Source organism: Rattus rattus, chromosome 17 (genome assembly GCF_011064425.1).
Source record: "Rattus rattus isolate New Zealand chromosome 17, Rrattus_CSIRO_v1, whole genome shotgun sequence".
Taxonomy (NCBI): Eukaryota; Metazoa; Chordata; class Mammalia; order Rodentia; family Muridae; genus Rattus; species Rattus rattus.
In genome coordinates, this window is record NC_046170.1 from 17,418,540 (window position 1) to 17,490,628 (window position 72,089).

Sequence of the window (72,089 nt, forward strand, 5' to 3'; positions counted from 1 at the left end):
AAAAGAGATATAAAAGTTAAAAAAAAAAGTAAAGGTATAAGTGGATCCCAGTTGCTGAGTATCTGTGTGTCTAATTGCTTCTCATCATCAGAGAAGAGGACAGTGGCTTTCAGTTTATGCAGAAGATCTTATCCCAATCAGTTCTCTATTGCGTAGAAAGCCCAGTTTGTAGACGGTTACTTACCTTGGCTACCAGCTGAGGGTGGGGACATGGGTTAAAAACAGCTCTTAATTCCACTCCGGCCCTGAAATTTTCAGACAAAAGAAATTTTAACTCAAACTTTGGGGCCGTGGAAACAAATGCTCTGTGATGACTGTATCCTGTAGCCACAGGATGGCCCACCTGTCTAAGAACTATAGCGACCAGAGCTAATGTAATACTGTTGGCAATCAGGCACATCCATGGACAGCTAGAAGTGATGTTAGGACAATCAGGCATCTTCACAGCCAGCTCTCGAGGGACCAAGCAGCTAAACACATCATCTCTAGCAGCCAAAGAGGCGGCGTCATCACTCCTGTGTCTGTCCCTTTTCATCGTGTCCCCTGTCGCATGTCTCTTTCTGCAAGCCTCATTCTCCCTGTCCCCTCCTTTCTTCTCTCCTCCCTCTCCTAGAGGCTGCCTCTATTTCCCCTCCCAATAATCTTCCGTGAGACCTGCTGCATGGCGTGCTTTGTTTGGGGCTCGCTGAGTGTTTCTAACAAATACAGTAAAGCAAACAAACTAACTTTGGGTCAAGATCTTATATTCGCAACACAACACGACACGGTTGAGGCCCTCCTATGAGGAGCACCAGAATGCTGCTCTCTGGTGACTGAGCTAGTACCAGGCTCTACTCCTGGCCCATGCTTGACTTAGGTTTGAGAAACCCACCACTATCCATCCTACTACCCTCTTTCCCGGTGACAACCCACTGGTGCTCATTCACGATTGTCCTAAGATGAAAAATGAGATCAGGTATGTGGGAGCTGCAGTAGTTACTTCTACTGAAACAATTTGGACCCAAGGCAGGTAGAAAACAGAACTGGTTGATCTGACACAGGCTCTCGAATGGGGAAAAGGAAAGTCCAGCACCATATACATAGACTGCCAGTTGGTACTTTTTTTTTTACTATGAGACATGTCTTGGTATGATCTATAAGGGCTCCTCACTGCTGGGAAAAAGGATATTAAAAAATCTTTGCCTTCTTAGAGGCCTTTTGGCTTCCCCTACAAATTGCTGTCCTTTACTGCTGGGCTACTGACTTGGCTGCCTGGTAATGGCCCAATACCAGCGGAGCCTGTTAATATTCTAATGACATACCCCTCCGTGTTGCATGGGACTCCATGCATACACCCAAAAGATGCTCCAACATATAACAAGGACACATGCTCCACTCTGTTCATAGCAGCCTTATTTATTATAGCGAGAAGCTGGAAACAACCAGATAACCTTCCACAGAGGAATGAATACAGAAAATGTGGTATGTTTACACTATGGAGTACTACTCAGCTATAAAAAACAAAGACTTCATGAAATTCTTAGGCAAATGGAGAGAACTAGAAAATATCCTGAGTGGGGTAATTCAATCACAAAAGAACACACATGGTATGCACTCACTGATAAGTGGATATTAGCCCCAAAGCTTGGAATATCCAAGATATAGTTCACAGACCACATGAAGCTCAAGAAGAAGGAAGATCAAAGTGTGGATGCCTCAGTCCTTCTTAGAAGGTGGAACAAAATACTCAAAGGAAATACAGAGACAAAGTGTGGAGCAGAGACTGAAGGAAAGGCCGTCCAGAGACTGCCCCCAGCTTCCCCAGAATCCATCCCCTATATATACAGCCACCAAAACTAGACAATATTGTGGATGCCAAGAAGTGCACATTGTCAGGAGCCTGATAGAGCTGTTGCATGAGAGGCTCTGCCAGAGCGTGACAAATACAGAGGCACATGCTTGGATGCTCGCAGCCAATCATTGAACTGAGTACAGTCCCTGTATGATGATGTCATAATGCAGCAAGGAGGGTCCAAGATAAGGTGAAACCTATCATTGGGTGAGAAGGAAGGGTAGGCGTGGAAAAGTCCAGGAGGGAGGGAGGAGCCAAGGGAGGAAGATGGACTAGGTCAATTTTATCTTGTCTAGGTGGGTGGTCTCTATCTTTATTAATTGGCAGTGAATTTATTTTGGGGATGTGTTGCAGATTGAGAATTTAACATATAAATCTGATTGTTGGGTTACAGTTTGTTGAGTCTGTTAGCTGGGACCGGAGACTTCCTGGCTGGCCAGCGCTGGTCAGGGAAACTAGCAATGGGAGCAGAGAGACCGCTGGAGCTAGAAGATAGTTAGGTTAACGTGGCGTGGTGCCACACTGAAACCAGCCTCTGCTGAGATAAATTAAGGTTAGTTCTATATGGCCCTACGATGGGTGCCAGAACTAAGACCAGGGAGCAACCGCCTGGGTCCGAGAGTACCAGGGGCCCAGCATGGAGCGGTGACGCATGGGAACCTGTCATGCTATTTTTATTATTACCACAACAGGTCCCCAATGGAAGAGTTAGGGGAAGGACTGAAGGAATTGAAGGGGTTTGTAAACCTATAGGAAGAACAAACAATATCAACCAACCAGACCCCTCAGAACTCCCAGAGACTAAACCACCATCCCAAGAGTACATAGGGATGGACCTATGGCTCCATCCACATATATAGCAGAGGATGGCCTTGTCGGGGGGCATCAATGGGAGGAGAGGCCCTTGGTCCTGTCAAGGCTTGATGCTCCAGTACAGGGAAATGTCAGAGCAGGGTGATGGGAGGGAGTGGGTGGGTGGGTGAGGGAGCACCCTTATAGAAATGGGGGAGGGGGGAAGGTTATGGGATAGCGGGTTTCTAGAGGGGATAACTTTGAAATGTAAATAAAAAGAATATCCAATAAAAGAAAAAATCCATTTATTGTATAAAAAAGATGAAACCCATAGATAGTTCAAACTCACAGACTGATAGAAGACACCAGAGGAAAAGATCAACTGGCAGGACTCTGGTACTCAGCTGAGTCCACAAAACTGTCTTAGCTGCTCAGACCAAGGTGCGTTACACATTGAATGGTCAGTTTAGTATGGCCAGGTGTCTCAAGTAAATCCAAAACAGAGAGCCCTTACCCAGGAAGGGGTACAAATGAGAGACCAACATCCCCACACACTTTGAGGAAAACTGACTGCACCAAGATTTGGCTGCTGGGAGAGGATGAAAGTGCTTGCTACTTTTTGAAGACAGCTTTCCCGGGTGGGTACAAGTGTTCTTTGCCTGGACTAAAACAGTTCAAACAGTAGCTAAAAAGCTCCTCTGGGAACTGGTCCCTGATTTGTCCTTCCCCTAGCAATGGGTTCTGACAATGGTCTGGCTTTCATTGCCAAACCTCTCAATTAACAGCTAAGACTTTAGACACAGATTGAAAACTTCATTGTGAATATGGACTTCAGAGTTCTGGCCAGGTTAAAAAAAAATAAACAGGACATTAAAAGAAACATTAACAAAACTCAGAGTCTGCCAAGGATGGATAGTCCTCCTTCTCTTGCTTTGCTTGGACCTTTGTATCCCATATAGGGAGGGATTTACCACCACTACCACCACCATCCCTATGAGATTTTGTGTGGAAGACCTTCCTCACTGCTTCCTGGGCTCAGAGACTAACAGTTGGCAGCACCTTCTAACCATGCCTTTCTCAAGTCAGTGCAAACCCTCCAGGCCTCCATAAAGCCCGGTCACTGGACTATCCAAGAGACCCCTCCGACCTCTGAGTTCACCACCAGTTTCCCCTTGTTCCAGTGCAGTGACACTGTCCGGGTCAAATGGTAAAAGGCATGCTGGAACTAACCTGGAGAGAAACCATACGATGATGCTCTCTACTCCCACGGTGGTGAATGTAGTTGACATTCTGCCTTGGATCGACCACATACAGCTCAAGAGAGTGGAAGCCGTAGACTCCAAATGGATCCATTCATTCGGCCCCAGGCCTTTCTGCTACCGGCACCTCTGCTGCCTCCTGAGACTTGAGTTTGGTATGAATACAGGGTTATGGTCCAGCCCTCAAGGCCCTGGGCCTGGACCTGGGAACTAAGGAGGACAGATATAGGTAAGGTATCAACTAATGTGAGTACAGAAGATTGGAAACCCACACTCCACCTTGGCTGGTGGGAGCCATTTTGCTGCTTCGCTATAGCAGAAACAGAGAGAGGGGGAGAGAGAGAGAGAGAGAGAGAGAGAGAGAGAGAGAGAGAGAGACAGACAGACACACACACAGAGAGACAGAGAGAGAGAGACAGAGACAGAGATACAGAGAGAGACACAGAGAGACAGACAGATAGAGACACAGAGAGAGAGAAAGAGAGAGGAGACAGAGAGAGAGACAGAGAGAGACAGAGACAGATAGACAGACAGACACACACACACACAGAGACGGAGAGAGACACAGAGAGAGACAGATAGACACACACAGAGAAAGAGTGAGAGAGAGACAGAGACAGACAGATAGACACACACACACACAGAGAGAGAGAGACAGAGACAGAGACAGACACAGAGAGACAGAGAGACACAGAGAGACAGAGATAGACAGACACAGAGAGAGACAGAGACAGAGAGAGACAGATAGACAGACAGACACACACACAGAGAGACAGAGAGACAGAGAGAAACACAGAGACAGACAGACAGACACAGAGAGAGACAGAGAGACAGAGATACAGAGAGAGACAGATACACAGACACAGAGAGAGAGACAGAGAGAGACAGATAGACAGACACACACACACACAGAGACACAGAGAGAGAGACAGAGACAGAGAGATAGACAGACAGACACACATACACACACACACACACACAGAGAGGGAGAGAGAGAGAGAGAGAGAGAGAGAGAGAGAGAGAGAGAGAGAGAGAGAGAGAGAGACTGCCAGACAGAGTCAAGGCAGGTGGGAGAATAAGAGGAGGTGCACCTGGGACTCCGTTGACCTTGGTGGAAAGAACAGAGGCTTTTGGAAAGGGGAGAAATGTCTTCTGTAAATTTTAGCTTGTGGCTTTGTTTCCCACGGTACTGTAAAGCGTATCAAGCCTAAGAAAATGAAACTCGAGGCTGCGGCGGTACTGACTGGACGGCCTCCCGATGTCTAGCCTTTGGCTCTGAGTCTTCCTTTCCATCTTTTCTATAGTCATCCTCACTGCCCGCTCGACTTAGGACCAGCTGACACTTGACCTTTACTTGATGATGCCCTACTTTAGATAGCTGAAAAAATATATCTTTTGAGATAGTAATACAAAGTTTACGATTCTTTATATGCCCTATGGTTGGCCTCCTGATTGCCAGCAACAAGGGCCTTTCCATTACAAAAACTGGGGTTGTAAAACCAAGGATTCTTTAAAAAAATTTTCCTTCAAAAGATTCTGTCCTTTGGGAAACAAGAAAAACTGGAGTCATTAGTCTCTATGCAACAAGAAGGGAAGCTGGGCATAGAGTTAATCATTCCCCAAAACCAGCCAGGATTTCTGACTGTGCTTAGACACCTGGCTCCTGTACTTCATTGGGATAGGAAACTAAGAGACTGACACCCATCAACTGACAAAACTCACCATGTCAGGGGGAAGCCCAAATTACTATCAGAGGACTTATCAGGGACTAAAGCTTGCCTAATATCCAAAACCTTTAACCTAGGCCCTTCTCCTAATTTGATGCCTGCTATTTTGGTGTGTCCTCTTTGGATGCTTTCCAAACTAAATGTTAGCATTCTGTCTAAGCTCCACCCCCAGTTACCTGGCAACAGCCAGGTATGTTCCACCCACAATTACCTGGCAATAGCCAGGTATGCCTGACACTAAAAAAGGGGCTGCTTGCTCCTTCCTCACTCTCTTGCTCCCTCTTGCTCTTACCCTCTTCCCCCTTTGTCTCCTCCCCATTCCCTTCTCCCCCTTCTCTCCACATTCTCATGGCTGGCTTCTACTCCTCTCTTCCTTTCTTCTTCTATTTCTCTACCCGCCCCCCTCTGCCTCCCACCCCTACTACCCTCTTAATCCTCTTCCCCATGCCCTAAATAAACTCTATTCTCTACTATACCATTGTGTGGCTGGTCCCTCAGGGGGAAGGGATGTCTCAGCATGGGCCCATTGAGGCACCCCCTTCCCCCAGACCTCCATAGAACATACCCCCCCCCTTGTCTTTTTATAAACACAGCACTAAATCTACAGGTTGATCAGGATCTAGAGGTATTAAAAAAACAAATTCCCTTACAGAAATGATTCTACAAAATTGGAGAGGCTTAGATTTACTTCTCGTGAGATTAAAGAAATATGTCTGGCTTTAAAAAAACAGCCTGCCCTTACTATGCTATTTGATCAGGAGTCATTTTTTAAAAATTTTGCCATGGTTGGGGAAATAATTGGTATCAGGCTCTGTTCTCTTGGCCCCTGTGGTTAACTACCCTGCTATGAGCGCCTGCTGGGCCTCTAATTCTCATTCTGATTGGATTAACAAGGCCCTGCATCTTAAACTAAATCAGCATCAGCTCATGATTTGACACATTCACTGAGACCAGTAGGGAATGCAACAAGGCCCCAGACCTTAGCACAACTGACTCCATGATGGTAGTAACATTCAGGCTGTAAAACTCAGCATGCAGATAGCACCACCTGCCAGAACTAAAACAAAGGCCCAGTGCCTCAAAGTTCATACAGATCTGGGTAGGTCTTCACGTGTGCTAACCTTGCTTTTGGCTTGCGTAGTTGTTTCTGGCTAACTGTTCTTGTTCATTGAAGTATGTCAACCTAGAACATGGTTTCTGTTTGTTTGTTTTTTGTTTTTTAGGTTTTAATTTTTGTTGTTGTTTTGGGATGTGTGTATGTGTTTGTGTGTGTATGTACATGTGTGTGTGTGTGTACACGTGTGTGTGTGTGTGTGTGTGTGCTTGAAAGCTCACACTGAGAAAGGCTCTGAGCTACACTGGGATGTAGTACTTGGCCTAAACCATGTCTGGGCAGTCTTCTTTGGTGGGTACCCAACAACACTCGAGCCTCAGGCCTGCCTGATCCCCTCCTGTCTGCTTCTATGTTCTACTTTAGAACACTACAAAACCTTAAGAAGCCAAACAGATCCTTGCTTGCTAGACACCTCCCAGAAATAGAGCTGAGCTGAGGTAATGTGCTTCACTTAGAATTCGAGGGTCACACTGCAAAGCCTTAGTGTAGCATCTTAGAGTTCAGAGAGATTCATAGAGTTCATCTGGATTGTAGAGCTCTGCGTTCACAGATCTAAAGAGGAGGCATCCGTTCTTTGCGAGATCTAACAAATCAGATTTGATTTGATGTTGTTATTTCATGTGTGAGGACGTTTTGCTTCCACGGATGTCTACGCACCACTCTGTATGCTTAGCACCCAAAGAAGTCATAGCAGGGCCTTGGACACCCTGGGATAGTACTCTGGAGAGCTGTGTGCTCTCTGTAGGTGCTGGGGATAAAACCCTACCCTCTGAAAGAGCAGATGAAACTCTTAACCACTGAGCTCTCTCTCCAGCCCTGGGGTGGTTTACATGAAAATGGCCCTAATAGGTTCATGTATATATGAATGTCATCAGGGAGTGACACCACTTGAGGATTAGGGGCGACTTTTTTGGACTAGGTGTGGCCTTTTGGAAGAAATTGGGCCACTAGGGGTGGGCTTCGAGGTTTCAAAAGACCAAAGCAGGTACTGGTGGCTCTCACTCTTCCTGCCGGTTCAGATGTGGGACTTTCAGTGATTCTCCAGCATCATCTCTGCCTGGACACCGCCATGTTTCCCAGCTTGATGATGATGGACTAAACCTCTGAAACTGTAAGCCAGCTCCAGCCAGTGCTTCCTTTCATGAGTGTCGGTTGCCTTGGTCATGGAGTCTCTTCACAGCAACAGAACCCTGACCAGAAAAAGCCCTCAAACTTAAGTTTGAATGCACATCATTTATGATAATATAACTAACCACCTTTTAGCTTCCTGTTAGATAATATCTACTCTAAAATGGAGTTCATATAGGTGAAAATGTAATGTTGAAGTAAGTCTTAGAAACTAGAAAGAACAATGAACATATAAGACATTTATAAACCTAATTGGTCATAGGAGACTCGATATCTGCATTGTGACCAACTGGATCAGTGGGTAATAAAGTATGGTAACCTCAGAAAGTGGGAAATTAAGTTGTTTGGTGGTTCTGAACAGTGTAAGGATTTTTTTTTCTTACATACTATAAACTTGCCAAAGAATCACCAGTCAGGCCAATTGAGCACTGAGATGCCAGGAACAGAGGGCCATTGCAGTGGCTTTTCCTGATTGTCAACCTGACGGCGTCTGGAACGAACTACAGTGCAGAATTGGAGGGCTCACCTGTGGTCCAGATCTTGGGACAGGTAGACACAAATTTCTGACCTGGATCTTGGCATGGAGATCTTGAGGCTTAGTAGCCGTGAAGAGCTAAGGCCCAGGCAAGTTCACGCCTTAAATCCCAGGAGACTAAGGCAAGGAGATCTCTGAGTTCAGGGTCAGCCTGGGACAAAACAAGCCCCAGATCCAGGCATGGCAGTACATACACACCTTTAATCTGGGCCTCACCTTCTGCTGGAGACCTACACAAGGACATTGGAAGGAAGATTCACTCTTCATTGCCTGCTTATATCTACTTGCTAGCATGTCTGGTCTGTTGGAATTGACTTCTACAGAGACCGGCAGAAACAACTACCCTACCCTCTTGCGACTGAGCAACGGCTAGATCCTTGAATTTCCCATTCACAGCTGACCATTGTTGGCGTAGTTGGACTACAGGTTGTAAGTCATCATAGCAAATTCCCTTAAGTTCTGTGACTCTATAGAACCCTGACTAATACAGCCATGCAGTCTTTTTCTGGATGTTGGGACTCAGACCTGGGACAAATGGCTGAGGTATATATTTTACAAACCGGCTTCCCTCAGTCCCTACCTGTTACAGTGCATGTCTGGCCTACCCCACCCTCTATGCTCAACTTTCCAGTCCAAAGACTGGGCTTCCCCTCCCCCAAAAGCTCTTCCTATATAATCCAGGCATTTTGCCTGCTCGGGCACTCTATCTGTCTGTCTGTCTGTCTGTCTGTCTATCATCTATCTATCTATCTATCTATCTATCTATCTATCTATCTATCTATCTGTCTGTCTATCTATCTATCTATCTATCTATCTATCTATCTACCTACCTACCTACCTACCTACCTACCTACCTACCTACTTACCTATCTATCTGTATTTTCTCTCTTCCTGTATGCTCATGTTTTTTCTTTTTCTTCCTTCTCCCCTCTGTCGCCCTCCCCAAGACAACTTTCCTGGTCTTGTGTGAATATGTGTGACTAAATCACTAATCATTCACTTGTCTTGACAAGGGATGATTGGATTATTTAACTTGGAGTTTATTAGGGTTGCTATGAACATTCTTTTTTTATTGGATTTTTTATTTACATTTCAAATGCTATACCCTTTCCTGGTTTCCCATCCATAAACCCCCTATCCTATCCCCCCCTCCCTCTCCCTTCCCAACCCAACCACCTACCCCTTCCTACCTCCCTGCCCTGACATTCCCTTACACTTCTTTTACATACACTTTATAGTAAATGGATATATGAATTAGAGGGTAAATCACTTATCTGTTACTATGTATCTATATGATAAATCATTTGCTCTTCACTACCCATAATATTCATTTGTCCCAAGTTATGATGCTGTTCGTCTTCACCGACACTAAGTATTGTTGGTCTTTTTCGTCTTTGGCATTGGCATTCTGGTGGATTTGGGTTGGTATAGTTATGAAACCTAAAACTCTAGGTAGCCCCACACGATCATTCCTCCTTTCCTCTCCAGGGGATCAAAGCTGGTATGTATCATTTCTAGGCATGTTTTCTTCCTTCTCCTTAGTCTATTATATATGCATAAATAAAGCACACAATTTGTGCTTACAATTTTACACATATTTCAGTTTGCTTTTTCTTTAATCTATACATAATATGTTGCGGTTGCCTACTTTGATTATTAAGGATTAAATTTATGAATTTTTACTATTACATAGATTGTATAACTTAAAATGTTGCTGTTAGTGTTATATCTGTGTGTTTCTTCTGTTCGACATCTAAGAGACTAAAGTCCTTGGTTTTGCATATAATTTATTTCCATCAATATAGCTCGCACAAGTGTAACAATATATACTTCCACCAGATTTAATATTTCATATTGCCAGGCTTTCAAAGTTCTGGTCAATGTGATGGGTATCTATGGGCCATCAGTGACTTCTCTGTTGCCATGATAAAGCACCATGACCAGAGCAACTTATGGAAGACAGTGTTTATTTGGGTTTATGATTCCAGTGGGGTGGAGTCCATGGTGGCAGCAACAGCATGGCAGCATGTGGCATACATAGCAGGTGCAGTAGAAAGCTGAGGGCTCCCATCTCAACAGGAAAGAAGCCGAGTGAACAACTGTAAATTTAATTCTCAAAAGTCTTCTCTCAGTGACACAGCCACATCCCCTAACCTCCCCAAACAGCACCAGCAACTGAGTCTCAGATGCTCATCTACACAAGCCTCTAAACATCACAAATGGCATCCCATTCTGGTGCCAATCTGGATATTTTAAATGTAATCAGATTTTTTCATTCTATCAAAAGCCTTTGTCTACATTTCTTTGCCTATAATTCCTTAGGATTTTCTACAGTGTTCCTACCAAGTAATTTCTCCTGCGTATACAATTTTTGTCAGTTGGATTGTCAAAACTCTCTTTTCATTTGGGTTTATACTTTTCTTATATCTGTGATGCCTTCAATCATGTAATCGTTTTAACTTTTGAATTCACTGTGTTTCTACTGCTTTTTGGGCTTTAGTGCCATTTCATTGTAGACGTCCCCCTTGTGTTTCTTGTGCTGCCTTCATATTTTTGCTTTGTACAGTTAGGTATTCAATTTATCTAGAATTTTAAAATTAAAAATAATTTTTATCTTATACGTGTTTGTCTGCATGTATGTCTATGCATTACGTGTGTGTAATACCCATGGGTAACACAAGAGGGTGCTGTATCCTCTGAGACTGGAGTTAACAGATGGTTGTGAGTTGCCCTGTGGGTGCTGGGAATTTAACCAAAGTTCTTTGGAATAGCAACCAGTGCTCTTAATCATTGACTAGTCTTTCCAGCCTCTCACCTGGACTTTTTAGGTGTTGTAAAGGAGGTTTTCCAATTTCATTTTCCATTCTATGAATAGCCGACTGGGTCACCTTGACGACGGTTCTCCTCTCACTGATAATGCTATAATTCCTACTCTCCATGGACCCTACTGTCTGTGAGTTTTCTTTAAGCCCTCTATGCAGGTGCACTTACTTATTTGCGACAGGTACTATACAATATTGTCTTAATTAACATATGAAGTTTTCAAATACATAATGATATCCTCCTCCTGCTTGGGTTTAAACAGTCTATGTCTTTTGTACTATCCCTTTAAGTATACCACTCCATTAAATTCCATTAAAATCTGCTGTCATTTGGCTTTAATTATTTCTTGGAGATATTTTACTTTTGTGTAGTTTCTATACCTAAATTTGAATTTTGTAGTTTTATATTTATGGTTTAGAATTATCCTATACATTAAATGAATTAATTATATATTTGGCATATAGACCCCTCATCTTCAGATTCTGTTGTTTCTAAAGCGCACCAATTGGAGTTCTTTCATGGGGGGGCGGTCTGAGCTGTAAGATTCTTTGAATATTTATTTTGTTATCAATAAATGTCCTTCTCCAGAGGTGACAGTCTGTGCGACTGAGCTGGCTGGAGTTCAGCAGGCTGACTCTAGTTAGCTGTCTAATCTCTTCATTAGTGGTGTACCTCAGGACACCCTCTTTCCTTTGGTTGCCCTTATGCAAAACTGAATGTCAGAGGCTTACAAAGTTCCAGTTCATCTACCCCAAGTCAGGACAATCCTGAAGAAATGTCTCAGATTCAGAGCCAAGTCCTTCACTGACAGTATGGTTTAGGTCAGCCCTTCCTCTGTCGGATCCATTACCACATGTTCCACACCTGTTGCTCCCAAATGCTTTCCCAAGCGGACTGCCTCTACCTAATGCTGACTCGGAGTCTTTCTAAGGCAGTTAGTGCCGGAGACGGTCCATAAAAGATAGGATTTATGACTCGAATCATGGCAGCTTTACTGCTCTGAGGACCTCTTACTGGTGACAGGCATGAGACAGAGAGTCCTTGGCACAAGGTAACAGTGCAGCAGTTAAGATCTTCATCAGTAGTGAACTGGGATGGTATTCTAATGGAAGGTAATATTCTAATGGGTGCAATGTATCAAACGATTGGAAAATAGGAGAGAAACAGTAGTCTCAAGGATAACAGCAATACCTGATGCTAAGTAAAATCAATTACTTGAGAACAGGAAACAAAGCCAAAAGTGCTTAATTGGATTTTAAAATCTAACAGTAAAGTGGAGTGGGTCTCTGCTAGGAAATAAAAAGGCTTTTATTCTGCAGTAGGAAGGCAGAAAAAAACTGAGGAACCAGCCCAGTTCTTAATCATAAGTATGGCGGAGCTCCAAAGGGTGTTAATCACAAAACTCCAGGAGCATACATGTTCCAGTCAGAGTGTTGGTCCAAGACTCTGATGTCATGGGCTGGGTTGTGACACTGAAAGTCCTACATTTCTACTTCTCCTGAATCCTTTGAGCCTGAATGTGGCCCCGTTTTCCAGTTAATGGTGGGCACCTCTGCAACCTTCATGGCCAGCGGAGTGATGCTCATGGAAGGCCCAAGAAGACATTTGCCTCAGCAGGACTCCGCAGCCCTTGTTGGTTCAAACTTGGGGAGTCTGCCCCCTAGTTGTTTATTTTAGGCAAATTTAAGCACAGTGGTGATTATCTGGTGATGGTTAACTCAATCCCTCATCCACAGCAAAGCATCCCAAATGTCCTTGAGGAACAAAGTGAGCTAAATACAGATCAGACCTGTGTAGTGAGTAGTTTTAAAATGCACGATTGCTCCTTGCCCAGTGCCGGCAACAGCCATCTCACCCAGCTCCCATGGCGATCTTCGCCAAACCTCTAATGACTGGTCTGCAGGTGCACCCTGCCTCCTGCCCACCAGAGTCTCTGGGGATGGAAAACAACCAGACAGCCTTAGTATTTTAACCAGCCAGATAAAACAACTGCTGGGGGAAGAATATCCTGCTCCATCCTCCTTAGCCTCAGCCGCCTGCCGAGGTTACAAAGTATCTGTCCCTGAGACCTATCAGCTCCAAGGCCTGGTTTGAATCCCTCTCCCCATCTCTCTCCTCCTCTTCCTCCTGGGACCCGGAAATCCCACCTTATCCTTTACCCAGTGATTAGCTTCTGCCATCTTTATTGACCAGTTAAAATGGGGAGAAGGTTCATGTGACATCACCTTGAGTATGTGATCCACTCCTCACCTGGGCAGCCCCTCTTGAGGAAGCAGAATTACCATCAAAACACAAACAGCACCAAGGCAACCCACAACAGGCGTGGCTACATGAAAGTTCCTGGTAAAGTCCACGATAGGTTCTATAGATTGACTGGCAATAACAGGTTTCTGATTGGCCGAGAAAAGCATATATATATCTGAGAGAATCTGGCGCTTGAAAAGTCTCTGGCCACTCCCACACCCACTCCAGTGGAGTCTGTGCGACAGGAAGCTCTTCGCTTCTGTCCAGAACAGAAGCCTGTGCCTGGAATGGCTTGGCCTCCTGGAGGTCCTGACAGTCTCCCTACAAAAAGATGATGACTGGGGTCTATGCTTTTGCGGTGGAGGTGCCTTCTGTGTTCTAGCCTTGGTGATCTTGGCAACTTTACGCCTGTCAGCAATATCTGATTTTAAGAATATAGCAGTGTGGGAAGATGGCCATGTACCTTTAGATGTCTCAGGAACTGAAAGTTCAGAGATGGAAACGTCTCACACCATCATGATCCTGATAAACTCAACGGCTGCGATGAATTCAACTGCTGTACCCATTAGTTCCCAGTAAATAGGAGAGAAATTAATTGCAGTTATTAAGAACATGACTGTTCCAGAAAAGTCCTTTCCCCCTTTTGGAAAAGTTTTGTTTAGCATGATTCAGAATAGTAGTGACAGGTTGGGGATTTAGCTCAGTGGTAGAGCGCTTGCCTAGCAAGTGCAAGGCCCTGGGTTCGGTTCCCAGCTCTGAAAAAAAAAAAAAAAAAAAACAGAATAGTAGTGACTCTTTTAGAAAGATCATGGATAAGTTCTAATAAGTTGAACAAACTTATCAAGAGTTAACTCGAAGGAAAAGAGAAACTAACACTGAGCAAGAAATGAAAGAAATTATAGAATGGTTACAACAGTTTCCTTATTATTCTGAGGGTCCATAAATATAGAGTTTAAACTTTATTAAAACAAAGGTAAATGTGGAATGCATACCTGGTGCCCACAAATAATCTGGCAGTGTAACTGCAGTTTTCTAAACTATTGTCTGCGGCTGAGAACTGTTTCCTGGACCGTACGTTCAGCTTTCCTCCTTGCAAGGGACATTTGGTGGGGTGATGAGTAAGAGCTGGATGACTGCCAATTATGATGCACCTGCTCTAACTGCTTAAATCTATGCCAAGAAGTAAAGCTTTTTGCAGCAGCTCACACCTTTGTGTCTGTCTGTCACGCCGAATCCGTTCTCTACCTGAAATCCAAGCCCTGGTCCCTCTGCTGACACACTCCCCTGGGTGGTCTGCGGCAGGCCACACAGCTAGCACAAAGGTCACCAGGCAGGAAAGCAGTCCACTGAAGCCTTCAGGGTAGATAACAGGTATTGTGTTCCTTCCCTTGAAAGAACAACCCGGCAAGCTTACCTTCCAGGTTCCTCCAGTGCCTAGTCATGAGCACAGGTTTCCAGTGCCCATCCATGAGCACAAAGATCTTCATGTCTCCCACAGTTAATGCCTAATCTTCTCTGTTATTTAGAACCCACACGCACAGATACCTCCTTAGAGTCTGCCCCCAGCTCCATCTAAACACTAGGCATATGGCTAAGGTTAAGTTAGAACATACATTGGCACAAATATCATAACGAATGGCAAGGACTGTGTGGGCAGTAGTAAGACTGATGATCTGAAGAAAGCTGAGGAGGCAGATGCTAGAGGATGGTGTTCCTACCTACAGAGTGGATGGGCAGTATGTGAGGATACTGTTCAGTTTGCAAAGTATAAAACAAACAAGCAAAAGAACAAGGAAGAGAAGCCAAATGTGGTTGGTCCACATCTGTAATCCCAGCCCTTGTGAAGCTAAGGCAGGAGTGTGGGCCACATAATAAGACTATGGTGGAGGAGGAGGTATCATTGTGGTGGCGAAGGCTGCAAGGGAGCACACGGACCTTGCAAGCACGTGATTGGGGAGAACATGTTATATTACAGTGCTGAGCTAGGGTTCCTTCATTTATCTATGTGTTTTATATAGGAAAGAATTATCAGTTTTGCTTGTGAGTATTATTTAAATTTATATGGAATAGGTTTACTAGTGTTGTTTTAATGAATCGTTTAAGATTTTAAGTCCATTTTAAGGTATCAATAGTCCTGATGCCAGGCAAACATTCAACCACTGAACTTTGTTCCAAGCCCGAGAGAATACAAATACTCAAGCTACAGAATTGTGGACCAAGCTGCAGCCTATCCCCTTGTTTCCTTGTGTGTGACATTGTTGAGGACACAGGCAAAGTGCCTAAAATGCCAGGAGGAAGCCCATGATCCATATTAGCTCTGCTGTCATTTTGTGTTTGTGAAAGAGTACCAGGTCTCAAAAGGACTGAGGGCAGAAGGTGAGCTGTGGCCCCTACTAGCTAATAGCACATGATGGCCTGCTCATGTCACCTCAACCCCTCCCCTAAACTCATCTAGCTCGTGGACTTCCCTTCCCTCACCATTTCATTCTGACAGAATGCTGACATTTTTTCTGTGAGCTCTCCTGGCTCCTTTGTCCTCCTGGTCCTCTCTCTTGGCTCTCTCTCCTCTTTGTTCTTTTTCCTTTCTCTTCCCCTCTCTCCCTCTCCCCCCCCCTCCTTTCATGGCTGGTTCAGTCTGCTCACCATGCTTGGTTTACAACCTCCTCTCCCTGCTCTGGTCTCTTCAGATGCCTCTGGCCGTGCTCTCCCTCACATCTATAATGAAATCTTCTCCTTACCCGAGCCTTGGAGTAGTCATGCCCTCATTTTATACAAAGAGGAGGTGGTGATGTCTGTTGAAACTAATACAAGTGGAGGAAGCTTGAAGAAAGCAAGATGTTTTGATTAGATAGTGTTGTAAACGGGAATGAGAGATTAGGGAAATATAGGACAGAAGGAGAATCCTGAGAGGCTTGAGTTCAGTGACACAGTGTATCAGCACCCGACCCCAAAAGCCCCACCCAGAAAATCAATATAAGGACAGGTACATCATTTAATTATCGGGAGTAGGAAAAAAATGTGATCAATTGTGACTGGTGAGATGGGACTGTGTGGGATGGGATTAAGTGGAATTTGGGGGGAAAATTGAAAAAGATGACTAACCAAGAGAACACAGGAGAGGACAGGTTAGGAGCCCAGTAAGCTAAGACATTGGAGTTCGGATTTCGTTGACAAAACGGCTCTCTTTGAGATAAGGCTCGAGGTGTGGTTATGAGTGTGGATTCCTGGAGTGTAGCAAAGGCGATAGCAGATGAGGATGAAAAAAAAAAATCAAGACTAAAATGAGACCTTTTCTATTGGGATTTAAAAGGTAAGGGCAAAAATACGGGTGAGTCTAAAACAGCTCCACTCAAATATAGAAGGTGACAGGCAGTAAGAGATAATCGCATGCGGCACCCGGAGTAATGTCAAGGACTTTCTACCCAAAGGTAAGTGGGGAGTGAGAGTGGAATATTTACCTCTAGTGTTATTTAAAGCAAACAGTCTTGTGGGAAAGCATAGTCAGATCTCAGCCTCAGAGCAGAAGCAGAGAACGTGGGAAGCTTTGCTCACAAAGGAACAGAATGCACAACGCAAAGACCAAGCAAAAGACTCCGAACTCAGAACCTTAGTGTTGAGAGATTAAAACAAAAAGGGCGGGGGTGGGGGTGGGGTGGCGTGGGAAACTGTGGTCTCTCATGCCCATGCCTATAATCCTAGCAGAGAGACGGAGGCAGGGGAATCGTGGCTTCAAGGCCGGACTTGCATTCATTATGTCTCAGAAAACAACAAAGAAAAATAAAAGTGTGAGATGTGAGGCTTGTCAGGTTCAGAGAAAGGAAAAGGATTTCAGAAGAATCAGGCAAAAAGTGCTAGTAATTTTTCCCTCTTAAAATTTTTTGTGGGTTCGTCTTTCCTTTCCTTTTGGACTTTTCAATTCTCTGAGTAAAATAATAAAATTAGAATGAGATATCAGAGGCCTTGAGATCCTGAGGCTCTCTGACCGCTATTCGCAACCCTGGCGCTTCTTTTCTTCCTAGCAAACCCACTTCCGGGAAGGCGAGCTCTCCCCCTCCTCCGGAAGGGGGCGAGGTCGGGGCGGAGCAAGCAGAACTGGGCGGGGCATGCTGGACTCTTCCGGTTACGTGTGCAACCTTGGCGCTCTGACGTTGCAGGATATCCGGTCTCTCCCCCACTGTTGGAAACGGGCTGTGTCTGCCATTCCGGCCCGCGGCTTGGCCTCGCCTCTGCGTCCTCGGCCACTAAGGTGAGCGGCGTGTCCCCGCGAGGCTGCGTGACTGGGTGCGCCGGGAAGGCGTGAGGGGCTCGCGGGCGGCTGGCGGGTTGCGAGCCGCGTGGATCTCCCCGCGCCCCCCGCTCCAGGCCTCCCAGAGCCTGGAACCCAGTGTCGCTCTGCTGTCATTAGAATCCTAGCTTGAGCTGAAAGAAACCTCTCGTCGTTGGTATAAACAGATTCGAGAAATAGAATCACTCTGAGATGTCTTAGTGGGTAGACGGTCACCCTTGGTCACTCAGCCACACGCTCCAGACTTCAATTTTAAATACTGACTGACGGCCCCGTGGCTTGGCCACGAAGATTAACCACTAATTAGCTCTGAAGACTTCCCTGCCCGAAAGGATTGGGCATTAGAGTGAGAAAACAGAAGCCTGGTTGTCAGAATTGTAGGTTTTCTGAGTGCTGAAAACCAGTTTTGTAAGGGTTGATGTCTGTGTGGAAAACAGACTCCTAAGCTTCTGACTTGTTAAAACTGTTGCTTCTAGGCATGAGGGACAGGCAGCGAAAGCGACTGTAGTTCCTTAGTCTCCTCAGAGAAAATGGGTTTACCTTGCAGTCAGCCCTTGGCTTGCTGGATATTTGTGTAAACCGCGTGTAGGTGAGAGTGTACTGTATAATACTATGTGTGGACAGCATTAGAGATGTGACTGTAGCTCAACATGGGTATTTCAACTTGGCACAAAACGAGTATTTTAGTCATTTCTTAATAATGGTTCATACATCGGTTTTTTGAATGAAGAGAAGAATAGGGTGAAAAAACATTTACTCAGGCAGTTAGAATGAGGTCCTTGATGCTGATGCAGTTTGAGAGTTGTTTGAAGCGCAGGGAGGGCCTTAGGTTAGAAGCCTAATTCGTGTGTAATGTTGCTAAAGGCTTCAGATGTGATTCGGTGCATTTAAAGTTAAAAGGTTGATTTAATATTTAAGGAAAGTCTAAACACTGTGTAACTGAACCCAGCAGTTATGGCTGTTCGGTTTTCCTGTTTAGAAAGAAGGGAACATGCCGAAAAAGAAGACTGGGGCAAGGAAGAAGGCAGAAAACCGCCGAGAACGAGAGAAACAACTCAGAGCATCGAGAAGTACCGTTGACCTAGCCAAGCACCCGTGCAATGCTTCAATGGTGAGAGGTTTTTAAAACAAGGGCTGTTTGGTTGGCTAGAAGGACTACATAGTACCATGTATAAGATCTATCTGAAAAGAATGATCAGCTACAGTGTGCTCACGTGTTCATTACAGGAAAAACCTGTTAGAGGTGTAGTCAGCATCTTTACTGAGTAACTTTTTTTGGTTAGAGTATGTATTACTTGTCAAGCCTGGAGTGTCACCTTGTATACTGCTGGTGACAATAGATATTGAAGGCAAATGGGTAGCAGGAACTGAGGGGGGGGTCCAGTTTTTTCAATATGTTCTTTAGTTCAGTGTTGGTCATGTTCTCTTAGCCAGTCTCTGTTCATTGATTTCTCCTGCTGAGTGCCCTGACTTCTAGATGTGTCCCAGGTTCTTAACTAATTTAATTTGTCTATGGTAAGCAGGCTGGTCTCGAGGAAGATTGTTTTTAAATACTTCATCCACATGACTTAGTTTAGCAAGTGCTTATTATTCAGGGGAAGATGTGCTCTGTATCGACTCTGGTGATGGTGAGCCTCATTTATATGTTTATAGGATTCCCTAGGGTTGTAGGACCCGTTGGTTTAGCAATGACAGAAACACTTTTCACCTTAGGGAAAAGTACCTCCACGTAGTGGAAGAAGGAGGGATGGAAGACGGGACAGCTAGGCCTTGGGACAGTCTCTGCCTTCGTTCTCTTTGCTCCTTCTGCCTTTGAGGGTTGCCATGCTTTGTTTAGCTCCTTGGTTTCTGGTAGCGTGCTTAGATCATGTCTCATGAAGGTCACAGAGGGAAAGAGTTCTCATAGGATGGGCTTGTGTCCTTTTTTTGTCCCGGGACTGATTTGTGGTGTACTCTGTCAGATTCCATGGTATAAATGCGACAGTGGGAACTGTCGGGTTCTTTTGAGAAAAGAGGAGCGCTCACAGACAGGACCGTGACTGGCGTACATAAGTGCATGCCATGGAGTAGATCTTGGTATTTCAGTAAAGGGGAAGGAGTAGAGGCATGGGGAGAAGAGACTGGAACATACTGGTGAAAGGCTGACCAATGGAGGCTTGACTCTAGTGTAGACCTGAGTAGCGAGCTTCGGAAGCCCCCTGTAATGTGGATAGTTTACGAGCTTCACTGTTTCATGCCGTTTATTTCTAGCATCCACTCAATATAGGCAAATAGGATGGTTTTAATTAAAAGAGAAAATTGAGCAGGGGCTTGTGTCTGTTTTCTCTAGCATTGGGTTTCTTTAAAACAACCACAAGGGAATCTACTATATTTAACTCCTCTTGTAATACGGCTTTTCCCCATTATTGATCACAGAATGTAACCTTTTGTTTACCCTTGCTAGTGGAGTATGTACAAGAGCTTACACACATGGCTTGAGCTGGACTTGGGATGTAGAACCAGTTACATTCTGATTTGGGAAAGAAAATAATCTGTATGATGTAAGTAAATGTTCCATTTTCAGCCAGCAGACAATTAATGTTCTGCTTTAAATTTTACAGGAATGTGACAAGTGTCAGAGGTAAGTTTTCTTTCTTTCTGGATGAGATTGTCCTGTGTGCTCTTTGTTGCTGTGATATAACCCTTGGGGAGGAAAGGGTTCACTCCATCGTACTTCGATGAGGGAGGCCAGCGCTGGAGCTCCAGGCCAGAGCCTTGGGGCTGGAACTGATGCGGAGACCATGGAGGAAAGCTGCTTACTGGCGTGCTCCAGACTCAGGTTTAGCTACCCTTGTACAACCCAGGACCACCAGCCAGGTTGGCATTGCCCACCGGACAGTAGGTCCTCCTCCATCACGTAGCAGTTGAGAAAATGCTCTGCGGACACTGGCTGTAGCCCAGTCTGATGGAGGACACTGGCTGTAGCCCAGTCTGATGGAGGCAGACTTCAGCTGAGCCCAGTCTGATGGAGGCAGACTTCAGCTGAGGCTCCCTCTTCTCAGACCCTCTAGTTTATGTTAGGGCGATGAAGCACTAATCAACACAGGGATAATTGGTCTCATCCTTTATCTGAAATTGACCCTATTTAAAACTTTTTGTTTTACATGACAAGGCGGCAGAAGAATAGAGCATTTTGCTATTTTTGTAATTCTGTTCAGAAGTTACCAATCTGTGCACAGTGTGGTAAGTACACAGCCATGAAGGCATGTCTTTATCAATCAAATGTCTGCGTGGCAGTCACCAAGTCTAGGAGGAGCTGTTCCCAATTCAAAATAAAACCCAGTGGTATTTCCTAGAGAGGAAAACAGTGTTTCCTAAGTAGCCTCCACAGACTCTCAGTCTGCTAGCACGTCTGATGAGAAGACACACTTAGACTGAGTACTTACACTGAGTGTGCAGTTTTTGCCAGGTCTCCCCCGTCTTGACATTTCTGCTGTGTCTTCATGGAGACTTGCCTTAGCCAACCTAGTCAGCTTTACTGCAGACGTACCGTAAGCTTTTCTGCATGAGCAAGTCATACTCTCTACTTGGGAGGGGATGGGTTCAAATGGAGCCGGTTGGGGGTGCCATTGATGTGCTGCAGGTTAGTGGTTAGGGCTACATGTGGGAATTTCTAGTGTCGTTCTAGTTTTCCAAGAGGTCATTTATTCAGTTCCACAGCTAGTGGAGAAGAGAGACTCAGCTGCCTTTGCTGTACTCAATGCAAGTGGATGTAACTTGGTAACTTGTAGATGAGTGCATTCCAGGCTCTGTGGTGATATCTGTGTATGAGTAAACCTAAGTGCAACAATTAGGCTCTGTAATCATTTACTGTGCCTTTTGACAGTTTGTGGCAAGAAATAACTGGTATGTCCGAGCCAGGCAGTTTGTATTGTGATTTATGAATATAAAATTCATTTTAAAGCATGGTTTTGCAATCTTTTGATTCACTTGAATTTTAAAAGATTTGAAACTGCCAAAATGATCACTGGATTTCAGTTCATAACCTGGAACTTCTGCTTTTATTGCAAGCATGGATTAGCATGTTCCATATAAATTATTATATAACAACCTTTATGGATAAATACATTTCTGATCTCTCAAGATCTGACTAAGGTAATGATAATATATATGTATGTATGTCATTCTTTTATTTATGTAAATGGTAAACTAACCTTTCATTTTTAAATTTTCTAAAACATTATTTCCATAGGCACTTGAGTTAGATCAAAGAGGAACTAGAGGACACTTTCTGTACGTGCTGTGAGTAGGGCTAATGGTGTGTATATATGTACATTCTTCTCACCAGGAAAGACCAAGTGCATGATGAAGTCTTCAGACTGTGTCATCAAGCATGCTGGCGTGTACAGCACTGGCCTCGCCATGGTGGTAAGCGGCATTTACCTGTGGTGTAGTGGGCTTCCAAGGGTAGGATTAAGTCATTTTAACCCATATTTTAATGTTTTAAAAATAATTTTTACTAATTCCTAGAGAATTTCATACAGTATGATTCCACCTCTTCCCAGATGTCCGTGCCATCTCTAGCCTCCCAACTTTGGGTTCTTTATTTTTAATTTTATTTTATGCTATTTTAACCTATTGAGTCCAAATACTTTTAGATGTAATGTCTACCTTAGAGCATGGTCAGCCAACCAGGGACCACACTCCCAAAGAAAACTGATACCGTCCCAGCAGCCTGTCAGATACCAACGGGAGTGACTTTGCTCACATCTCACCTCTGTGCTGGGATGATGCTGGCTTTGGGCTTCTTGACAGGTTTTGTGTATTCTGTCAGAGTTGCTGTGATTTCTGTGTGCAACTGCCCATTGTGTCTGGGCACACTTTAATTTCCTCATAGCCCTCTACCATGTCCCCCTTCCACTGTCTTCGTTAGAGATCCTGATCCTTGGAGAGGGGGATATGTTATAGACAGCTTTCTGCTCTCTGCAGTCTCTTACCTCTGCATGTTGACTAGTTTTTAATCTTCATGTTAATTACCATTATTATAAGAAAAGCTTCTCTGAGGTTTGAGAGAAATGCTAATCTATGTATATAGCAAAAAGTCATTAAGAGCCATTTTAATTCTGTATCAAATTAGCAGAATAGTAGTAATATGACCTATGCAGCCACAGGTCTTTGGTCCTGACGTTACTGTCAGGCATGAGTTTCACTTTCTGGAGTAGGCCTTAAAGGAGTCAGTAGCTGGTGGTTCCCGTGACAGCCATGCTGCTGTTGCACCAGTGTCATGTGGATACTGTGTGTCTTGCCAGGACAGTCCCAGTTGTAGCTTACACATTTGCATCGTGACTCCTCTGGCAGAGTGCCTGTCGATGGCAAGCACTGGGGAAGCTAGTCAGGAGGTATGAAGCGTGAAGTTCCTCTCCAGCCGAGTAACAGTGCTTTCTGCATAATTTTAGCTGGTCATCCATACATCCATGTCATGTATCTTTCTAAGATGTTAACAGACCTTCATCAACATTCAAGCCTTTTGGTTAAATTAAGTTTTGAAAGAATTTAAGGTTTTAACATTAAATCTGACAAAAAAATATATATTAATTACACATTACCTTTACTTGATAGAATTTTACAAGGAATTTCAGAGCCATAAATAAAAATAGGTGAATTATTTAATGTATTTTGTTCTTTTTCACTAGAAGATAGTATTTTAAGTATGAGCTATGGTTTTTCTATATTCTGCAGTGTTATTTAAATTCATGTCCAAATTACATTCCTCGAGGAAAGTAATACTGTTTTATGTTTATGAGCTTTCTATCTGTGTATACATCTACATACCGGAAGAGGGCATCAGATCCCATCACAGATGGTTGTGAGCCACCATGTGGTTGCTGGGACTTGAACTCAGGACCTCTGAAGAGCAGACAGTGCTCTTAACCACTGAGCCATTCCAGCCCCAGTAATAATAGTTTTACGTATATTGTTTATGGTAACGTCCCTAACCTGGGTTTTCCCTGGGGTAGAACTTTGTTCCCAGGCATGAGTATTTGTGCTGATAACCACTTGCTACCCTTCCATGTCCTTGTGTGGCATGAGCAGGAAGACAGCTGAAGCATCCATCAGTTCCCCCAAACCCTTTGCTGTGTACTGTGAGTTGTGTGTCTTACCGTCTTCTGGATTGCCTGAGAGCCCCTCTCTTTATCGCTAGATTCCTAGCCGATGAAGGAGAGATAGATAGGTTTCCCACACCTGATCTCACGAGTCAGAACCAGTCCCCTCCCCAACCCCCAAACTTGCTGTCCTTTGGTCCTTTGTTCTGTAGCAGCCTTAGAGGTTGCAGTGGTCCTGTGGTAGCTGCTCTGGAGCTCCCGTTTCTTTGTTGCAGGGCGCAATATGTGACTTCTGCGAAGCCTGGGTTTGCCACGGGAGGAAGTGTCTTAGCACCCACGCCTGTGCCTGCCCCCTCACAGATGCAGAGTGTGTGGAGTGTGAGCGAGGGGTGTGGGACCACGGTGAGTGATGGGGTGCAGACGCGTCCTAGTGAGGAGTAAGTGCTCACCGCAGGTCTCGTGCTTCCGAAGTTAGTTGCCATCTTTGACAAGATATGCGGATAAGGACTTTTCCAAACTATATTACTTTGTCATAGCTTATCAAGATAAAATTACCTACTAGATATGTACATGTCAGCTGCCCCTTATATACATATACAGTATGTACATGATTAGTATATTTCAAACTCATTTTTTTATTGGTTATTTACATTTCAACTGTTATCCCTCTTCCTGATTTCCCCTTGAAAATCCCTTCCTCCCCCCCCTCCCCGCTTCTATGAGGGAGCGCCCCCACCTACCCACCCACTCCTGTCTCACCACCCTAGCATTCCCCTGCATTGGGGCATGGAGTCTCCACAGAACCAAGGGCCTCCTCTCCCATTGATGCCAGATAAGGCCATCCTCTGCTACATAAGCAGCTGCAGCCATGGGTCTCTCCATGTGTACTCTTGGGTTGGTGGTTTAGTCCCTGGGAGCTCTGGTTGGTTGATATTGGTTTTCTTATGGGGTTGCAAACCACTTCAGCTCCTTCAATCCTTCCCCTAACTCCTTCATTGGGGTCCCTGTGATCGGACGATGGTTGGCTTCAAGCATCCTTAGCTGTATTTGTCAGGCTCTGGCAGAGTGTCTCAGGAGAGAACTCTGTCAGGCTCCTGCCAGCAAGCACTTCTTGGCATCAGCTATAAGTGTCTGGGTTTTGTTGTCTGCAGATGGGATGGATCCCCAGGTGGAATGGTCTCTGGATGGCCTTTTCCTTTAGACAGGAACAATTTTGTGTTAATGTTTTTAAGCTGAGTGGGTAGCCCCATCCCTCATCCAGCGGCTGTACCAAACCTTTGGATATGGTCTCTAAGGTTCTCTCTCCCCTTTGTTGGATATGGATTTTTAAAGTTAGTAAGTTACATTTGTGGGTTTTATTTTAATCTCACAGGAGGCAGAATATTCAGCTGTTCATTTTGCCATAATTTTCTCTGTGAAGATGACCAGTTTGAGCATCAGGCCAGCTGCCAAGTTTTAGAAGCGGAAACATTTAAATGTAAGTTGTTTTATTAGTTGTTCTTGTACCTAGGATTCTGAATAGTGTAAATATGAAACTTAATTAAAATGGAATGCTTTTTTTTTAATGCTACCTCTTAGTGTGTTGTATGGTGTGTATATTTTGTTTATGGGAAAAACAAAAAAACTCCAAACATTTGCTCAGAATTTTCTGTGAGGATAATAGTGGTATACTAGCTGAATCACTATTTTGTGGCCTTGATCAATCATGGCTGTTCTTAGAGCATCCCTGGTCCTGTGTACCAACCGGCCTTTTCACCTGCAGGTTCCCTTTACCAGCCAAGCCCAGCCTCTCCTTCCCTCCCTCAGTGCCTGTGAGCCAGTGATCCCATGCCTCCTTCATCTCTAGCAGGGTGGGGACTTGGCTCTTCCCTGGAGAGGGGCCGGGTGTCTGAGCTCAGTATTTAGCCTGCACCCACAATTCTGCATTTTCTAGTTGAGAACCAGTGTTACTAATTGGGTTCATAGTAATAATACTAGAATTATCCTTATAGATAATTTCAAAAGGCCATTGAAATGAGAATGTGCACAGAGTATTTATGCTGTGCTGTCTGGTATTGACCCTCATTAACTAGTAGTTACCTTCCTAGAGAAAAGACCGACACTGTCAGTTACTCACGTCAGTTGTATGGTTCTTACTCTGCGATACTTGCTAATCCAACACTCACCTACAGTTTTAATTGCTCATTCACTGATCTGAGATCTGCACACTGCATGTAAAATTCAGTATTTACACAGGAATTTCCATGAGTATTTTAAAGTACGTTGCATTAAACACCTCCCTACCCCCATTTTAGGCTTTTGCAGAATGTATAGGACAAAAATAATTGTCTATGGAGGAAGCATGGGTACTTTGTGCCTTTGTAGTACTTGACCATGCAGGCGAGCAGCTGACTGATTTGGCTATGATGCTATTGAGAGAGCATCCACTGATACAAGAAATAATATGCAAGGCCGAGTAACTGACAGGATGTTAAGATGAGTCTTGTCTCCCATAGGTATTTCCTGTAATCGACTTGGCCAGCATTCATGTCTCCGATGTAAGGTGTGTCTGCTTACTGTCTCATTTAGAGTTTGATTTGAATCCCTGTACTCTTGCTCCAGTCCTTGGATACTTACAGTCTAATATATGTGGAACTTAAACCTTGTGTGCCTTTTTCTTTTAGTTTCTCAAATTAATGAATGATCTAGTTAATTAATTGCCTTTGAGTTCTGGGTTGGCCTTGAATTCACAGTAATTCTGCCTCTGCTTCCTGAGTACCGGGGTTCCTGGCCTGAGCTCATTAGAAACACTCGTCTTTGTACCCTTTCTTGTCCATGTCCTGTCTTATTTTTCTCCGTTCTGTGCGAGTGCTGTGGAACGAATGCCTTCGGTTGTCAGCAGAGCTGCTGTTGAGATGTTAAGCCTTGTCTGTGCTCCTTTCCGCTGCTTAGAGCACGCCTGTCTTTGTTCACTCTACTCTGGTCACCTTGTGATGTCAGCTAAGACTCCATGCTGTTCGGTGGTCCTCTCCTTTTTTCTCAGTTGCCTTCCCACCTTAGTTGGGGGGTGGTGTACTCTGAAGATGAACTACCTACAGTTTTGTTATCAAAAACCTCAAGCATAGACAAGTCCATAAGCCACTCTCTATGTCACCCTCTCTGTGTCTGCCTTGTGTTAGGACCTGTTTTAGAAGAGTCCAGACAAAGTCCATTTCCCTTTAAGAAATTGAAATCAAGAGCATGTGACCAATCCCAGTACAATTCTTAACTCTTCCTGAAGCAAAACTATCTTCAAGTTTTCTTGGAATACTGGATGGTATCGTTTTACATCTTAAATTAAATATTGCCTTATTTCTGCTTCTCCTATATAGGCTTGTTTCTGTGATGAACATACAAGGAGCAAAGTGTTTAAGCAAGAAAAAGGGAAACAACCTCCGTGCCCTAAATGTGGGCATGAAACGCAGGAGACAAAGGATCTTAGCATGTCAAGTAAGCTTCTCGTGGGTCATCAGTGCAGTGGTTGGCTTTCATGCGTAGGCCACATTTATCTTTTTCTATATGCACACATTTATGAACTCTTTGTTTGAAAAGATAAGTGTATTGTCATAAGCAAGTGGGGTTTTATAGCCTTGAAAGATATATGGTACAGCTTTTCAATTTGTTATAAGAAACATACTGGTATTGACTGAGGTTTGCCATTTGCCTTAGTTATTTGTGATTATGTTGTAGATTTCTGTGAGAAAATTAGGAGAATGCTTCCCTTGTCATTTATGAGAAAGCACCACTGTGACAGTATATTCCAAGGCAGTGGGATGTGTGTGTTGGCACTGGCTGATGACGTGGATGTGACTGTCTTTTGTAGCACGCTCCTTGAAATTTGGCAGGCAGACTGGAGGAGAAGAAGGAGATGGAGCTTCTGGGTATGATGCTTACTGGAAGAACCTGTCGTCGGACAAGTATGGAGATACTGGATACCGTGATGATGAGGAGGAGGAGGAGGAAGCAGAGGATGATGAAGAGGAAGATGGGAAGGACTCAGATGCTGAGTCATCAGATCTGTTCAATAATTTGAACTTAGGAAGGACCTATGCCAGTGGCTATGCTCACTATGAGGAGCAGGAGAACTAGGAGCCGCTCCTTGTTGGCACTTGTGGGAAGAGCAGGCTGAATCATGAGGGTGCGCAGACGTCCCCCCTTGGCCTTGTCCGAAAGGCCAGTCACACTGGGCTCGGGTAGGTTCTAACAGTGCATAGGAACTGCTCTGTGAACTTGCAGTGGACATCAAATGAGTTAAATGTAAGACAAATGGAGGATCATGGATTGGATTATTACTGAGTTCAATAATCTGGTGCGTTTTACCAGTTAGGAACATAATAAACTACATGATAAAGGAATAGAAAGGAAATATATTTATTTGAAATGAAATTACTGTCTTTATTAAACGCACTGCTTATAAATTCATGTCTGATTTTACAAAGTATAACGGGTAAAAATTACTGTATTCTTTGTCTATTTCAATCCATACATGATAGTCATGTTACATTCTGTTTCTCACTGACTTGACGCTGTGTAATATTCACGTCTGCATTTGTGGTTGGCATGTTCACTGTTTGCGTACAATGCGTGTCCTCTGCAGTGCTTCATAATGTCAGAACTAGTGTTGCTGATACTTCACCCAGGGAACCTGAGGTTAAAATAAACTTAGTATTATATACTTGAATACTTTTGATACTGAGTTCTTATTTTATCAACTTACTTTGGAAAACATTTAGTTCTTTTTTTCATATATATATATATATACACACACACACACACACACACACACACACACACACACACACTGATGAGTTTTTACCTCATGTTGGTACAGTAATCTGAGATGAACCGTGTACCACAAAGATAAGTAGTGTAGACCTGTCTTCAGTGATAAGTGGAGACCTGACGGCCTGGGCACAAGTGTCTGCCTCTTCCTTGTATCCACAGTGACCTTGGGTATTACACTTAGTTGTCAGTTCCGCCTGTCTTCTGCTGCTGTGACGGATTCCTTTTACCAGAGCAACTCAGAGGGTTTAGTCTGTCGAGGCAGGGAAGGTGTGGTAGGAACATAGACAATTTGTCATATTCCATCAGCAGTCAGGAAACAACAGGAAGTGGGATAGGGCTGTAAGGCCTCAAGGTCCACAGCTGGGCTCTACCTCCTAAAGGAGCCGTAACCTTTCCAAATAGTACCACCAGCTGGGACCAAATTCGAACACACGAGTCTAGGGGGATTTTATGTGGAAACCACAATCTTAGTTAAGGGGAGAATATTGCACTGCTGAATTAGGGCTATTTGAAGAAATTTGGGTGACAATGTCTACATCATTGTTTTTGTAAGAACAACAGAGGGTGCAGAAGGACATGAGTTGTGCATGGAAGCCAGGGACCTCTGGTTTTCTAGGAAAGGCTTTTCGTGTCTTTCGGTCCCGAGGTGTGTATCACGTGAAGATCAGGGCTGGGAAGCCTCAGCAACCCTGACTGGAGACTGTGTGCTGTGGAGGATCTTAAGGATGAGGGGCTCCTACTGCACGGGCTTTCCCAGAGAGCCTGGCCCTTTACTACAGCGCCTGTGCAGCTTAAGGGAAACGGAGGCTGAAGACCCGAGAAAACAGGAGCTGAACAATCAGCCCGCATAGGGAAGGGCCGGAGGAACATTCTAGGGGAGCCACCGCGGAAGAGGATCAGAGGAGAAAACCAGTCTGATGGCATCCCCTCCGCCATCGGGCTCTTAGATTACACAGTAGGTGTTTTGTTAGAGGATTTAACATCATGGTTTGGATCCTGAGAGAACTGTCTTAGTTCCTCCCCAGGATGGCTTCTGGAAGCATAGTTAAATTCACCCATTCGTGGCCAGAATTTCTGAGGGGGGTGGGAATGGGGACCAAGACTGATGCCCTGAATTCAATCCCTGGATCCCACATGGTGGAAGGAGAGAACTGATTTCTGCAAGTCGTCTTCTGGGGTTTGTGTGTGTGTATGTGTGTGTGTGTGTGTGTGTGTGCGCGCGCGCATGCTCACATGCGCTATAGTGCTGCCCTTTCCCTTTCATGTTCTACAAGAAGGTTCATTGGTCACCGTTCAACAAAGCCATAGAGACATTTAAAAAGCAAAGAAGTGCAGGCTGACAGGAACTGGATGTAGATCTCTCCTGAGAGACACAGCCAGAATACAGCAAATACATAGGCGAATGCCAGCATCAAACCACTGAACTGAGAATGGGACCCCTGTTGAAGGAATCAGAGAAAGGACTGGAAGAGCTTGAAGGGGCTCGAGACCTCATATGAACAACAATGCCAACCAACCAGAGCTTCCAGGGACTAAGCCACTACCCAAAGACTATACATGGACTGACCCTGGGCTCCAACCTCATAGGTAGCAATGAATATCCTAGTAAGAGCACCAGTGGAAGGGGAAGCCCTTGGTTCTGCCAAGACTGGACCCCCAGTGAACGTGATTGTAGGGGGGGAGGGCGGTAATGGGGGGGAGGGGGAGGGGAACACCAATATAGAAAGGGAGGGAGAGGGGTTAGGGGGATGTTGGTCTGGAAACCGGGAAAGAGAATAATAATTGAAATGTAAATAAGAAATACTCGTTAATAAAGAAAAAAAAAAAAAGCTCTCTGTAGGCCAATTTGGCTACCAGGCAAACTCGTAGAGCTCAGTGAGCTGATGGCATCTTAGAAATTATGACTAAATGGTGTGCCCAATGGCTGAAAGTCAGGGATCCAGCATAATGACTGTCAAGATGAGAACAGCCTGCAGGGCTATGAGGGTTGGTACAAAGAAGTTGAGTGGCCACACAAACAGGAAATCAAGAGGAAGACCACTTGTATCAACAGACAAAGCAGCATTAGAAGGCTGAAGGTGGTTCCCTGTTAATGCTCTGGTGGGAGGTGGTTCAGCTCATGAACCAGGATAAGTAAATAGCCTGCCACCCCAGTAAAGCCCCCAAGCTTCTATATTTGCGTTGGTTTTCTAGCAATTTTACCAGTGGAGAAAAGACCAAAGTTTATAAAAACCCTTCAGGGTCTAGTATCTTTTAGACATAATAGAATCTATCAACATTGATATTCAAAACTGTTTCAGTAAGTCTGGGGGTAGAGATCACAAATGGAGGACATTTGGCTAAATTTAAACTTAGAGGGTTTTTTTGTTTGTTTGTTTTTGTTTTTGTTTTTGTTTTTCCTGAGCTGGGGACCGAACCCAGGGTCCTGTGCTTGCTAGGCAAGCGCTCTACCACTGAGCTAAATCCCCAACCCTGTTTTTGTTTTTTGTTTTTTTTTTTAATTTTAATTTTTTTAACTGAATTTGTGCAAGACTGAATAGAGGCCCCTAAAACTGACTACCTGTGTTAGTTTTGTATCACTGTAACAAAATGCCTGAGGTCTCCATTGATGAGAGGAAAGGCTTCTGGTTTTCCAGGCTTTGGTCCGTGGGTGGGTTGCCTTGTTGCTTTTGTGTCCACAGAGAGGCAGAGGGTCATGGTGAACATGCGATTGAGCAAAACCTCAGCTCAGGACCCAGAAGCAAAGGAGAGAAAAGAGCTGAGGTCACACTTTACTCTTCAAGGATACTTTCCCAATGACAAAGACTTGTCTGTACCTCTTAAAAATACTGTCTGTCCCAAAAAGTACCATCCTGAGAAACACAGGGGCCTTTGGGAGATATACGGTATCTGAATTACAGAACTATTCTCATATGCCCTCTTCACTGTAGACGTGGGTGGTAAACACCGTGTCACCCAGAGTGGTGGCAGAGAACGCTGTTTCTTTTAGGGATAAAGATGCAGAGATGGTGGTCTTCATAGCTACATATCCGTGCTTGTGGTACTGGTTACCTAGAATTTTGTGTCCTCCGGAGGAGGAGACCTTGGGCAGAGGACCCAGTAAGTGTCTTTTTTTTTTTTTTAAATGAACTATGCCTACCATTTGAATATTTGCAGCTCTTTATGTCCAGGGAGTTAAAGACAGCCTAGAACGCAGTGTTCTAGTTCACCTTGGCAGGGATGAATGACTAAACGCCAGAAGGAAGCAGGGATCTGATGGGGGACTTTGAGAGTGTCCTAGGGGATTCTTGGGCTCCCTAAGGATGCCTATGAGTAGCCACGGGTGACCATGGCTAAGGTGTCCCGTGAAAGACATGATGCCTAGATCCTATGCTGATGACGGCTTGAGTCATGGAACCAAGTAAGCCACCAAAATCAGCCGACTTGGGAGCCAAGAGGCAGCTCCTGGGTTGGCTGCGGCTGCTGAGTGTTGTTTGAATGAATGCACTGTAGTGTTTAGGCTTTGGCTAGACATGGCCCAACTCTGACAAATAACTATTAAGTTAATACCCTTATCCAGAATCTAATCACTGTCACTGAAGTACATGAGCAAATATATTTTATTCCTCTGCACTTCGTGTTTAGTTCAGTGAACTCTTTTCCTGGAATATTGATGTATTTGAAATATCGTATTGATGTATTTGAGGGTAACCTTCATTACTCACCCCTGAGCCTCTGCTCCTGCAGAATATATTAGTCCTTTTCAGAAAGTGCATAGAGCAAATAAATAGTGGGCACTATGGTTCTCTCCAGGATGACCCTGGTTACTTATTTGCCAAATGAGAAGTATTCAAAGGACAGAACAATATGTCAAGTTCTAATCATATTTCGTGGGATCAGAAACAGCACAGTGGTAAATTAGTCATATTGAAAGTTCTTCGTAAGGATCTAGAGCGAAACCAATACATTTGTGCGAGGTGGTTTTGCTAAAGAGATTTTGTGAAATGGCAAAGCAATATGCTATGGGCCATGGCTAACTCATAATCTAACGTGTACAGCAAAGAACTGCATCTTTATTGCCAACATAGGAAGGAAAGCTATCGGAGGCCTCACTGAAGTCCTTCGAGCTTGACCGTGAGAGGCAATACCAAGCAGAGCGCAGCTGCTGCTCTCTCCCCTTACTCCCTCCTCAGCCTTGCTCATCTGGGGTTGTACGTTTAATAAGGGATTTTCCAAAGAAATTGGGTATCCATGGGTAGGAGTCACTAACACCAGGCCAATTGTATAGCTGAGAAAAGTATACAAAACCAAACCAAACCAAACCAAACCAAACCAAACCAAACCAAACCAAACCAAACAAAACAAAACAAAAGATACAATAGGGTACAAGTGAAATCTAGGGCAGATAGTTAAAATTCTAACATCAATCCAGAGATAGAAGGGTGAGCCACAGGTGAAGAAGTTAGACAGAGACCAAAAGAAACAATCTTAAAATTATTAATGTTTAAGTGTCTGAGTGAATATATATATATATATGTGTGTGTATATATATATATATATATATATATATATATATATATATATATATATATATATATATAGAGAGAGAGAGAGAGAGAGAGAGAGAGTGTGTGTGTGTGTGTGTGTGCTGGCATACATGTGCTTTCCGTCTTTGTATATGCCGATAAGAGAGTGCCATATCTCCTATAGCTGGAGTTAACATAATGGGTGCTAAGGAACCAAGCTTGGGTCTTCTGGAAGAGCAGTATGAGCCCATGAAAAACATGTTTTTAAAAAGTGAATTCATTCTTTTCCTGGGTTACTAGGATCACATACATGACTGGCAGCAACATAAGCAGAAAGGGCTATTTTGGTTTATGATTTGAAGGTACAGCCCATCAGGATGTGAAACAACGAGCTAAGGCAGCAGACCATAAGGTGCTCACTCACAGGTGCGGGTGGAGGATGAGGAAGCAGGGAGAGATGGGTGGGGAGCAAGGACTGTAACCCATCAAGGCCCACCCCCTTATGACCTACTTCCTGCAGCTAAGCCCCACCTCCTCCCGACTCATTTCTTCCAGCAGTGTCCCATCCCTCAGAAGGTGTTGCTATGGGAAGCAGCATCAACAGAAGAGGAACAGGTGTTTAAACACACCCACCGGTGGGGTTAGTTCGCCACATCCAAACGGCAAAAATGGGAAATCTAAAATGTGTTTCCTAAACTCACAAATCCTTTTAAAGAACTGCTGTGGGGACTACATACTTCTTAGTCACACTTGTTCCACTCAATATTTTTGAGAAGCCATTTGTATTTTGTAGACATTGCCATCATTTTTATTCTAAATCGATAATACCAATTCCATTCAGCTCTATTTGCTCAAAGTGATTCTTGGCTTTTTCAGAAATGAAGTATAATAATGTTTGAAGAGTCGAGATTTGTAATCTTTTGAAGATAGTTGTGTAGAATTATGAAAGGGAATTTTAAAGAGAGATCTCAATACCTTTAGGATTAATGACGTTCAAAACTGACTTTAGAGGAGCAATAGATTTTTTTTCATGAAATAACTGATGCTTATATGTATTTTGTTGACTTATATTTTAAAAATTCATGATCAAATAATGTGTCAGGTCCTGCATTTATGACTTTTACTTTTTTTTAAATAAGCTTTTATCTTATCCGTGACTGACTTTGTACTTAAAAATCTGTCTCCACAGTCCAGGCACAGGGCTTATGGGTGTGGGCCACCATGCTGCAGTGATTTGTCACTTCTAAAATGTTAACGTTGTTTCCTAAATTCTCTCATTCATAAAGAAGGTATGGTGGTTTGAATATGCTTAGCCCAGGGAGTGGCACCATTAGGAGGTGTGGCCTTGTTGGAGTAGGTGTGGCCTTGTTGGAGGAAGTGGGGGTGGGCTTTGAGGCTCCTCTGTTCAGACTCCACCCAGTGTGGAATGAGAGTCTCTTTCTGCTTGATGCCTTTGCATCGAGATGTAGATCACTCAGCTCCTTCACGAGCACCATGCTGCCCTCATGCTGCCCCGTTTCCCACCATGATGATGATGGACTGAACATCAGGAACTGTAAGCCAGCCCAATCAAATGTTGTCCTTCTAAGAGTTGCCCTAGTCATAGTGTTTCTTCACAGCAGTAAAACCCTAACTAAGACAGAGGGAACAACAGAAAACTTTTAAAACAATTAAATAAATCCAAATTTTGGGTAATTTTTTGGAGTATAGTGTATGAAAATATAATTAAAATTTTGATCTTGCAGAAGACATGACCCTGATTGAAAAAGTTTACTAAACCAGTGTGCTGCTGTGAGTATGTATGTATGTGTAGGAATGTGTGTGAATGTGTGTATATAGTGTGTGTAAGTGTCTGTGTATGTGTAGATGTATGTATATGGTATGTGTATGTGTGTTTATGGTATATGAGTGTTTGTGTGCAGTGTGTGTGTAGTGTGTGTATTGTGTATGAGTGTGTGTGTGGTGTATGAGTATGTGTATGGTGTGTGTGTATGTGTGTGGTGTGTATGTGTGGTATATGAGTGTGTAATGTGTGTATGTATTGTGTATAGTTTGTGTGTTGAATGAGTGTGTGTGTGAGTATATGTGTGTCTGTTTGTATGTGAGTGTGTGTGTATGTGTCTCTGTGTTTGTCTGCGTGTGTCTGTGTATTTATATATGTGTGTGAGTGTATGTGAGTATGTGTGTGAATGTGTGTGTATGTGTCCCTCTGTGTGTGAGTGTGTATGTCTGTGTGTGTCTCTGTGTATGTGTCTGTGTGTGTCTGTGTGTCTGTGTGTGTGTCTAGGTGTGTGAGTGTGTGTGTACACGTGATACACACACACACACACACACAGGTGCCTGCAGATATCATAAAACGGTATTGGATTCCTTGGAACTCAGTTATAGATGGTTTTGAGTCGCATGCTCAACGTGAGTACAGGGGGCCAAGTTCTGGCCCTCTATTAACAGGAACAATAATTTTACCCACTCAGCCATCTTCTCCTTCCCTGGGTAGTACATTTTTATTTGGTCTGAAAACACCTATCCTTTACTTGGGATGTTTAAGTCGATTACTTTTAATATGACCATCATGGAGTTAGACTTATATTTATTATCTGGCTCTACTTTTCAGCTTATCCCATCTCTCCTGTTTCCTTGTGTTCTTTCTTTTTTGTTGTTTTTAGATAATTGCAATTTTTAAGCTTCTATTTTCCATTTTTTTTCTTACTGACTATGGCGATGGTGGGCTGCCCTGCTTCGGTAGCATACACGATTCACGTCTCACAGTTCCTGAAGTCTTACCTTACCACTTCAGGCCCAGCAGAAGACCCTTACAATAAATTCTTTTCCCAGTTGCTCCCTCCTGATCTTCGTAAGGGCTCCATACCTTTTGTTTTACACACCTTGTTTTACACTACACACCTTGTTTTACACTACACACCTTGTTTTTACACTACACACCTTGTTTTACACAGCTGGATTAAGAATCCCAATGAGTCGCTTCTTTCTCCCACCTCAAGGTGGCACCCGTGCTCCACATGGACTCACTGCTGCTGTCCTCTGCTCTGGCCAGCATAGTTTATTAAAGCAAAGGCTTTGAGTTGGGGTGATTGCATGAGTCCCCTAATTTATTGCTTAACTCCTAGGGATCAGTGTCCCCTTTATTACTTCCCATCTTGAAAACTGTCACTTCATATATTTTGTCCTGTTGTTCCTTGCCAATGAAGATTAAATCTTTTTGCTGCAGCGCCATTCCACCTGCAGTGGATAACACAACCCGGATGCATTTTAATACAAACTAGGTTTTTCTTTTCTTAAATTGTGTGTTTCTTCACATCTCTGTAGGTACTGTTTACCACTTTGAGTCTACCAAATAAACGATGCGTGGCAAAATTCAATTTGCAACGCGGTGTGTCTCTATTTCTAAATCAATAAACTTACTTACAATAATAATCTCTCTTTTAAAATGTGCCACCAGTGCCAACTATGGTGGCTGTGCGGTTAGTTTTTGCCAGCTTGACACAGACTAGAGACAGTGGGGAAGAGGGTATTCAATTGAGGAATTTCCTCCATCCGATTGGCCTGTGGGTGTTGCCCTGACTCATGTAGGAGGGGCCAGCACATTGTGGGTGGTGCCACTCCTGGACACGTGACCCTGGACTGTATAACCGTAGGAGAGCATGCCAGCAGGCACCACTCCTCTGTAGTGCGGTCTCTACTTCAGTTCCTGCCTCGAACTCAGTACCTTGAGCTCCTGCATTGACTTTCTGTGGTGGTGCATAAGGCAGAGAAATCCTTCCCTCCCCTAAGTTGCTTTTGGTCAGCAAAAGAGATGCAAACTAGAAGAGTGGTATACATCTGTAATTCCACCACTCTGGAGATGGTGGAAAGATCAGGATTTCAAAGCCAGTCTTGAATACCTAGATAGTTTGGGGTAGCCAGGATGTCATGAGACTCTCCCACAGAAGGCCCACTCTTTTTCAAAATCCTGCTACTGGTTTTCCATCAGCAAACCAGGAAAAATTTTTATGAAGGAGTTCTTGGTGAATATTTACATTAAAATATATTGATTGGTTTGTTTTTGCTTTTTCAGGCAGAGTTTCTCTGGGTAGCTCTGGCTCTCCTGGAACTCATTCAATAGACCAGGCTGGCCTCAAACGTACAGAAATCTGCCTACCTCTGCCTCCTGGGATTAAAGGCTTGTTATCACCACCACCTACCTATATTGGTTGCTTTTTAATTTGCATTTTTCTGGCCTGGGTTGGTGTACAACTGCATTCTTCCTGTCTTTGCCCTGACTTGTGCATGGATTATGGGATTACAGTTATGTACCAAAATGCCCAGCTTTTATAGAAATTTTCATGTAAAGTATAGTGTATTTTGGATTTTACAGAAGAGACTATGGTGACATCTCTCTCTCTCTCTCTCTCTCTCTCTCTCTCTCTCACACACACACACACACACACACACAATTTGGAAGTTTTTGTAAGCTCCTTTTTCCATACAGAAAAGGTTAACTTTAGAGAATCTTGTGGTTTTTTATTTCATTTATTATTTATTTTTAAATTTTTGTTAGTTGATTGATAGACATTCCAAAAGCTGCTCCCCAATCCTGGTCCCCCCTTCACAGAGTTCCTTCTCCCATCTCCTTCCTTTCTCCTCTGAGAGGGTGAAACACCCCTGGGTATTCCCTGGCTTATCAAGTCTCTGCCGGATTAGACAAATTCTTTCCCACTGAGGCCACACAAGGCAGCCCTGTTGGGGAATGGATACTACAGTCAGAGTACAGGTTTAGGAAGAACTTCTGCCCTAGTTGTTGGGATTTCCACACTGAGCTGCACATCTGCTATATAAGTGCCTTAGACCTTGGTCCAGCCTTGCTCACTCTTTGGTTGGTGGCTCGGTCTCTGAGAGCTTCCAGGGACTCAGGTTAGTTGACTCTGTTGGTTTTCCTGTGGAGTTCCCATCCCCTTCAGAGCCTTCAAGCCTTTCCCCTACTCTTCCACAAGAGTCCCTGACCTCTGTTCAATGTTTGGCTGTGGGTCTCTGCATGTGTTTCAGTCAGGTGCTTGGCAGAACTTCTCAGAGGACAGTTATGCTAGGCTCCGGTCTGCAAGTATAACAGAGTATCATTAATAGTGTCAGGGATTGGTGCTTGCCCATGGGTAGGTCTCAATTTGGGCTGGTTATTGGCTGGCCATTCCCTCGGTCTCTGCTCCATCTTGTCCCTGCATATCTTTTAGAGGAGACAAATTTTGGGTGGAAAGTTTTGTAGGTAGACTGGTGTCCGTATCCCTTCACTGGGGTTCTGCCTGGTTTAGGAGGTGGCCTCTTCAGTTTCCATGTCCCTGATAGGCACCTCAGCTAAGTTACCTGCACTCACTCCTGGGAGCCTCTCCTGAAGTGGAGACTTCGGTTTCTTTGGAAACTCAGTTGTGTCATGTGATGCGTTTCTGGAAACTTTTACAAGAGGATTTTTTTTTCTTCTTCTGAGAACAGACACATGTTGTTTTTCTGGAAGCTGCCTGGAGAAAGGGCATGTGATGTTTTGCTAGTGTGGATGCTTGAGAGAACATGGATGTTTGGAAAGGGTATAAATATAACCCAGCAGACAGTGGATGATGCTGTGTGGTACTGGTTCGCCTTGCCTCTCTCTGCTGGTCTGTGTTGGCCTTTTTATGCATAACCCCCCACCCCCCACCCCCACCCCGGAGCTGAGGACCGAGCCTTGCACTTGCTAGGCAAGCGCTCTACCACTGAGCTAAATCCCCAACCCCACTGATGCCATCTTTGCCTACCATGCTGTGGTATTGGTTTGCCTTGCCTTCTTTGCTGGTCATCGTTTGTTATGACTTTGTAGAGAGAAATGCACCGAAGAACCTCTGGTGGCATTCTGGCTGTTTCTTGCTGGTTACTTGGTCCCCGACCAGTTGGCAGAGCCTCTCGGTTTCTTCTGGATTGAACTGGATTGAACTGCCATTGCTGATTTGTGAAGGGTTGTGTGTGGGTGGATCGAGCTACTGCTGCTGAGCTGTGGGATCATCTAAATAGATCCACATCCTCTTTTTCCTTATTAACTTTTCCTTTCTACTGCCTCTTGTGGGTGATAGACTAGAGGGGGTTAAAGCATCTACGTACCCTTATTAAACTAGATTTAAAAAAAAATAAGCCTAAACTCCCCCACCCCAGGAGTCTGGCACTCCCTAAAGATTCCTCAGATTTACAGATTTCTATTCATTCTCCTGCCCCTCTGGGCCTCCCTCTTGTCCCTGCCTACACCTGATCCTGCCCCACCCCCATTCCTCTTCCCACTCCTCTCTTCCATCTAATTCCTTCTCTCCCTCTGCCTCCCATGACTATTTTGTTCCCCCTTCTAAGTGAAATTCAAGCATCTTCTCTTAGGTCGTCTTCTTTGGGTCTGTGGGATGTATCAGGTATATTTTGTACTTTATGGATAATATCCATAAAGTGAATACAGACCATATATGTCCTTCTGGGTCTGCATGCAGGGCTAATATTTTCTAGTTCCATCCATTTGCTTGCAAAATTCATGATGTCCTTGTTTTGAATACCTGAATTGTCTTCCATTGTTTAAATGAACTACGTTTTTTGTGTCCATTCTTTGGTTGAGGGACATCTGGGTTGTTTCCAGTTTCTGGGTGTTATGAATAAAGCTGCTATGAACATAGTGGAGCGTGTGTCCTTGTGGTCTGGTGGAACATCTTTTGGATACGTGCCCAGGAGCTGAATAGCTGGATCTTCAGGTAGAACTATTTCCAATTTTCTGAGAAATGACCGGATTGATTACCAAAGTAGTTGTAGACATTTTAATCCCACTAGAAATGAAGGAATGTTCCTCTTTCTCCACATCCTCACCAGCATGTACTGTTGCTTCAGTTTTTAATCATAGCCATTCTGATTAGTGTAAGATTTGGAATCTCAGGGTCATTTTGATATGCATTTCCCTGATGACTAAAGATGTTGAACAGTTCTTCAAGTGCTTCTCTCTCTATTGACAATTTTCTGTTTATCTCTGTACCTTGTTTTTTTTAATTGGGTTGTTTGGTTTGTTAGAGGTTAACTTCTTGAATTCTTTATATATTTTGGATATTAGCCCTCTACTGGATGTAGGGTTAGTGAAAAATTTTTCCCAATCTGTAGGTGGCCATTTTGTCCTATTCAGAGTGTCCTTTGCTTACAGAAGTTTTTCAGTTTCAAGAGGTCCCATTTCCCAATTGTTGATCTTAGAACCTGAGGCATTGGTGTTCTGTTGAGGAAATTGTTTGCTGTGCTAATGCATTCAAGGCTGTTCTCCACTTTCTCTTCTATTAGATTTAGTGTATCTGGTTTTCCTTTGAGGTCTTTAATCTACTCAGACTCAGGTATTATGAAGGGTGATAAATATGGATCTATTTGTATTCTTCTACATACAGATAGAGGAATCCAGTTAGACCAACTCCATTTGTTGAAGATGTTCTCCCTTTTCCATTGTATGGTTTTGGCTTCTTTGTAAAAAAAAAAAAAAGACAAAAACCAGGTTTCTAAAGGGGTGTAGGTTTATTTCTAGGTCTTCAATTCTCTTCTCTTGAGTAACCTGTCTGTTTCTTTACCAATACCACACATTTTTTTTTGTTTTTATTTATTTTTTATTTTTTCAACTATGTTGTGAATTAATTTTATGAGAATACATCATACCACAAAGTAAATAGAAAAATCATCGTTAGGCTGCATTAAGATTATTCAGTTTTCTAAATGTTGACATGAAAATACAGATAATAACAATTTCATAAATTGCATATGATCTTTTACAACAAAATTATTATCTATGCATCTGTAAATAAATGGCGTATGTGACAATAGATGCAGATGTTGTCTTTGATCTAATCAAGTTTTAAATTGAGAGAGAATATTCTTTGAATTTTTTTTTAACATTTCATATGTTATTGCCTTTCCTGGTTTCCCATCCATAAGCCCCCTATCCCATCCCTCTCTTCTTAGTCTATAAGGGTGTTCCCCGTCCCCAACCACCCCTCCTTTCCACCTACCCACCCTGACATTCTCCTATAATGGGGGTCCAGCCTTGGCAGGATCAAGGGCTTCTCCTCCCATTGGTGCCCAACAAGGCCATCCTCTGCTACATATGCAGTTGGAGCCATGGGTCAGTCCATGTACAGTCTTTGGGTAGTGCTTTAGTTCCTGGGAGCTCTGATTGGTTGGCATTGTTGTTCTTATGGGGTTGTAAGCCTGTTCAGCTCCTTCAATCCTTTCTCTAATTCCTCCAATGGGGACCTCATTCTCAGTATAGTGGTTTGCTGCTAGATTTTGCCTCTGTATTTGTCATGCTCTGGCTGAGCCTCTCAAGAGACTATATCAGGTTCCTGTCAGCATGCTCTTCTTGGCTTCATCAATATTGTCTAGTTTTGGCGGCTGTATATATATGCGCTGGATCCCCAGGTGGGGCAGGTTCTGAATGACCATTCCTTCAGTCTCTGCTCCAAACTTTGTCTCCATATCCCCTCCTATGAATATTTTTGTTCCCCCGTTTAAGGAAGACTGCAGCATTCACTCTTTGGTTGTCCTTCTTCTTGAGCTTCATGTAGTCTGTGGATTGTATCTTGGGTAGTTCAAGCTTTTGGGTAATATCCACTTATCAGTGAGTGCATACCATGTATGTTTTTATGTGATTGAGTTACCTCACTCAGGATATTTTCTAGTACCATCCATTTGCCTATGAATTTCATGATGTCATTGTTTTTGATAGCTGAGTAGTACTCCATTGTGTAGAGGTATCATATCCATTTTCTGTATCCATTCCTCTGTTGAAGGGAATCTGGGTTCTTTCCAGCTTCTGGCTATTATAAATAAGGCTGCTATGAACATAGTGCAGCATGTGTCTTTGTTATATGTTGGGGCATCTTTTGGGTATATGTCCAGGAGAGGTATAGCTGGGTCCTCAGGTAGTTCAATGTCCAATTTTTGAGGAACCTCCAGACTGATTTCCAGAAAGGTTGTACCAGTTTGCAATCCCACAACAATGGAAGAGTGTTTCTCTTTCTCTACATCCTCACCAGCAGTTGTTGTCCCCTTAATTTTTTCATCTTAGCCATTCTCACTGGTGTGAGGTGAAATCTCAGGGTTGTTTTGATTTGCATTTCCCTGATGACTAAGGATGTTGAACATTTCTTTAGGTGTTTCTCAGGCATTTGATATTCCTCAGTTGAGAATTCTTTGTTTAGCTCTGTACCCCATTTTAAAATAGGGTTATTTGATTCTCTGGAGTCTGGCTTCTTAAGTTCTTTGTATATATTGTATATTAGCCCTCTATCAGATATAGGATTGGTAAAGATCTTTTCCCAATCTCTTGGTTGCTGTTTTGTCCTAATGACAGCATCCTTTGCCTTACAGAAGCTTTGCAGTTTTATGAGGTCCCATTTGATGATTCTTCATCTTAGAGCATAAGCCATTGGTGTTTTGTTCAGGAAATTTTCTCCAGTGCCCATGTGTTTGAGGCTCTTCCCCACTTTTTCTTCTATTAGTTTGAGTATAGCTGATTTTATGTGAAGATCCTTGATCCACTTGGACTTAAGCTTTGTACAGAGTGATAAGAGTGGGTCTATTTGTATCTTCTACATTCTGCCCTCCAGTTGAACCAGCACCATTTGTTGAAAATGCTATTTTTTCCCACTGAATGGTTTTAGCTCCTTGGTCAAAGATCAAGTGACCATAGGTGTGTGGGTTCATTTCTGGGTCTTCAATTCTATTCCATTGATCTACCTGCCTGACTCTGTACCAATACCACACAGTTTTTATCACTATTGCTCTGTAATACTGCTTGAGGTCAGGGATGGTGATTCCCCCAGAAGTTCTTTTTTTCTTGTTGTTGAGGATTGTTTTTTTGTTATTCCAACTGAATTTTCAAATTGCTCTTTCCAACTCTATGAAGAATTGAGTTGGAATTTTGATGGGGATTGTATTGATCTGTAGATTGCTTTTGGCTATATTAATCCTGCCAATCCATGAGCATGGGAGGTCTTTCCATCTTCTGAGATCTTCAATTTCTTTCTTCAGAGACTTGAAGTTCTTGTCACACAGATCTTTTACTTGCTTGGTTAGAGTTACACTGAGGTATTTTATATTACTTGGGACTATTGTGAAGGGTGTCGTTTCCCTACTTTCTTCCTCAGTCTGTTTCTCCTTTGAGTGGAGGAAGGCTACTTATTTGTTTGAGTTAATTTTATACCCAGCCACATTTCTGAAGTTGTTTATCAGGCTTAGTAGTTCTCTGGTGGAACTTTTGGGGTCACTTAAGTACACTATCATCTCATCTGCAAACAGTGACATTTTGACTCCTTCCTTTCCAATTCGTATCCCTTTGACCTCCTTTTGTTGTGTGATTGCTCTGCCTAGACCTTCTAGTACTATATTGAATAAGTAGGGAGAAAGAGTGGGCAGCCTTGTCTAGTTCCTGATTTTTAGTGAGATTGCTTCAATTCTCTCTCTATTTAGTTTGATGTTGGCTACTGGTTTGCTGTATATTGCTTTTTTACTATGTTTTAGGTATGGGCCTTGAATTCCTGATCTTTCCAAGACTTTTAACCTGAAGGGGTGTTGAATTTTGTCAAATGCTTTCTCAGCATCTAATAAGATGATGTGTTCTTTTTCCTTTGAGTTTGTTTACATAGTGGATTACATTGATGAATTTCCATATATTGGACTATCTCTGCATCCCTGGGATGAAGCCTACTTAATCATGGTGAATGATCCTTTTGATGTGTTCTTGGATTTGGTTTGCAAGAATTTTATTGAGTAATTTTGTGTCGATATTCCTAAGGGAAATTTGTCTGAAGTTCTTTGTTGGGTCTTTGTGTGATTTAGGTGTAAGCGTAATTGTGGCTTCATAGAAGGAATTGGGTAGTGCTCTTTCTGCTTCTATTTTGTGGAATTACTTGGACAGCATTGGTATGAGGTCTTCTATGAAGGTCTGATAGAATTCTCCACTAAACCCATCTGGTCCTGGGCTTTTGTTGGTTGGCAGACTTAATAACTGCTTCTATTTCTTTAGTAGTTATGGAATTGTTTAGATGGTTTATCTGATCCTGATTTAACGTTGGTGCCTGGTATCTGTCTAGAAAATTGTCCATTTCCTCCAGATTTTCCAGTTTTGTTGAATATAGACTTTTGTATTAGGATCCGATGATTTTCTGAATTTCCTCAGATTCTCTAGCTATGTCTCCCTTTTCATTTCTGATTTTGTTAATTTGGATACTCTCTCTGTGCCCTCTGGTTAGTCTGGCTAAGAGTTTATCTATCTTGTTGATTTCCTCAAATAACCAGCTCTTGGTTTTGTTATTTCTTTGTATAGTTCTTTTTGTTTGTACTTGGTTGATTTCAGCCCTGAGTTTGATTATTTCCTGTGTTCTACTCCTTCTGGGTACATTAGCTTCGTATTTTCTAGGCCTTTAGGTATGTTGTCAAGGTGCTAATGTATGCTCTCTCCAATATCTTTTTGGAGGTACTCAGAGCTATGAGTTTTCCTCTTAGCATTGCTTTCATTGTGTCACATAAAGTTTGGTATGTTGTTCTTTAATTTTCATTAAATTCTAAAAAAGTCTTTAATTTCTTTATTTCTTCCTTTACTAAGTTATCACTGAGTAGAGTGTTGTCAGCATCCATGCATATATAGGCTTTCTTTCATTATTGTTGTTATTGAAGACCAGCCTCAGTTCGTGGTGATCTGATAGGATGCATGGGATTATTTCAATCTTCTTGTACCTGTTGAGGCCTATTTTGTGACCAACTATATGGTCAGTTCTGGAGAAGGTACCATGAGGTGCTCAAAAGAAAGTATATTCTTTTGTTTTAGGATGAAATGTTCTATAAATATATGTTAAATCTATTTGGTTCATATCTTCTGTTAATTTCTCTATGTCTCTGTTAAGTTTCAGTTTCCATGATCTGTCCATTGATGGTAGTGAGCTGTTGAAATCTCCTACTATTATTGTGTGAGGTGCAATGTGTGCTTTGAGCTTTAGTAAGGTTTCTTTTATGTATGTAGGTGCCCTTGTATTTGGAGCATAGGATTGAGAGTTCATCTTGGTGGATTTTTCCTTTGATGAATATGAAGTGTCCTTCCTTATGTTTTTTGATGACTTTTAGTTGAAAATTGACTTTATTCGATATTAGAATGGCTACTCCAGCTTGCTTCTTCAGACCATTTGCTTGGAAAGTTGTTTTCCAGCCTTTCACTCTGAGGTAGTGTCTGTCTTTGTCTCTGAGGTGTGTTTCCTGTAGACAGCAGAGAGCAGGGTCTTCATTGCATTCCAGTTTGTTAATCTATGTCTTTTTATTGGGGAGTTGAGACCATTGATCTTGAGAGATATTAAGGAATAGTGATTATTGTTTCCTGTTATATTCATATTTGGATGTGAGATTATGTTTGTGTGCTTTTCTTCTCTTTGTTTTGTTGCCAAGATGATTAGTTTCTTGCTTTTTCTAGGGTGTAGCTTGCCTCCTTATGTTGGGCTTTACCATTTATTATCCTTTGTAGCACTGGATTTGTAGAAAGATATTGTGTAAATTTGGTTTTGTCATGGAATATCTTGGTTTCTCCATCTATGTTAATTGAGAGTTTTGCAGGATATAGTAACCTGGGCTGGCATTTGTTTTCTCTTAGGGTCTGTATGACATCTGTCCAGGATCTTCTGACTTTCATAGTCTCTTATGAGAAGTTTGGTGTAATTCTGATAGGTCTACCTTTATATGTTACTTGACCTTTTCCCCTTACTGCTTTTAATATTCTTTCTTTGTTTTGTGTGTTTGGTGTTTTGACTATTATGTGATGGGAGGAGTTTCTTTTCTGATTCAATCTATTTGGAGTTCTGTAGGCTTCTTGTATGTTTATGGCATCTCTTTCTTTAGGTCAGGGAAGTTTTCTTCTATAATTTTGTTGAAGATATTTACTGGCCCTTTAAGTTGGAAGTCTTCACTCTTCTATACCTATTATCCTAGGTTTGATCTTCTCATTGTGTCCTGGATTTCCTGTATGTTTTGGGCTAGGAGCGTTTTCTGTTTTACATTATCTTTGACAGTTGTGTCATTGTTTTCCATGGTATCTTCTGCCCCTGAGATTCTCCCTTCTATCTCTTGTATTCTGTTGGTGATGCTTCCATCTATCACTCCTTATTTCTTCCTTAGGTTTTCTACCTCCAGTGTTGTCTCCCTTTATGCTCTCTTTACTGTTTCTATTTCCCTTTTGAAATCCTGTATGGTTTTGTCCATTTCCTTCACTTGTTTGGTTGTGTTTTCCTGTAATTCTATAAAGAATTCTTTAAGGTATTTTTGTGTTTCCTATTTAAGGGATTCTATTTGATTACTTGTGTTGTCCTGTATTTCTTTAAGGGAGTTATTTATGTCCTTCTTAAAGTCCTCCATAATCATCATAAATGTGATTTTAAATCCAAATCTTGTTTTTCCAGTGTGTTTGGATATCCAGTATTTGCTTTTGTGGGAGAACTGGGCGCTGATGATGCCAAGTAGTCTTGGTTTCTGTTGCTTAGGTTCCTGCACTTGCCTCTCGCCATCAGGTTTTCTCTTATTTTAGCTTGTCTTGCTGTCTCTGACAGTGGCTTGACTGTTCTGTGAGCCTGTGTGTCAGCACTCCTGTAGACCTGTTTTCGTTCAGTCAGATCTGGGAACAGAGAGCTGCTCCTGGGTTTATGTGACCTGAAGCCTCCAGATGGGTTGCTTGTAGAGTTTGTCTTACCTCAGCTCTAAGGTGTGTCTGATCTCCAGGTTACTGGCTTTCAGGTGTTAGCTCAGTCAGAAACCAGGAGGTTCCTGTTGTTGACTGCTCTTAGTTTCCTCTATCCAGTGGGCACTAGGCAGGTTCCTCTTGGGCTAGGAATGTGAGCAGAAGTGGTGGTCTCCCCTGAGTTCTCAGGATTGTCTGCACTTCTGAGAGTCCAGCTCTTTCCTTCACAGGATTTGGGTACAGAGAGCTATGGGTGTCTTTCAGCTCTGGATGCAGGCAGAAATCGGACGTGTCCTGTCCCAGATGACTTCTACCTTTGTGTGTCCTGAGGCCACCAGGTGAGTAGCTAGGAGCAGAAGAGTTGGTCTTACCACTGCTCTCAGGTGTGTCAGCACTTCTTGCGACTGGCTTTTGGTTCTCGGCACAGGCAGAAACCAGAGGGTTGTTTGTTTTTTAAATCACTATTACTCTGTAATAAGTCTTAAAGTCAGGGTTGTTTTGGCTATCCTGGGTTTTTCTTTTTTCCATATCAATTTGAGAATTGCTCTTTTAAGGTCTGTAAGTATTTGTGTTGGGATTTCGTTGGGGATTGCATTGAATCTGTAGATCACTTTTGGTAAGATGGCTGCTTTCACTATGTTAAACCTACAGATCCATGAGCCTGGGAGATCTTTCCATCTTCTGATGTCTTCTTCAATTTCTTTCTTCAGGTCCTTGAAGTTCTGGTTATATAGATATTTTACTTGCTTGATTACAACAAGGTATTTTATTTGTGGCTATTGTGAAGGGTGTTCTTTCCCTAATTTCTTTCTCAGCAAATTTATTATTTGTATAAAGGAGGGCTACTGATTTCCTTAATTTTATACCAAGCTATTTTGCTGAAGGGGTTTATCAGGTAGAATTTTGGGGCACCTCCATCAAATTTCAATTTTCTTGAATCTATCTGTTGAGGTTTGCTTTGTGCCTAATTTTGTAAAATTTCTGTCAATTTTGGTGAAGCTTCCATGAGGTGCTGAGAAGGTATATTCTTTTCTTTTGGGGTGAAAGGTTTTTTTAGGTATCTGTTAGGTCCATTAGACTCATAACCTCTGTTAGTTTCACTGTGTCTCTGTTTAATTTCTGTTTCAATGACCTGTCCATTGGTGAGAGTGCTGAAGTATCCCACTACTATTGTATGAGGATCGATGTGTGATTTGAGCTTTAATAAAGTTTCTTTTATGAATGTGAGTGCCCTTGCATTTGGAGCATGAATGTTCAGATTGAGACATCATCCTGGTGGATTTTTCCTTTGGTGAATATGAAGTATCCTTCTCTATCTCTTTTGATAACTTTTGGTTGAAAGTCTATTTTATTACATATTAGGATGACTATTCCAGCTTGTTTCTTGTAACTGTTTGCTTTGAAAATCTCTTTCCAGCCCTTTACTCTGAGGTAGTATCTGTCTTTGTTGCTGAGGTGTGTTTCTTTTATGCAACAGAATCTTGGATCCTGTTTACATATCCAGTCTTTTGGCCCATATCTTGATGTGTATTGAGTCCGTTGATGTTGAGAAATATTAATGGCCTGTCAACGAGGGTGTAGAGGGTACCTGGAAGAGAATGGAGGACAAGAGATGCGAAGAAGGACACCAAGACAAGAGTCTGATCAAGATGACAATTTTATTTTTTCCCAAGGCTGAATTTATACCATAACAGGAGTAACAGAGGGAGGGGGGAAGTGGGAAACATTTACACAGACCAAGACACAGCTCTCTTGTGGTCAGGGAATCAGCTGATGTTAACAGGATGTTAGGAAGGTCACAGGTTTGTCATATTTATTAGCAGGAAGTTGGTTTTTCAGAAAGGTTACAGGTCATCACATTGGGCATCTTGACGTCAGATGTATTTCTCAGCAAGGTCACAACTTTATATCATTATTCATCCTGACCACCAGATTTGTATTAGTCTTCTGCAGCTGGCTGGGGATTTTCCATGAACCCAGTCATACTTAACTCTAATCATAATATTAACATCAATAATGGAGGGTTTCAAGGGCATTGCTCCCAACAATGGCTAATGATTGTTAGTTCCTGTTATTTTCATGTTGGAGGTGATATTGTATGTATGTGATTTTTTTCATTTGGTTTTTCTATGAGACAACTAACCTCCTGTGTTTTCTTGGGTGTGCTTATCATCCTTGTGTTGGAGTTTTCCTTCTAATATCCTCTGTAGGGCTGGATTAGTAGAAAGTTTCTTTTTTTCTTTTTTCTCTTTCTTTCTTTCCTTCTTTCTTTCTTTCTTTCTCTCTTTTCTTTTTTAAAAATATATTTGGTTTTGTCATTGAATATCCTGGTTTATCCATCTATGGTGATTGAGAGTTTTGCTGGGTATAGTAGTCTGTGCTGATATCTGTGGTTTTTTAGGGTCTACAAGACATCTGTCCTGGATTTTTTGGCTTTTCGTGTCTCTGTTGAGAAGTCCGGTATAATTTTGATAGGTCTGCTTTTATATGTTATTTGGCCTCTACCTTGTAGTTTTTAATATTCTTTCTTTGTTCTGTACATTCAGTGTTTTGATTATTATGTAGTAGGAGGATTCTTTTCTGGTCCACTCTATTTGTCTTTTTAAGGTTCTTGTACATTTATCTCGTTCTCTCTCTCTCTCTCTCTCTCTCTCTCTCTCTCTCTCTCTCTCCCCCCCCCCCTTTCTTTTAGGTTAGGGAAGTTTTCTTCTATGATTTTGTTAAAGATATTTTTCTGGCCCTTTGAACTGAGACTTTTCACCCTCTTCTATTCCAGTTACTCTTAGGTTTGGTCTTTTCATAGTGTCCCAAATTTCCTGAATGCTTTGAGTTAGGAAATGTTTGCATTTGGCATTTTCTTTGACCGATGTATGAATTTTTCTATGATATCTTCTATGCCTTAGATTCTTTCTTCCATCTCTTATATTCTATTGGTGATGCTTGCATCTTTAGTTTCTTTCCTTTTTTCTAGACTTTCCATATGCAGGGTTGCCTTCATTTATGTTTTCTTTATTGCTTCTATTTCCAGCTTTTGGTCTTGTTTTGTTCATTTCTTTCTTGTATTTTCCTGTATTTCTTTAAGGGATTTATTTGTTTTCTCTTTAAGTTCTTCTATCTGTTTCACTATGGTTTCCTGCATTTCTTTAGGGGTATTATTTATATCCTCTTTAAAGACCTCTATTATCTTCATAAGATTGGATTTATGCATACTGGAAGGACATTCTATTTTATTTTATTTTTTTTGAAGTTATGTATCTGGGGGGTTTATGTTCATGTGAGTGCAGATGCTTATGAAGTCCAGACACATCAGCTTCCCCTTTCCTTACAGCTGGAGCTATAGGCAGTTGTGGGTCACCTGTTTGAGTCCTGGGAGCAGAAATCAGGTCCTCAGCAAGAATAGCACCTGTCTTAATCCCTCAGCCTTGCTCTAGCTCAGAAATGTATGGCTTTGACAGATCTCTCAAAGAGCATTCTATTGTTACTAATATCTGTTTCCTAGAATAGGCAAGCCTCTTGTTTCCCAATTGTTACTTGAGAGGAGAGGACACAAGGAAATTCCAACTGGAAGGGAACCTCTAATGAGAAATTGCCTCCATCAGATTGTCTTATAGTCATGTCTGTCAGGCATTTTTTTGGTTAGTGATTGACATCGGAGGGCTCAGACTACTGTGTGTGGTACCATTTTAGAGCATCTGGTCCTAGGCAGAATAAGCAAGGAAGTGAGCAAGCTAAAGATCAGAGTTCTGATAGCTTCCTTTTCAAGTTTCTGTCTAGAGTTCTTGGCTTGTGTAGTTACTTGAATAGGAATGGCCCCATAGATAGATTTATGTGTTTGAATGTTTAGCCATAGGAGTAGCATATTAGGAGGTATGGCCTTTGAGTAGGCCTTGTTAGAGTATATGTGCCACTGGGGAAGTGGGGGCTTTGAGGTCTTAAATGCTTAAGCAATGCCTCATGTGAAACACACCTGTCTCCTTTTGGCTTCCTTCTGATCCAGATGTAGAACTCTCAGCAACTTTTTCAGCACCATGTCTGCCTGATTGCTCCCATTCTTCCTGCCATGATGATAATGGACTAAGCCAGCCCCAATTAGATGTCATCTTTTATAAGAGTTGCCTTGGTCATGGTGTCTCTTCACAGGAATTAAAACCCTAACTATGAGAATCTTAGTTCTTTTGTCGATGCCATAATGTGTAAACCCTTTCTTCCCTGAGTTGTTTTTGGTCAGTGTTTTATTATTGTAACAGAGAAGCAAACCAATACAGGTCCTTCAACCATGTAGGCATGTTATGTGATCATATGCTTCAATGTTATTATATTAAATGTCCATTCTTTCTAGACAGATTTGGTGTTCTTTTGGAGTATACCATGAAGGATGTAATAGTTATACCCCACATGAAGGGCAGAAATTTAAGGCAAAATTTAGCCTCCACCAATGTTAACACTTTGACAATTAGCTTTATTAATGAAGTAATTTAAGATGGATGATAACATAGGAAACTCTAGTCCTTAAGATATAGATACCAGGCTACAAGAAAAACAAAGGTGACAAGCCATTGCTGGTGGCAGTAAGTATGGCTGTGAAATATGGTTTCTCTGGAGATCTTTGGCCAGTGTCACTTGTAAGCATTTCTGGTTCATAGATGAATCCTCGGGGCACATTCATTCTAAGTGTTGAGGATGTAAGATTTCACTGCAGTTCAACTTTCTGGGCCACAGATGTACAGAGAATTATACTCAAGGGTAAATAAAAGAAAATGTGAGGAAAGAAGAAATGTGTCAGGACTGCTTGTCATGCTGAACTGTCCTTGGGATGTAAATGAATATTCACATACATCTCCAGAATGGACCAGCTAAGATGGGATGGCTTACCTTGAGCAAAGCCTGTGCAGTTCTCACAGATCTGAAAGTCAGAGTGAAAGCAGAGGTAGGCTCTTAGATAAATAACTTGTGCATCTGTAAGTTAAAAATGCATTTACATGGTTAGTGCAAGAAAATGAGTACTGTGCAATAGAGTAGAGCCGTAATTAAAAACATCCAGCAGATATGAAAATACATTTTAAAATCTAAGTCAATAGTTTTTTTTGTTTAAAGTTCTGTAAGATATAGTGTGTAATATATATGAGAGATTGAGAGAATGAATGAGTGAATGAATCTTGGGGTCCTTATTATATAATGTAGTACAATGAGTCTCCTACTGTGATAGTTTGGATAAAGATGGTCCCCATAAGCTCTGTGGTAATTTGAATATGCTTGGCCCATGGGAAATGGTACTATTAAGAGGTATGGCCTTGTTGAAGGAAGTGGATCACAGGCAGGCAAGATTTGAGAGCTCCCAGTGAAAGACCCCGGAGAGGACCTTTCCCTCAAGAGGAGACCCAAGCACCCAATGACCGAGCCGAGTCCACTCAGATGCAATCAGCAAGAGGGTTTATTGGAAAACACAGGTACCTGCGGGAACACAGTCTCTTTGGAGGACTTGCGCGCCCAGCAGCTCCAGCATGGGGCTTTTATAGGGTTTGGGGAGGCAGAAGCGGGCGTACAGAAGTAGATGCATAGTTACGGGGATTGGTGGATTTAAACGAGGCACATAGACATGTTCACATATGATTGGTTATTTCACATGATGAGGTAATAAGGTATAGCTACACACATTGGCAGGTTTGAATCATATTCGAATGAGGTTGTAACGTGGTAAGAGAGTACGTGTGGGCTGGGACGTCCTGAATATCGGGGGCTAGGGGCTTATCCCTTCCTGCCAGGTGGCCTGTGAGTCAGATCCGGTACTCCTAGTCTGTTCTGTATTCCTTTCCTTTTATGGTCTGTTAGTTTTAACGGTGACTCGGCCCTAGGTATCTGGGTGTGCCTGGGCTCGGTCAAGCCTGTTGCAGCTCTGAGTTAAGACTCCTGGGGGTGGTCTTTCACCAGTACTCAAGCTTCATCCAGAAGAGTCAGTCTCTTACTAGATGACTTTGGACTGAGATGTGGAACTCTCAGCTTCTCTAGGACCAAGTCTACCAGCACACTTCCATGCTTTCTACCGTGATGATAATGGACCGAACCTCTGAACCTGTAAGCCAGCTCCCATGGAATGCTGACTTTCATAAGAGTTGCCTTGGCCATATTATCTCTTCACAGCAATAAAACCCCAACTAAGACAGAAGTTAGTACCAGGGACTGGGGTATTGCTGAGCTAGGACTAATCATGCTTTTATTTGGATGAATGTAGACTTTGGGACTTTGGATCAGTAAAGCAGTTGAATCCTTTAAGTGAGATTTAATGAGACATACTGGCAGAATCATGGAAGACAATGGTGCTAAGGACGATTTGAACTGGGGGGAGAGGCTGGATCAAGAGGTTTTAGAGGAGAAGAATATTAGTTTGTGGCCTAAAGATTATTCTTGTGATATTTTGGGAGAATGGGGTTGCTTTTGCCCTTGTCTGAAAAGTCTTCTTGAGGCTAAAGTAAAGAGTTTTGGGTTAATTCCCCTGGCAGAGGAAATTTTAGAACAGCCTAGGATTGACTTTGTTGTGTGGTTATTATTGTTCGCTCTTTTGAAGATGAATAATGAAAAAAAAGGAAGCTGAGCAAGGGAAAATAAAAAAAAGGTAGAGTTCAGAGATAAAAGGGGAACTGGTAAGTGGAATGGAGCTGAATCCTGTTTTCGAGGAGATAAATGAAAATTTAAAAAGCCTCATGTTAAATGGGATAAAGGGAGTGGTGACCTCAGGGCAAGGCCACACCCAGGTAAGTTCTTGTGAAAAGGAATTAAAGTGAAGGTTAGAGCCGGGTGTGATTGGGCACACTTTAATCTCAGCACTTCAGAAGGCAGAGGCCAGTCTGGTCCACAGAGAGAGTTCTGGGACAGCCAAGCTTAAGTGGGGAAGGACTAAGAAAAGCCACTGACACCAGGTGTGTGTCAGGAGTGTCCCTGCATGGAGGCCTAGAGAGGCCATTGTGTGAAAGGGCTTATGGAATCTCCCTCTCAGGTTAAGGAAAACAGCTGAGGCCAGCCAGTTGTGTGGCAAGGGTGTCTCTGCATGGAAGTCTAGAGAGGCCATTGCATGAAGCTGTAAAGGTGAGGTCTGGACTGCCTTGGAGACCCTAAGAGATCAGAAATGCCAGAGTCATGGGATCCCTGCTGAGGAAAGCTGCTAACAGGGAGCAGAACCAGCCCTAGAGAAAAAAGTGTGTTGCAGTTAACAAAGCTGAAAGGAGTTGGAGATCAGTAGAGCATTTTGACCTCAGACGTGGAAATGCAGACGTTTGCTCAGCTGGTTTTGAGTCTTGCTTAGGTCCAGGATTACATTATATTTCTTTTCATCCCACTGGAATTGCAATGTATCTATCCTGTGACAGTATATGTTGGAAGTGATTTGCTTTTCATTTTTTATTTTATAGATTAGGGTCAAGAGATTGCATGGGTCTCAAAAGAGGCTTTGAACTTGGGACTTTTAAATAAGTTTAAGACTTAGACTACAAGGACTTTTGAAACTGGACTAAAGCATTTTGCATTATGATGTAGCTATAACACCACGAGGGCCAGGGAGTAGAATGTTGAATAAAAATGGCTTTAACAGGCCCATAGGGATTAGCACTATTGGGAGGCGTGGCCTTTTTGGAGGAAGTGTGCCTCATTCTCTTTCTGCTGCCTGCAGACCCAGATGTAAACTCTCTGCTTCTCCAACACCATGCTGGCCTGCAGGCTACCAAGCTTTATCCTATGATGGTAATGAACTGAAGCTCTGAACTGTAAGCAAGTCCCAATTCAATGCTTTTCTTTGTAAGAGTTACTGTGAACATGATGTCTCCTCAACGCAATAGAGACCCTAACTAATACACCCACTTACATGATACACGTTTACCTTAACCCCCAAGAGCAAAAGGAACAACAAAAGCAAAACTCATGGAATCTATATAGTTCTGGGTTCTGACCTCTATGTATTTGATATCAGGTTAAACCCAAGGAACTCATCAAATTACCTTACTTTGTTGATAGTATTTCATTTTGAAAAAGAAATGCTGCGCTTAATGTTATTAGACAGTTCTAATAATAAAAGAGGAGTAGCGTTATTGAAGTTTTATTTGCCTGGAAACCTTTTGGTTGCATGAAAGGAAATTTAAAGACAATATTTTATCTCAGAATTTCAGTTGGGATGCCACCCTGATCGCAATCCAGCTTTGAACTTGAGTCTAAAGAAAATGTTTGATCTTCTTTGTCTTTCAACTTGACAAAATGTTCTTCCCCTTTGAAATACACGTTTTGTTTTATGTGTGATTGTCAACCAGTTTTAGAAATCTAAAGCTCTTGGGGTTAAGATATGAGTCTTTTGTTTAACTGTTGAATACCCTTTTAAGTGTCTACCCTACTGAGGTTCAACTCCCAAAGTATTGTTCCTTAAACTTTTGTTCTCCCTGTGCTGGTTTGGAAATAGTGGGAAACATTGGGTTTTGGTGTCTTCACTGGGAAGCTTTACAAATACCATTGTTGAGATTTCATTTGTACGAAATGCACTAGTAATGGTTTTAGTCATTAAAAGAACAACATTCTGTCCAGGGAGATAGCTTGGTGAGTAACAGCACTTGCTGTCTAAGCACGAAGACCCCAGTTAAAATCCCTTAAACTCATGTAAACAGCTCGGCTTGATTTCCAGTGGGCGTCTATAACTTCAATAGGGGGAGGGCAGGAAGAGCTCTGGCTGCCAGACTGGCTCTAGGTTAAGCAAGAAACCTCCTTTCAAGGGAATTAGCTAGAGAGTGATTGATCTATATTTGATAGTCTTCCTTTGGTCTCTAGTGTGTAACTGCACACATGCACACATGCACACACACACACAGAGAGAGAGAGAGAGAGAGAGAGAAGAGAGAGAGAGAGAGAGAGAGAGAGAGAGAGAGAGAGAGAGAGAGAGAGAGAGGAAGAGAGGAGAGAGGAGGGAGGGGGAAAAGTTATGCAATTGATACTTAAGCAACTTAGAAGTGGTCTGTGGACTTGAAAACATACTTAAGGTTTTATGGGGACAAGATCATTTGTTCTTAAATGATCAAAAGAGCAAGAAATATCAGATCCTAGGTTTTTCTAGAATCACTACTCCTCTTTCAGTGAAAAAAAAAAACTCAGAGAACAAGGACAAATATATATTTTGCTCTAAAGAGAGTTTAACTGCTTTGCAGGCCCTTTCTAGGCTGAAACCTAAGAAAAACTTTCTGAAATGCATTGAGCTTGGCATCTATCCGTGTCCTGGGTCACTTCCTTCCTAAAGCGGGTGAAGAATGGGGCAAGGGGAACCCATAATAAAGGTAAAAAGATGACGAAAACAATGCAAGAGGACCTAGGAAGATGGCTCAGTGGTTAAGAGCACTGACCACTCTTCTAGAAGACCTGGGTTCAATTCCTAGCACCTGCACAGCAGCTCACAAGTGTCTGAAACTCCAAGGTCTACATCCTCACAGACACACATACAGGCAAAACACCGATGCACACAAAATAAAAATAAATAAAAAAGAACGATGCAGGAAAGAATGGTAATTTACTAAAACACATCAGACGAGTAACACATAGAATAAAAAAGACAGCCAAGTCCTTGTTTGAAATGGTCTTTTGTGATGGAAAAGTTAATTTGCAGTTTAGAGGCCTCTGACAGAAGCAAGTCTATTCTGATGGCAGACAACAAACACTGCCTACCACCTTTTGCTTTGGCAGAGAGCCATGGCCATAGCAACCTCACCATTAGGAAGCATGTAGTAAGTGCTAACACAGCCATTAATAGGTAATCACATAATTACGTGCAGATCAATAAATGCATTTGCATATCTCACTGTATCGTGGATAATACAGCAGTAAATGATAAAATCAGATCACTTCCTCCTCTGGGCTTTTGTCACCCGGTCGGTCCTCATTTTAGAGAGGCACTTACATTGGCTGGCTTTCACAGGATTTCCGACTTCAGCATTCCGGTCCTTTTAGTACCAGAGTGTGAGACACTGGCCTCCGTCGTGTTGCAGTGCTGAGGGAAATGTACAAACGGATGAGATAGCATCCAGCAAACCTGTTGCTCGTTTAACAAGGCACGGCATCATGGAGTGTTGCCTCTAAGGAACGAACATTCAAGGTCCTCATCAGATGTGGGAGAATAAAGCAATCCACCAGGGCTGTGACACAGAGAGAAAGGGCCAGCTGCCCCTCAGAGTGGGGAGAGCGGAACCCTGTAGGTCTCCCATGCTGGGCAGAACCTTGGTTGTTAGTGGCAGACGTGCCTGGAGGAGCTGGACACACGCATGCATCCCTTAGTAGCTAGAGCAACAGGAAGAGGGTTTTATGGTTTAGGGAGTCACTCTCCATTCTCCTTAGGTGCTCTCAGGGGACCCTACCTGCCACCAAGCTCCACCAGTTACCTAATGTTTGTCACCGGTCAGTTCTGCACTATTTTATAAAAGTAAAATTCCCAACTCTGCCTTTGCTCTCAGTTCCCTGTCACCCCTGAGGCTCTTTCTCGTCTCCTTACTTCCTTTCCCACATCTAAATGTTGTCACCAAGTGTGTAAATGCTCGCCTGTTGCCTCCGTCTTATCCGCCCTCCAGACTCCATTCTATCTGCCAACCCTCCCACTGGAGTTTTCTCAGGTGACCCGAAGGAAAAGCCTCCACAGTTCTAACACCTGAAACGTGTGTACCTGAAGGTAAACTAGCTATGAATTCGTGCTTAACTGTTGATGGATGGACTGCATTAAAGATCCCGTGCTGTGGCAGGAGAAGAGGGGCTGTAGAAAGTGACCTCAAAATTAACATGAAAAAAGTCATCAGGCCAGGGACTCGAACCCTTGCTACCAGGGCTAAGGGCAGTGACCAGCTTCGAGGACAAAGCCTCCATACACTGGGAGCTGGAGTTGTGTGCTTTGTTAGGTGCCTGTGAACGGTCAAGAGCCCTGTGTGGCTGGTGCTCTTTGAGCCTCTTCCCCAGCTCATTCCCATTGCTGGGAGTGCTCTGCCTTACTTAGCAAATTATTTCTGTCTCTATTTTTAACTGAGCATCTCTATTTTTAACTCTGGTGCAATCTGTTGTCCTGGGACAGGAGAATCTGGAAATTGTTGTGTGTCTCTCTGAAACTCAGATCAGAGCTTAGAACATTCTATCATCTCGGTATGAAGACATTGCTTCCTTCTGTTTGCGCAGTTCATGATCTGATTATTTAGAAATTCCTTGCTTTGGAGGTTGAATATCAGTCTATGTCATTGATCATAGCTCTATTTGCATCTATACTCCATTTAAGGTATTTATTTGCTCTGTGTGTGTGTGTGTGTGTGTGTGTGTGCACATGTGCCCATATTAGTATGTTATAGCACACATATGGAGGTCAGGAGATGATGTGTGTGTATGTATGAGCCTGTGTGCATATGTATGTATATGTATGTGTGTGTATTGGCATGCCATAGAGCGTGTGAGGAGGTCAGTAGGTGACTTGTTTCTGTGTGTGTTTGTGTGTGTGTGTGTTTATGCATGTGTACATGTGTGTGTTTATGCATGTGTACGTGTGCATCACTGTATTGACATAGCACATGTGAGGTCAGGAGATAACTTTTCATGGGGCTCAGGTTTTCAGCCTTGATGGCAAGTGCCCTTCCCCACTGGATTATTTCACGGGTGTAAGGTCTTTTGGCTTTGTTTTTTAATTTATTTAGACCATTTGGAATTCTGCTGGAACTATATCCTGAATTCCAAATCCATATGTTTTCATTATTAGAATTGTTCTTCTTATTTTCACGTTGACATGCATTCAGGATCCCTACAATGTGATCACCACATGTTTAAATAATTCAATAGGTTTACTTACAAGCATAATTACATCATACTTAGTACAACTATATTTATGTTTCCCTTCTTTACTTCCTATTCACAAAAAAAACTCTAAGAACTTGAGACTAGAAGTAATTGATGTATTTGATTTGATGTTATCTGCTAATCAAAGTTTTTAATGCCCCTGGGAATTGTTTGTGAGTTTGTTTTCTCACGGAAGTAGTTATTAGGTTCATTCTGTGTTTTAACGTATAACTCTAATACCAAGCTATATTTGACAAAGCGTTTTGTTCTCATATAACTTCAAATCTTTATTGGTATAGTAACTTTTAACACTCTCCTGTAAGATCCTTTGGGAATACCTTCTGACAGAGAATTCTGTTTGGAGTTATTGGAGCATTTGTGTTGATTTTACTCCACTGGGTCAGTGTCTGCTCCTCACCTTGGTTTAGTCGCCCCTGGCCACCTCCACTATGTCACATGTTTTAATTCTGCTCTGTGCACTTGTTAACAAGTATTTATAATTCTCATGTTTATTATTTGGTTTCTTAAAAATACACACATAATTATATATATATATATATATGATAAATATATGTTGCACACTAATCTATTTGTTCTTTGCTACTGTCAGAGCTTTTAAGATGTGTTACACACTCATGTACATTTTTAAAAATGCACCCCTCAGCCCTCAACACATCTGTTGATAATCTCCCCATCCCCATGTATATACTCATCTCATTTGCATACTTAATTGTTCTTTCTCCTCTCTTCCTTTTGACAGCATCACTGATGATGTTACATCATAGTTTTTAAAAAATGGACAAAGCTCAAATACAGGGTCTAAATGTGCATTTAGGGCTGTTCTAGTTTCTGTAACTGTGATAAACACACCGGCAGAAAGCAACTTGGAGAGGAAAGGGTTTTTGTGGCTTTCCTGTCACAGTTCATCCCCCAGGAAAGGAAGGTAAGGGCAGGAGATCAAGGCAGGAACCTGGAGGCCAGAAAGGAAACAGAGACCACAGAGAAGGGTTGCTTACTAGCTTGGTGCCCTGTAGTAAGTTCAGTTCTTTTTCTCTTTGTTTCCCATTAATCAATGTATTTATTCACTTTATATCCAAATTAACCCCTCCCACTTCACCCTCTCCTCTCAGTCCCCCCATTACACAGCTCCTATCCCTATACTCCATCTCCTCCTCTGAGAAGGGAGAGGTCTCCACTGGGTACCAACCCCCACTAGGTAACAACTCACTCTGACACTTCAAGTCACTGCAAGACTAAGCACATCCTCTCCCACCTAAAGCAGCCCAGTTAGGGGGACAGGATCCATAGGCAGGCAACAGAGTCAGGGTAAGTCCCTGCTCAAGTTTTTGGGGACCCACATGAAGACCAAGCTGCACATCTGTGGCAGAGGCAGTGGTGGTGGCAGTAGTGGGAATATGGCTAGGTCCCGCCTGTGTATGCTTTTTTTAGTGATTCAGTCTCTGGGAACTCCCAAGGGTCCAGGTTTGACTCTGTTAGTCTTGTGGGATCTCTAGACCCTACTGGTTCCTTAATCCTTCCCCCAACTCTTCCATAATACTTAACCGAACTCTGTCCAGTGTTTGGTCTTGGCATCTGTTTGGTCATCTGCTTGGTGAAGCCTCTCAGAGGACAGTTATGCCAGGCTCCTGACTGCAAGCATCACAGTATCATTAACAGTCAGGGATTCGTTCTTGCCCATGGCATGGGTCTCAGGTTGGGCCAGTCATTGGTTGGCTATTTTCTCTGCTCGTCTTTGTCCTTGCACTTCTTGTGGGCAAGACACATTTTGGGTGGAAGGTTTTGTGGGTGAGCTAGTGTCATCTCTCGACTGGGAGTCCTGCCTGGCTACAGGAGGTGGCCACTCCAGGCTCCATATTATCAACTGCAAGGGGTCTCAGCTAGAGTCACCCTCATAGACTACTGTGGAGCCTCCCCCATCTTGGTCTCTGGCAAGTCCTAGAGATGTCCCATGTTGTATCCCCAACCCCTACTGATGCCAATTTCCATTCACTGTGTGGGCCTTTTCTCCCTGGCTCTCCCTACCAGCTGTTTTCTTATACGGTTAGGGATGGCACAGCCCACACTGGACTAGGCCTTCCAGCATCAGTTAACTGTACTGATAAGCCATTTTAAACCTAAGCTTCATCCTAGGTTTTTGACTCTCTTAGTTTAGGACAGGGTTGTTCATTGCCACCCTATGTCTGTGAGGGTGGGTTGGTCAGCATCAGCCCTCCTTTGCTTTTTTTTGGTAATTTTACATCACTTACTGTGACTTTTCTCCTTACCTACAGATTCCTACTTCTTCTTGTTTGATTTAGAGATGAGCTTGGCAGATGTTCCCTTCTATAAACCCTGCTTTGCTGACTCCCCTTGAACCGAGGGTTCTTTACTGCCTTTCCCAAGTACCATGAATATTTTCCCCTTATACCAAGAGAAATGACTATGCTGATCTGGGGCAGGCTGGTATCACTTTCAGATTTATTTCCATATTCTTGCCTTGAAGTGATGTCTTTAACACGAGCTTCAAATTACAGAAAGAGCAAACTATGTAAAATATATGAGAACTCCAATCAGATGAGGATTAAACATATCAGAAGGCAAAGAAGAGAAATTCCTGTAGAAAAGGAGATTTATTGTAAATCCCCGGGGGCAGGTAGCAGGCTCATCAAATGTGAGAGTTTTGGAGTTGGGGAGGCATTCATCCCCACTGCATCTGAAGGGAATTAGCATTATTAAGTCTGGACTGACAGGTGGTGGCAACAGTCGAAAGCCTTTAGTGTAACAGCCAACCTACTTCTTGATAGGCATCTTCTACCACAAATGGCTTGAGGTAATGGTCCTAAAATTGAATAGATGATGTAATCACATTTCTCACTTCAGAAAGAAAGCTCAAAATGTAAAATAAATAAGGTCTAAACTATTTTTGTGAAGACAAAGTATGCACAAAATATTCATTATAAACATAATATATTTATGTTATATTTTAGCCTTTAATTTTGGGTTTTAAGTAGGAAATTTAAATTATAGATTGATTCTTGAATCATGATTTTAAGCTGGATTTCTGGCCTTTTGGTTGTTTATTTGTTTGTCTGTGATAGGTTCCCATATATCACAGGCTGTCTTCAACTCATCGTGTCCAAGGATGACTGATCTTGAACTTCTGATAGTCTTGCTTTTATCTCCTGAGTGCTGTGGCTATGGTCTCCTCTCCACACCAACTTGTGCCTTGTGAGAAGCTGGGGTTGGGAGTGTAGCTCAGTGATCCAGTGTGGACCTAGAAATTATCTCGAAGACTTGTTAAGCCTCTTCCCCCTTTAAACACTCTGGCTTTCTCTACCCATGCGATTCCTCCAAAGGAGCCTGTCATATAAATTTGAATTAAACACCTACAATATAAAAAAAAGAGGAAATGTTTATCACCAGGGGAACACAAACAAAAATGACAGAATTAGTTGATCTCCCCACAATCATTTCACTATTTACACATTTTTTTTTACTAATTAAGTTATTTTGAAAGCAACTCTTTCTCTGACTTTTCATTAATGACAGAATTGTTATGCCCTTAAGGAAAAAAGATTTAGATAAAAGTCTTTTGCTTGGTAACAGATTGAACACTGAGCCATCTTGTCAGTTAGATGTCTGTGGAGTGAGTAACGAAAGCTATGCATTAGAAGTCTCTCTTGGGCATTTCGCTACTGTTTCTCTACCATCCTCACAGTAACCCTGAGATGTATATCACATTTACTCCACTGTGCAGAGTAGAAAAGTGGAGAGGCTGGACTATTGATGCAAAAGACAAGTTTGCATCTCAGAGTCCAATCCATAGCTCTCTGAATGCAGAGGTTCTGTTTCCCCAATCCATCACTCAGCTTGCTTGCCTCTGTATGAACAGAGAGGGTCTCAGCATCTTCTATGTCACTGGTGCCACCGACAGGGACAAAACCTAATCGTATCCATTTCAATGAGTTATGGAAGGGAAGGTTTCAGTCTTTTAACTAGTAACTTATAGGCTGTGACACAACTTTTCAAGCACACAAATATGGCTCCATTAGACATTGGTGACAAATGACAGCTGGCATGCTGCTTCCCTAAAGACTTCATAACCTGATAGAAGAATTGTTTATGTGCATAAATAATGCAAAGATGTTTCCACGATGTCAGGGCCCGTCAGGAAGATTGGTCGTTGAGGAATCTGGCAAAGTACCTTTAAGGAATTAAAAGATGTGCATACGGGGTGTGTCCTAGTCTAGAAAGCACATCGACTCAGGAGTTTCAGGGAATTTGAGACTGAGTTTGAGACTCTGAATGATGAGAATGCTTTCTTCCTTTGGTAGGAATGAATAACCTGGGTTTTTGTCTGGTGGATTCTAGTGCCCTAGTTTTGGAATTATTCTGGAAGAAAAAGGGTTATAGCTTTATACTTACTATAGGTTTACTTTGCTGGTTGTGTTTTCCTCAGGGTCTACTTAGTGTGCTACCCAGGATACACCATTTGCTGACCAAATGAGTATATCATTCAGTGTAGAAATTTTACTAACACTTTTCAAATGGAGGCAATATTGAGAGACCAGATCTTTTGGGTTCAAACTCCATCTTAGAGGACCTGACCTAAGGTTGAACTAGAGTTAACTAGCTGACTGGCACCTCGCACCAGTTTCCAGGTTAATCCCCAACAAATCTGCACCCCCTGGTTCAAGCCTGCCTCTGGCACTTCACTTCCTAATAATCACCAATCAGGAGAAAAACAAAAGTTAAATTTATGGGTTGGCTCCCAGCACCAGCCAATTATGTTAAAGGGCAACAAAATGCCATAATGGCTCTCCAAATACGATGTATGCCAGGCTAGAAACCCCCTCTTTTTCTCACCATTTCCCATAAAACCTCGTCCAACTGAGAATGAGGGGGAGCTTCAACCTCCTGCTCTGCTGGGTCAATGATGATACAGCTGGAGCTTGAATAAAGAACTGTAGTGGATTGCACTGGAGATGGCTCCTGGGTGGTCTTTTGGGGTCCATGAATGCTGAATGGGCACAATGATATCATCCTGACAATGGGATGTTTGGAAATGTGTATGCACATCTGAAGCCTGGCCTTTGTTGTGTAGGGTCAGTCATGCATACCATCCTACAAGCAAAGCGCCTCATGCAAGAAAGAATTATTCCGCACAGTAAATTAATGCCTATAGTGTTCCTCTCCAGCTTGGAGAAATAAATCATAAATTAATGGCTCCACGTCTTTCTAAATTGATTTTTCTGGATAAGGCAGTTCTGGGTAGAAGGGGAGATGGAGGGTTCACCACTGTCGTTGATTGGTGTTTGTTGAGCTTTTCAGGTTGTGGTTCTGTTCTGTTCCTATGAGAGGCTGAGAAGAAAGCTTGGTTGGATAGCTAACTTGACTAAGACAGAAGAGGGAGGGGAAGGGGGAGGGGGAGGAAGAGAAAGTTGGAAAGGACGGGGGAGACAGAGACATGGAGGGGGAGGAGGAGAGGGAGAGAAAGATGGGGGTTGAGGGAAAGGGAGAGAGAGAGGGAGAGGGAGAATCCAGTTCAGTTCTGTTTTCTAACAGTAGCAACAACAGAGCCTACTTGAGATTGGTGGCTTTGAATTGGGGAGCTCTTGGGCACTTAAGTGGAGGCTGCCTGCTGCTTAAGCAGTGGAGAGGTATACAGCCTGCCACTTCAGAGCCAGGAGGGAAAACTAAATCTCACAGGGCTCTTAAGTGCCCAGAGAAGTTATGAGAATAGAACAGGTCCCTCGTCATCAGTGTCTATAAGATAGGTCAAAGTTGGGAAGGCATAAAATTGTTAACAAGATAAAGCAATAAGAGTTATCCAAATGACAGGAAAACTGGAGTCCGTCACACCGAGATGCTTGCTGAGAGTGAGTTTGCTCAGGGCTGACTTGGTAGAGGTTATCGACACATTGAGCATAGACAAGTAAATGCTTCAGTATGACAACAATTCATTTCCCATTCCAGGAATTTACCTCAGTCTCAGGCTTCCTAAGCAGAAGCTCCACCTATGAGCTCCACTCCCCCGTCATGCTCATCCAGTTGTTTCCACACTGAATAATGCAGCCAATGGTAGCAATGATGGTCATGCAGTGATCATCAACATATTTTGTCCTTGGAGGCCAACATTGTCCTATTTAAAAAATTATTTTTTAAAAAAATTTATTCACTTTGCATCTCGATTGATGCCCCCTCCTGGTCACCCAACCCTAATCCCTCCCCACACCCCTTTCCTTCTCCTTTGAGAGGGTGGAGACCTCCTTGGGTACCCTCCCTCCCCCCTCAGCACATCAACTCTCTGTGGGGCTAGGCACATCTTCTCCCACTGAGGCCAGAGAAGGCAGCCCAGCTAGAAGAACAAATCCCACAGAGGCAACAGCTTTCAGGATAGTTTCTGTTCCAGTCGTTCAGAATGCACATGAAGTCTGAGTTGCACATCTATAATGTTTGTGCAGGGGGCAACCTTTGTATGATCTTTGGTTGGTGGTTCAGTCTCTAGAGCCCCAATGGTCAAAGTTAGTTGACTCTGTTGGTCTTACTGTAGAGTTCCTATCCCCTTCAGGCCTGTAATCCATCCCTCAACTCTTCCACAATAGTCCCTAAGCTCCATCCACTGTTTGACTGTGGGTCTCTGCATCTCTCTGTATCAGCTTCTGGTTGGACAGCCTCTCAGAGGACAGCCATGCTAGACTCTTGTCTGCAAGTATAACAGAGTAGCATTAACAATGTCAGGGATTAATGCTTGCTCATGGAATGGGTTTCCAGTTGGGCTGGTTATTGCCTGGCTATTCCTTCAGTATCTCCTCCACCCCCCCATCCCTACATTTCTTGTAGACAGGATAAATTTTGGGTTGAAGGTTTTGTGGGTGGGTTGGTGTCCCTATTGATCTACTGGGATTCTTGCCTGGCTACAGGAAATGGCCTCTTCAGGTTCCATATCTCCAATGTTGTGAGCCATGGCTAAGATCATTCCTATTGATTTTTGGGGGTTTCCTGTAGCCTAGGTTTCTGGCATGTCCCCTACCTCTCTACCCATGTCAGTTGCAGATTTCCATTAATTCTTATGGCACTCTAGCCATCTCATGTCTCCTGTCCTTCTCTTAAAATTCCACTATAGATGTAGACCTATTCCTTGTTTTCTGAGAATTGATTTCCAAAGTGGTTATTCAAGTTTGCACTCCCCCACCAGCAATAGATGTTTTCCTTGCTCCACATCCTCGTCAGCATGTGCTATCACTTGAGTTTTTGATCTTAGCCATTCTGAGCAGTGTAAGATAAAATTGTAGAGTTGATTTCATAGCTAAAACAACCATGAACAATTGAAAACTTTTGGAGGTATCACCATCCCTGACCTCAAGCTATACTACAGAGCAATAGTAATACAAACTGCATGGTGTTGGTATAGGAACAGACAGATTGATCAATGGAATTGAATCAAAGACCCTAAAATAAACTCACATACCCATGGACATTTGATTTTTGACATAGAAGGCAAAATCATACAATGGAAAAAAAAAGAAATCATCTTCAACAAATGGTGCTGATCTAACTGGATGTCTGCATGTAGAAAAATGCAAATAGATTCTTGTCTATCACCCTGCACAAAACTCAAGTACAAAGGAGCAAAGACCTCAATCTAAATCTGGATACACTAAATGTAACAGAACCGAAAGCAGAAAATAGTCTAGAATGCACTGGTACAGGGGAAATTTCATTGAGCAGAACACCAATAGCTCAGGTTAGAAGATCAACAATTGGTAAATGGGATCTTGTGAAACTGAGAAGCTTCTATAAGGCAAAGGACACTGTCAATAGGACAAAACTACAGCCTACAGATTGGGAAAGGAAATCCAAAACTTTAAAGAACTCAAAAAGTTAGATACCCAGATAACCCAAATAAAAATGGGGTACAGAGATAAACAGAGAATTCTCAACAGAGGAATCTTGAATAGCCAAGACACAATTAAAGAAATGTTCAAAGTCCTTAGGCATCAGAAGAATGCAAATCAAAATAACTTTAAAGAAAATTCTTAAGTCTCAATTGTGCTGTCTGTCTTGACCCGATCTCTGAGCTCTTGGCAAATTACAGGGTTTTACACATAGCCTTCCTGGCCACAAGAGTGATTGCTAAGCCTGTATATGGACCTTTAATGACTGTTACCATTTTGGCTAAATCAAGAACAAAGTGAACATGCAAGTATAGCCTAAGGAAACGACATGTTATGGGAACAGAGGTACAAAGGCTGATGATGAATTTGTGATAACAGTGACCTTTGATTCACATGCATCTTTGAGTCATCTGCTTTCAAATATTCAGATATTCATATTGAAAGAAGCGAGAGATGGCTAAGTTGAAAAAAAAAAAACTGTCTCTGTAGATGAAATGATCTTACATAGAAAGAACTATAATGACTCCACCCAGGAACTGTGAGAACTAAGAAATCAACTCATCGATGTTCCAAGACAAAATCAACAGATGACCGATGAATGGATAAAGAAAACGTGGCACATACACACAGTGGGGTTTCATTCAGTTGTAAAGATTGAAATTCTTACAAGGAGAGAATGGAGCTGTCTGTGTGAGTGATAGAATCCAACTGCATGAATTACAGTGCTGTGGGCTTAGAGTTCGATGTTCCGACGGATGGGCACCATCTGTGAAGTGCAGTGTTAAAGGCACAGACACACACAGCAAGCTTGTATGTTGATAAGATGATGAGGCTGTTTTAGACAGACACTATCAGGAATGTGACCCCATAGCCTTCCTGGGAGCATGTGTCAGTAATATTTGCTAAGTGAGTGTAAGCACCACAGTAACTAGTCATCCTGAAATGATGATAGACCATACGGAAAGGCTTCATGCAGAAGGGAGAGGATCAGAAAATCAAGGAGTGAAAATTACAGCCATGGCTGTGTTACGGAATGATGCTGTGAATGCTCATTTTTATCTTAATTCTCAAATGTTTAACATCTCTATGGTGAAATTATCTTAAATTAAAAAAAAAAAACCACACATCAAAAAGACTAACAAAATCCATTTTTGATCTTTTATTTAGAGTCAACTTACAGAAATATGCAAATATCAATTCTCTGCTAGAAGGCTTCACTTCATCTACAGAAAAACAAAACAAACAATGAAATCTTTGTTTTGTCATGAGTCAGCTTGAGTGCCTACTTAAATCACCAGATTTGCTTATTAATGGCTTTCTTCCAAGTCTGACTTATGTCTACAAGATGTGCCAAAGTCTTAAATGCATAGATTATAATAATCAGAGCCCTGGGAAGAATGCTAGAGTTTATTTTATCTTATTTTACATTTGATGCGCTTTTGCAGTATCCAAGAGAAAAGCTTCTGACTGTTTTAATGTAGCCAATAAAAATAGATTTACCAACACTTGGTACCTAGTTGGTCCATTACAATCGTTATAACTAGTTCTTGTCCCTCCCTCCTTCCCTCCCTCCCTCCCTCCCTCCCTCCCTCCCTTCCCCCCTTCTCCCTCTCTTTTTGCGTGTATATGTGTGATAGATGAGTAGGTGTATGGCCCTGTGTTTGCAAAGAGACCGTCAGAGGAAGATATGGGATGTCCCACTTTACCATGCTCACCCTTATGGCTTTGAGATAGACTCTCTCACTGAACCTCGAACCAGGCTGGCAGCCAGCAAGCCCAGTGATATTCCTCTCTCTGCCTCCCACAGCACTGAGATTACAGGGAAGTGCATGACCATTCCTGGATGCTTACTTGGGAATTTGAACTCAGGTCCTCATGCCTGCACAAACACCAGTACCTTCTGAGTTGTCTCCCCAGACCCAGTTGTGGATAGTCCTTATGTGTATCTATAGTCCCATCATAATCATTGTTTTATATACCATAATATACATAATATTCATACATAATCATAATAGACATACACCAAGTTCCCTTTGTAAGCTATAGCTTTTCAGACAATGTAAGTGGAGATTGGGCATGTTCTTTTTGAGTCTTTTCTTCCCTAGGTTAACCATCCTTTGGAACAAGTCCATCCTTCACAAGAATGCTTCTCCAAAGCCCCAGCTATGCTCTCTCTTGTCTACTTGCACTCTGGTTTAGCAGTGTCCTTGGTGCCATGAAATTAGGACTAAGCAATAGGTAGAAAGTGCAGCCTCAGCAAAAGCACGGCTTGATGTTTTTATGCCAAGCAAATTCCACGTTGCTCTGATTCCACACAGGCTTCTGGGGACTTTATGGGCTCCTATTTCTACCACACTTTTTCACCCTCATCCCTTCCAACCCACAAACACTAGGTAGGAGAGAAAGAAAGCTAGAGGAGAAAGAGGCTGTCAACATCATCAGAGTACTTCCTGCTGATGAGGGGCACTGAATTCCTGGGGGAGATTTTAATCTTCACCATCAGGGTATCTCTAAGCAGCAAGCAGCAAGCAGCAAGCAGCAAGCAGCACGCAGCAGCCAGCAGCCAGCAGCCAGCAGCCAGCAGCCAGCAACCAGCAGCCAGCAGCCAGCAGCCAGCAACCAGCAACCAGCAGCCAGCAACCAGCAGCCAGCAGACACCAGCCAGCGGTCAAGCAACCAGAAGCCAGCAACCAGCAACCAGCAACCAGCAACCAGCAGCCAAGCCAGCAGCCAGCAGCCAGCAGCCAGCAACCAGCAACCAGCAGCCAGCAGCCAGCAGCCAACAACCAGCAACCAGCAACCAGCAACCAGCAACCAGCAACCAGAAACCAGAGACCAGCAACAGCAACGGCAGGAGCTAGTGTACACCTTTTGGGGCTCTAGCATTTACATACCTTCTCAAGAATTCCCAGAATTCCAAAGACTTACAGAAACTCTCTGTCCCTTCCAGAACACGAGGCAAATCATAGTCAGCTGTTGTGGATAATCTGAAGCAGCCCCATATCCCCCACACGAGATTAAAAAATTTCTACTTTTTATAGAAACCAAAATTCTCTCTACACTTGTGATTTCTTGTGATAATTAGTTTTAACTGTCAACTTTAGTTGACAGAATCTAGAATCACTTGAAAACAGAGTCTCTCTGAAGGATTGTCTATGCCAGGTTGGATCAATAAGTTAATTTATGTGGAAAGACATACCCTAAACATGGGAGTCATTCTTCCTGGGGCTTGGCTCCTAATCTGTTTAAGAAAACAGTAAACCTAGCACAGGTGTGTGTATGCGCATGGGTATGCTTGTTAGTACAGGTATGCATGTGAGTACAGGCATGCAAGCTCAGGCATGTGTGTGAGCATAGGTATGTGGGTGAGCACAGGCATCTGTGTGAGCACAGGCATGTGTGCATCAGTTCTCTCTCTGCTCTTGACTGGGATGTGAATGGTGCTTCAAGGTCCTGCTGTCCCACTCTCTGCAATGATGGACTGTAATCCCGCAAGGTTGGCTAAAATAAACTATCCTTTAAGTTTTTTCTCCCAGGGCATTTTATTTTTCCATAGCAACAGGAGCAAGGATACTTCCAGAGTAAACAAGCTTGCCTCACATTATGAGAACAGCAGAAGGAACCCTTTTCATAGAGTTAAGATTAGTCCATTATTAAAATAAGAATTCACCTAAATGCAGATCTTGTATGTATATCTTGTTTCTAATTTTCTCTTTACTTTCTAGTTTTTATTTTATCAACACTAAAATTTTTAAACATTTAAAATTTAAAAGTCCTCCCTTTTTATGGCAATAAACTATGTTTTAAGTCCTTGCTCAGCTTACTTGTGTGGAAATTGTGTTTCTACCACACCATTGTCTACAGAAAGGCTCCGGCTCGAGCTTCCCAAGTCCTCAGAGGTATGTTTTTGTCACATCACAGAGAAATGCTCTGTGCTGGAAGGCTGTGCTTTTGTCTGTTTGGGCTGCTTATGTGGTGATATGGTGTTTATATTTCACAAGACTCCTTACTGAATATTAAAAGCAGCCAGCCTTAGTGTCCTGGATAATGCAGACAAATATGTGAACACATTTTTGTTGTTGTTACTTAAACTTTAGAAAAACCCCTGTGTATCCAGATATCTAAAGCTGCATTTATGTTTTAGGTTTTTATTACAAGTGATCTTACTATTGTTAGGAATAATGTTTAATGTTGTGTTAAGTACTGAATTCTGGAATTAGGAGTAGAAGTGAGGTCATTATTTGACCTTTTCCTCTCTATGCAGTTTTTGGTTCAACCTTTCAAAATTCATATGTCTTGACCTTGACATCAAGGACAAAGTAATCTTATCTGTGTTTCATGTAAGCATTAATTCCATAAATATTGATTTACTTCTCCTCATCCATATTAAAAAAAACTTTATTGTAAAAGAAAGTTGTATGAAATATTCACACGTTAAACTTAACCACACCTAAAATCAGCCAGCAGCACATGCATGTGTTTCTAGTACTTGGGAGGTTGAGGCAGACAGATTAGGAGTTTGAGGCCATCCTTGCCTATACAGAAGCCTCTGTCTCAAAAGAAAAAAGAAAGAGCAAAGGGGTAATAGGTTGCCACCTTGGATGCTGAAACACTGAGACATTTAGGAGGCAGGGAGCTTGTGTAATTGGGTAAAGAGTTTCTGATGGGTTGACTTTGCCTCTTTTCTAAAATCTTCACTCGTGAGTAACTGAGGTGAGTTCCCATGCTGACTTGGAGAGTCCCTTGGGAGCTCTGTACTGAAGTGACTCCAGGAAGGAAGAATCCAGGGTGCTTCCTGCAGGGTGGGGTGCTATTCATTGGTGTCACTGGGTTTTACAAATCCTGACACTCTACAGTCAAGAAAAAAAATGACAATTCCTGGTAGAAAATTGGGGGCATTTAAGACATTTTTGGGGGGAGTTGAGGAAGTTATCTACTAAATCCATTTAAATAATCCAATCAAACACATTCGTTCATAATCTAAAGGAGGCTTGAACTGGTCCAGCATGAGAATCTAGCTGCCATGATAGGACTGCAGGGCAAAGGACTTCAGCCTCCCTTTATGTGAGTGTGGTGTCACATGTCCTACAACCTACCTGATGCAACCTGCTCGTTAGGAAATCACTGGGTGCCCATGTGGTATAATGTGCCGCCTTTGTATTCCAAACAGTTGAGCACTGGGCACGTTTGCCCAAAACTCATTAGCCCGACCCTCTGTTTAGCTGTTGTTCTCCAGTCCCAGGCAAATTAATGTGTAGATCATTGCAGCGTATTAAACCCATTTAATTGCTCATTGATCAAAGAGTAACTGTGAAATGTGTACACGTTAATGATGGAGTGTCCTGTAAAACTGAGGGAATGGAAATACTTTTTTCTCAGCTAGGGAAAGTAAGGTAAACATTGGCATGTATTTAAAGCTCAACTCCTCTCTTTTCTATGAAGAATCTGTCATAAGGATATTAAGTATGTGTGATTTTCTCTTGAAATTTGTTTCTTGTGTGTTCAATTTAAAT

At 42.6% G+C, this 72,089-nt stretch overlaps 1 protein-coding gene across 1 annotated transcript; it reads left to right on the forward strand.

Moving 5' to 3' along the window:
- Positions 1-17,573: 17,573 nt before the first annotated feature.
- On the forward strand, positions 17,574-28,520 carry Znf330 (zinc finger protein 330). The gene is made up of 10 exons (XM_032887793.1): positions 17,574-17,699; positions 18,718-18,849; positions 20,339-20,358; positions 20,890-20,960; positions 22,066-22,145; positions 24,097-24,223; positions 25,194-25,298; positions 26,317-26,363; positions 27,172-27,289; positions 27,663-28,520. The coding sequence occupies exons 2-10, from the start codon at positions 18,730-18,732 to the stop codon at positions 27,926-27,928; spliced, it is 954 nt and encodes a 317-aa protein (XP_032743684.1). The 5' UTR covers positions 17,574-17,699; positions 18,718-18,729; the 3' UTR covers positions 27,929-28,520.
- Positions 28,521-72,089: the final 43,569 nt, after the last annotated feature.

What these genes read in the sequence shown, in the direction of transcription:
- Znf330 (XM_032887793.1), top strand. Translation starts at nt 18,730, where the DNA reads ATGCCGAAAAAGAAGACTGGGGCAAGGAAGAAGGCAGAAAACCGCCGA. An exon ending in ACCCGTGCAATGCTTCAATG is followed by an intron (nt 18,850 to 20,338) that starts GTGAGAGGTTTT and finishes TAAATTTTACAG; the next exon opens with GAATGTGACAAGTGTCAGAG. An exon ending in ACCAATCTGTGCACAGTGTG is followed by an intron (nt 20,961 to 22,065) that starts GTAAGTACACAG and finishes TCTTCTCACCAG; the next exon opens with GAAAGACCAAGTGCATGATG.